Source organism: Stegostoma tigrinum, unplaced genomic scaffold, assembly GCF_030684315.1.
Source record: "Stegostoma tigrinum isolate sSteTig4 unplaced genomic scaffold, sSteTig4.hap1 scaffold_362, whole genome shotgun sequence".
Lineage (NCBI taxonomy): Eukaryota > Metazoa > Chordata > Chondrichthyes > Orectolobiformes > Stegostomatidae > Stegostoma > Stegostoma tigrinum.
In genome coordinates this window covers 1-72,089 of record NW_026728290.1, presented here as the reverse complement: position 1 = coordinate 72,089, position 72,089 = coordinate 1, and the positions used below count along the sequence as shown (strand labels likewise).

General features: G+C 47.4%; 1 protein-coding gene and 1 long non-coding RNA gene across 2 annotated transcripts; both read left to right on the top strand.

Moving 5' to 3' along the window:
- The first annotated feature begins 25,544 nt into the window (after nucleotides 1–25,544).
- Nucleotides 25,545–26,621, top strand: LOC132208354 (uncharacterized). Its single transcript, XR_009444426.1, has 4 exons — nucleotides 25,545–25,641; nucleotides 25,755–25,848; nucleotides 25,970–26,001; nucleotides 26,515–26,621. It is a non-coding gene; the product is annotated as an uncharacterized LOC132208354 (long non-coding RNA).
- A 31,021-nt stretch (nucleotides 26,622–57,642) lies between these two features.
- Nucleotides 57,643–71,498, top strand: LOC132208355 (complement C5-like; the record flags this gene model as incomplete). Its single annotated transcript, XM_059643978.1, has 2 exons — nucleotides 57,643–58,209; nucleotides 71,362–71,498. Coding segments are annotated over exons 1-2 (266 nt in total), but the record flags the coding sequence as incomplete, so codon positions are not given.
- Nucleotides 71,499–72,089: the final 591 nt, after the last annotated feature.

The following is a 72,089-nucleotide window of genomic DNA, read 5'->3' as shown; positions in this document are numbered from 1 at the left end:
TGCATATTTATTGTTCATCCCTATCTGCGCTTGAGAAAAAGGTCATGAACTGCCTTCTTGAACGTCTGCTTTTGATGTGGTGTAGGACATCACAGTGTTGTCAGGGAGGGAGTTTGAAGGATCTGACTCAGCAGCAAAGAAGCAGCGATATAGTTCCAAGTACGTATAGTGAGTGATTTTAAGGTGGTGCTCCCATGAGTCAGTTCTCCTTGTTTATCTAAATAGTAGTGATCACCAGTTTGGAAGGTGATTGAGATTTTATAAGAGTCTTATTGAAGCAAGTTGGGCTTTTGGAGTTAAATCAGAGAACAGTCATGATGTAATTGAACAGTGGAAGAAGTTCAAGGACTGAATGGCCTCCTGTTCTTATTTTCTGGACAGATAAAACAGAGCACGTGCACACACAACTCAACTTTCCTGGATATGACTGACCGCCTCAGTCAAAAGGTTGAAAATTAAGTGTGAAGTAAAAGTGCCATTATAATTCACACAAAACCAAAGCAATCAATTTGTACGATTAAGCACCAACTTCCCTGTTTGAGTGCAAGTGTTCCTTCTCTTCATTGTTGAACTTTGATTGCATTTTTAAATTTTTTAAAATGACCTTTGTTTTGCTTAGTTCTTTAACTAAATGAGACATTAGATTTTCATCCCAAGTACAGAAAAACCTCATGCATAGATTGTTATGTGGCCTATTTTCAACCAGCTATTGTTTCAAATCTGGCCTTGCTACTGTTCCAGGCTGTCAGAAATCTAATGACTTTGATATAGTATTTTATTCAGGAAAGCTGCTGCTGTTTCTAAGACACAAGGAGCCTAAAGGTTTACGGTGACTTAAATAGACCTGGCAACAGCAACACAGCAATGTCACATGCCGACTATCAGTTGTCACCCTTCTATTGACAAGTGTTTTTGTTTCCCATTGTAATTAGTTCCGTTCAATGCAATGTGTTTTCCTAGCTAGCTCAATGACGAGGTGAAGATCTCTGCCCTTGGTGTCCTGGATGATTGTCAAATAAACAGATATTCTGATCTGTCTTTATGAGAGCAAATTTTTCTTTAACTCTTTATTTATTTCTGTTTTGTTAAATCAACAAACTTCTGGTTTGGCAACTTTTTTTGTTTCTCTCCGAGTGTGAATGTTATTGATAAGTGGACCAAAATGATGCTTTTCAGGATTAAGTAAATGCAGTCAGGTGTCTGGATGATCCTAAGGAACCTATCTTTAGGAACCTATCAGCAGAGCTGCTAAAACTGGCACGAACTAACAGATTCTGTACACTTCACATTCACTTGTCATCTGTAATCAAAGTTGCATTTGTATAGTGCCTTTGCCATAGCTACCAAGCCCCAAGGCATGTCAGAGGAGCAGAATCAAACAGGGAGCCATACTGAGTGAAAGAAAGTGTTTGAGAAGTATCTTATAGGAGGAGACAGGGATAAAGAGGTCTCTGGAATGAATTCCAAACCTCAGGTTGGAAATGGTTAAATGCTTGACCAGCAATGGGTCAAAGGAGTAAGGCTTGCACACAAGGCCTGAGTTGTAGGAGATCAGAGATCTGCTTGTTTAAGAGGAGGTTGTAGAAGTAGTGTCCTCATCAACTGACCAAATGCAGCTTTGCAGAATACCACACTGCCTACATGAAAATCTGTTGGATGTACTACTTCTACATATCTAAAGCCAGTAATCAACAGTAACAATGCATTTAGCTGTAGCTGCTCTTGTATGCTAAATGCTGATTTCTAATATGCGCTCATTTATCAGAGTGTGGCTGGAAGATATTTTGATTTGTCTCATGTAAAGTTTGAAGATCAGGTCCTCCTCACTGATAATTCAGTTCGTAGAATCCCCACAGAATGGAAGCAGACCATGCGACCCATTGAGCTCACACTGACCTTCCAAAGAGTATCCCACCCAAACCCAACCCCCTATCACCGTCACCCTGCATTTCCCATGGTTAACCCACCCAGCTAGCGCATCCCTGGGCACTATGGACAATTTAGCATGGCCAATCCACCTAACCTGCACTTGTTTGAACTGTGGAGAAAACCAAAGCACCTGGAGGAAACCTACACAGACAGAGGGAGAACGTGCAAACTGCACACAGACACTCATCTGCGAACCTGGGTCTCTGGCACTTGAGGCCTAACCACTGAGTCACCATACTGCCCCTTCCGCTGTATATCAGAAACCCAATTTTTCTCCTTTATCTCATTGGTTCTACATTGCTACAGGCCAAGAAGCATTCTCATTTCCTTTGCCATTTTCACAAGTTTCTTCCAGAGAGGTGGAAGGACTGTTCACACACAACAGCCAATGGCCTCAATCCAGTTTTTAGACGGCCCACTGGTCAGTGTTGAATCTTTTCAGAATGCCGTCTTTGCATCTGTATATTCTGTTGGTGCAGAACCAATTTTGACAACAGAAAATGGGGTCTTGTTTGCTTCCAAATGTTTTGTGGCTATTTTGTGCTGGAGAATTGTGATAATAGCTGTATATTTGTCTTGGACTTCACCTCAATCCAAGCTGACCCAAAGCCCTGTTTGAGATTCTGTGAAATTCCAGCACTGACAGATTTAATGCAAAGAACGGCACAGATCCATAACCATCGGCTTAACGGAGCTTTCATCAACTTAAGTTCAGAAGACTATTTTTAACTTCTCTCTAATCTGTCTATATTGCAGTATAATTTTTTTTCTAATGTTTCTACTGTAAAAATGCACTTGTATCCAAACAATGCAACATTGTTTTCCATGACCACTTAATGAATATATGGCAGAGATCCTGAAAGCTTGCAATCACGTCACTGTTATGAGATTTTCGTTATATGAGGAATCCGATATTGTGCTCGATTTTTCATCTCCCTTTTGTCGTGATTCTATTCTGTATTGCAAACCATTATCTTCAAACCCAAAACAAACTACGCTTCCTGGCCACAGATTCCTTTTCCTGGCATCTGTCAGAGGCTGGAGCCTGTTTGCGCACTCGGTGGTGTCATATGTGACTCTGAGATGAGCTTCCAATCACTTATCCACAACGTAGAGTCAGACCTGCCCAATTCCCCCTTTGTAACATCATTTGATTTTGCCCCTCTGAGCTCTTTCCTACCACCAACGTCACCTCCAACCCACTCCTTTTTTGTGTCTCTGTTTGATTAAAACCTGTATAATTTTTTTTTAGTTCCCCACCGCATCCCAAAACCAGTTCAGTTCGTCCCCTCCCCCCACTGCACGACACAACCAGCCCAGCTCTTCCCCTCCACCCACTGCATCCCAAAACCAGTCCAGCCCGTCTCTGCCTCCCTCAACTTTTGGGATGCAGTGGGTGAAGGGGAAGAGCTGGGCTGGTTGTGTGGTGCAGTGGGGGGAGGGGACGAACTGGGCCCAGTTCGTCCCCTCCACCGACTGCACCACACCCATCCCTTCCTCCCACCCCAAGCCACACCTCCATCTCCTACCTGCTTACCTCATCCCACTTCCTTGACCTGTCTGTCTTCCCTGGACTGACCTATCCCCTCCCTACCTCCCCACCTATACTCTCCTCTCCACTTATTTTCTTTTCTCTCCATCTTCGGTGTGCCTCCCCCTCTCTCCCTATTTATTCCAGAACCCTCACCCCATCCCCCTCTCTGATGAAGGGTCTAGGCCCAAAGCGTCAGCTTTTGTGCTCCTGAGATGCTGCTGGGCCTGCTGTGTTCATCCAGTCTCACATTTTATGATCTTGGATTCTCCAACATCTGCAGTTCCCATTATCACTTGACTTTGTGAACTGGCTGTGGTATGAGACCAACTCAAGTTGAAGAGATGCATTTCATAGGCATAGAGATATAAAGATTGCAGGAGATTTGTCTCGACATGGTCGGGGAAGAAAATCCATTGAGATAGACTTTACTACTCCTGGTGGATTAGGAAACTATAAAAATTGAGGGAAGTACCTGGAGAGGGCCACTTGAAGCTGCTAGAATGTAAAACATGGAAATACAAATCCATTGTAGGGTTGGAGCTACTGCATATGGTTTACAATGTGCATGGAATGTGCAATGTGTGGGTAAGTTTAAAAGGCAAATGATCCTTTTTGTAGTTCAAAATCTAAGTTGTCTTTCATAATAATGCTTAATCAATGGTGTTTTGGTCATCTGTTGCAGTACAGGTTTTAAAATATAAGTTTCAGTAGTGTTACTGTTTTTAACTATTAAATGGAATTCTGGCTTTCTTTTTGAATGTCATTGAGCTCAACAGTTATCATAATACAATCAAAATTTGTGTTTTCATGGCCAAAACATGGTTACATTGTTGCTTGCAGTAGTTTGCTGTTTTCTACTTTACAGTGGTGACTACAATTCAGAAAGTATTTCATTGGCTTTGATTGCTTTGAGATGCCCTGAACTTGTGAAAAGCATTGCACTAATGCAGTTTTTCTTTAAGACTGTTCCAATTAGTCTCTCAGGATGGTTGGATGACAAAAGGTTGTTGAATACTGATTCAAGGTAGTGGAACTCTAAGTCTGGGAGTGGGAAATAATGGAATCATAACTGCCGAGATTTTTTCCCCTTTTTGCTTTCTTTCTTCTCATGGGGAAATAAAGCACCCTATCCCCTGCAGTGCCCACTCTTTCGGTCCATTTTTTAAATAGAAATTATGATTGACCTACTTTTCTAATCAAACTGTTCAGAACTGCCTAACTTTCTCATGCTAGAGATAAACAGCTGACAATGATACACAAAGTATGCTTTTCTTTTCCCATATTCAAAGTTCTTCACCTTGCTCAGATTTAAACAAGCTGGATGATCTGCAGTTCTGAATAAAGTTGCTGTGATAGGTACATTAGTATGATATAAGGCCCATAAATGCAAAATTAGTAGAGGGTTAGCGCAGAGCAGTCAAATCTCTGCAATGCCAACAGAGGCATTCATGACCAGCAACAGAAGCATCCACTGGAAACCTATTTAAACACAGAGAGCAGGATTCACCTTTTTAAGAGCTGCAAAGATCCAAATGGGTGATGTGAACGAGTAAATATCATTCTTAACAATTCTCATGTGTTGGCTTTTACAGGATGTTTTAATCTTTCAGATCTGGGTCAGATTGTTTTGCAACAATGCTTGTTATGAGAGCAAATTGGTCAATTAAAGCTGAATTAATGCAAAAATGTTTACGCATTCTGAATTGATGTTTGAAATAATTTGTGTATTAAAAATGAACTGTACTCATTAGAGCGCACTCCAAACGTGAAATAATAAGCAGGAACCGTCCATTGTGCAGTGAGAGCTGCTGATTGTGGCTGCGTGTTGGAGCTTTTAAGGTTGAAAACTGCCCTTTGCTTCACCTTAATAATAAAATGTGAGGCTGGATGAACACAGCAGACCCAGCAGCATCTCAGGATGCTGCTTGGGCCTGCTGTGTTCATCCAGCCTCACATTTTATGATCTTGGATTCTCCAGCATCTGCAGTTCCCATTATCACTTTGCTTCACCTGCTGGTCTATTTTAGACATGACTGGCAGAACACTCCAAAGACATGAGCCTCTGGCATTGCCTTCAATGTTCCAAGTGTCTTTCATGGAAACCCGTGGCTCCTTCATGATTGAAAATCAGTAAGTAAGTGGTCTCTCAGTGCATGCTGGAAACAACAGACTGGCATCAGGAAATGACGACAAAAGCTTTTGGTTTGTCGCAAACTCCTAAATGGCATCCTGATATCTGTCAGGCAAGCCACCACGCTAGTCTGCATTTGTTGTATTTTCTGCAGTGAACAACATTTCCACACAAGATGGTTGACATAAGCAGTAGGAACTGCAGATGGTGGAGAATCTGAGATAACAAGGTGTAGAGCTGGATGAACACTGCAGGCCAAGCAGCATCATAGGAGCAGGAGACCTGATGTTTCGGGCCTAGGCCCTTCTTCATAAATTTCTGAAGAAGGGCCTAGGCCCAAAACGTCAGCTTCCCTGCTCCTATGATGCTGCTTGGCCTGCTGTGTTCATCCAACTCTACACCTTGTTATCTCTGGCTGAGATAGGAACAGGAACTGGACCTCAGCCTGTTCCTCAAACTCTTCAAGTGCCTGAAACCACTGCACTGCTTGTAGGAGGGAGTAGCAGGGTTGTGTCTGGGCTCTTGCCTGGGGCTCACCCACTCCCATCTGTTTTCTTTCACTTTTTATTCTTTTTATTTCTGCTTTTTTTTCCTGGATTATCTTTTTGACGTGTGAGTCACCCGGATTGACATTGCAGTGAGCACGGGCCACGTGAAGACTGGTAGCTGCTTCCTGGCAGTCAGAAACCATGGCAATGGCATCAGGGATGTCCTCACGTGGGGCCAGCAGCTGCTGCGCATGCTTCAAGATGGCGGCACCGGCAAGTCAACACCTTGGGTGAAGGCAGCCAGAGCGAGGCTCTTGGCTAGGTGGTCGCCAGCAGAGCCAGGGACTCCTGGATGTGGTGGGCCTAGAGTGGGAACTCCTGGCATCATCAAGGTGGCAGTGCGGGCAGGCACCGCTGATTGCAGGCCTGGAGCAGGGACCCCTGGTTATTGGCAAGGTGGCGACGGATTGCAATCGGGAATTCCCGTATGTGGGGCGATTATGTGTTGAGCACGGGACTTGGTGACAGTGATGTGAGCCCCGTGGCAAGGCTCCTGAAGAGTGGCGACACCTATGTTGGTGGACCTGGCACAGATGGTGCAAGACGGTGCAAGAGGGCTGGCAGTGCAGATGTCTTTGGTGAGCCGGCTCAGAGTCATCCTGGAGGCAGTGGAACAAAAACTTTCTTTTTACTCTTTTTATTCTCAGACCATCCATAATGGCACTGTATTGCGGAAACAGTTGGAGCTTTTCACTGTATCTTACCGTATTATTCACGGCAAGTGACAATAAATAATTCAATACAATTCACTGCGGGCAGCTAGAGGTGGGCTTTAAATATGGGTATAGCTACCATCACTGAAAACCCGCCAATTAATAATGGACCAGGAGCTGTATGAAAATCTATCATGCTAGTACAGCTATAAAATACAAGACACAAACCGTTCAGTGTTGTTTTTTTTCTTCGCCTAATGTCCATCACTTCCATTAAATTCAGCGTTCAGTATAATACTGCAATTGTGCTTTCTGTGTTTGAATTTTCATTTGGAACGTTTTTGCATTTCTCACTGAAATTTCTTCGCATGGCGCTTTCATCTTTTGGTGCTCTCTCTCTCTCTCTCTCTCTCTCTCTCTCTCTCTCTCTCTCTCTCTCTCTCTCTCTCTCTCTCTCTCTCTCTCTGAGTCTCTCCAGCAGTGTTAGCTGTTGCTTGTCCTTTGAATGCAGAAACTTGGTCATTTCTGCACAAACATGATGAAAAGGTTCTGTGTCTAAGGGGAAATCCATTGATACATCAGGATAGTTTCTGCAAGTTATTATCTCCTACCCTCAGAAGTGAAATTTATGAGATATATTGCCTGGTAGTTCAGGGGTTCAAATCCCACAGCAGGGGACGACATATAGAGTGCTACACTGCCTGAGGTATTGTAATTAAGATGAAACATTAACCCTCTCAGCTCGATGCAAAAAATCCCACATGTAATCATGGACATTCTTCTTGCTAATCTGGCTGGGATTTATTCCCACAATAAGTATCATGAAAGCAAACAAAAAAAAACAGATTTTCTAGTCGTTGTCATGTTACTGTGTGTGTGTTCTAATGTTTATTTTTATTCAGTTGTGGGACGTGGGCCATCACTATCTGGGTCAGCATTATTGCCCGTCCCTGGTTACCCTTGGGAAGGTGGAGGTGAGCTGCCTTCTTGAACCACTGCAATCCGCATGCTGTTAGGGAGGGAATTCCAGTCTTTTGACCTCGCAACAGTGGAAAAAAAACAGTGATATATTTCCAAGTCAGGATGCTGAGTGGCTCGGAGGGGAACAGGCATGTGGTGGTGTTCCCATGTATTTGCTGTGCTTGTCCTAGATGGAATTGGTAGTGGATTTGGAAGGTGCTGTCTGAGAGTCTTTGGTGAATTTCTGCAGTGCATCTTGTAGATAGTACAGAGTGCTGCTACTGAGTGTCAGTAGTCGTGGGAAAGGATGTGGGACCAATCAAGCATGCCGCTTTGTCCTGGAAGGTGTCAAGTTTCTTGAATGTTGGAGCTGCACCTGTCCAGGCGAGAAGGGTGTATTCCATCATATTCCTGACTTGTGTCTTGTCGACGATGCACAGGCTTTAGGGAGTCAAGAGGTAAATTATTCACCACAGTATTCCTCGCCTCTGATGTGCTCTTGTAGCCAATCTATTTGTGTGCCAAGCCTAGTTGAGTTTCTAGTCAGTGGTAACCCCCAGGAGATAATGGGAACTGCAGATGCTGGAGAATCCAAGATAATAAAGTGTGAAGCTGGATGAACACAGCAGGCCGAGCAGCATCTCGGGAGCACAAAAACTGACGTTTCAGGTGTAGACCCTTCATCAGAGAGGGGGATGGGGAGAGGGTTCGGGAATGAATAGGGGGAGAGGGGGAGGCGGACCGAAGATGGAGAGAAAAGAAGATAGGTGGAGAGGAGAGTATAGGTGGGGAGGTAGGGAGGGGATAGGTCAGTCCAGGGAAGACGGACAGGTCAAGGAGGCGGGATGAGGTAGTAGGTAGGAAATGGAGGTGCGGCTTGAGGTAGGAGGAAGGGATGGGTGAGAGGAAGAACAGGCTAGGGAAGCGGAGACCGGCTGGACTGGTTTTGGGTTGCAGTGGTGGGAGGGGATGAGCTGGGCTGGTTTTGGGATGCGGTGGGGGAAGAGGAGATTTTGAAGCTGGTGAAGTCCACGTTGATTCCATTGGGCTGCAGGGTTCCCAAGCGGAATATGAGTTGCTGTTACTACAACCTTGGGGTGGCATTGTTGTGGCACTGCAGGAGGCCCATGATGGACATGTCATCTAAAGAATGGGAGGGGGAGTTAAATTGGTTCGCGACTGGGAGGTGCAGTTGGTATACTGTATCCATTGTACCCTGTGTGGCTTCCTCTACATTGGGGAAACCAAGCGGAGGCTTGGGGACCGCTTTGCAGAACACCTCCGCTCGGTTCACAATAAACAACTGCAACTCCCAGTCGCGAACCATTTTAACTCCCCCTCCCGTTCCTCAGACGACATGTCCATCCTGGGCCTCCTGCAATGCCACAATGATACCACCCGAAGGTTGCAGGAACAGCAACTCGTATTCCGCTTGGGAACCCTGAAGCCCAATGGTATCAATGTGGACTTCACCAGCTTCAAAATCTCCCCTTCCCCCACCGCATCCCAAAACCAGCCCAGTTCGTCCCCTCCCCCCACTGCATCACACAACCAGCCCAGCCTGTCTCTGCCTCCCTAACCTGTTCTTCCTCTCACCCATCCCTTCCTCCCACCTCAAGCCGCACCTCCATTTTCTGCCTCTGAACCTCATCCCACCTCCTTGACCTGTCCGTCTTCCCTGGACTGATATATCACCTCCCTACCTCCCCACCTATACTCTCCTCTCCACCTATATTATTTTCTCTCCATCTTCGGTCCGCCTCCCCCTCTCTCCCTATGTATTCCAGAACCCTCTCCCCATCCCCCTCTCTGATGAAGGGTCTAGGCCCGAAACGTCAGCTTTTGTGCTCCTGAGATGCTGCTGGGCCTGCTGTGTTCATCCAGCCCCACATTTTGTTGTCTTCCTTTAGTTTGTTGTTTGATTACGAAATATACATGGTGAAAGGATTACCACATAGCACATTTTGCAGCATACCACATTAGTGGCGCCGATACGGTGATCAATGTAACGGAGGAAGAGATGGGGTTTAGGGCCAGTGTAGGTACGGAAGAGGGATCGTTTCATGTAACCTGCAAAGAGGCAGGCATAGCTTGGGCCCATGTGGATACCCTGGCCACCCACTTGGCCTGTAGGAGGTGGGAGGATTTGAAAGAGAAGTTTTAGTTTTCAAGGACCGCAACTACCCCCCACCCCCCCGCAGTGGTCGAAAACACCCTCGACCGGGTCACCCACATTTCCCACAACTCACCCCTCACACCCGCTCCCCGTAACAACAACCAAAACAGAGTCCTCCTCGCCCTCACGTACCACCCCACCAACCTTCGGATTCAATGCATCATCGCCGACACTTCTGCCATCTGCACTCTGACCCTACCACCGAAGACATTTTTTCCCTCGCCACCCTTAGGTGACTCCCTTATGCGCTCCACACTCCCCTCCAGCACCCCGTACACGCGGCACTTTTCCCTGCAACTGCAGGAAGTGCTTCACCTGTCTCGATACCTCCCCCCTCACCCCCATCCCAGGCGCCAAGAAGAAATTTCCACATCAAGCAGATGTTCACCTGCACATCTGCTAATGTGATATACTGTATTCGCTGTTCCCATTGTAGCCGCCTCTACATCGGGGAAACCAAGCGGAGGCTTCGTGACCTTTGCAAGTCACTAATGCACGAAAGAACTGCACCTACCAGTTGCGAACCGTTTCAACTCTCCCTCCCAATCCTCAGATTATATGTCCATCCTGGGTCTCCTGCAGTGCCACCAGAAGATTGCAGGAGCAGCACCTCATATTCCGCTTGGGAACCCTGCAGCTCAGTGGTATCAGTGTGGACTTCACAAGCTTCAAAATCTCCCCTCCTGCTCCCGCAACCCAAAACCAACCCACCTATTCATCCTGCCACCTCAAGCCCCACCCCCACCTCCTACCTACTAGCCTCTTCCCGCCCCCTTGACCTGTTCGTCCTCTCTGGACTGCCCTGTCTGCTCCCTAACTTCCCACCTGCACTCCATCCATGCTTCTTTGACCTGCCTGTCTCCTGTCCACCTATCTTTTCCTTTATCCAACTTTTATCCGCCTCCTGCTCTCTCCCGATTTATTTCAGAACCCCCTCTCCCTCCTCCATTTCTGAAGAAGTGTCTAGGCCTGAAACGTCAGCCTTCCTGTTGCTCTGATGCTGCTTGGCCGGCTGTTTTCGTCCAGCTGTACACCTTGTTACCTCAAAGAAAATCTCAGTGGCCCTGACCAGTTTTTCAATTCCTCTCACAAGGGAAGTACCAGAGGGTTGGAGAACAGAATGTGGTTTGACTTATCAAGATAAATGCAAAACTATTCAATTCCAGTGGAGGTTTGAGATGCAGTGTTGATGTTTGTTCTATGTAGTAGCCTGGCCTTAACTTGTCCTGTGGTGAGATGTAATTTGAAGGGGATGCTGTGCTTTTTTTAACTCGTTTTGGTACGGTATGTGTTACTTGACCTTGTCAGCCTATTTTATAGAGTCATAGTCGTACAGCGTGGAAATGGGCCCTGAGGTCCAACATAATCCCAAACTAAACTAGTCCCAACTGCCTCTTCGTGGCCCATATCCATTCAGCCTTGTCCTATTTATAAACCTCGATCAGGTCACCTTTTATCCCCTTTGCTCCAGTGAAAAAAGTTCCAGCTGACCCAACCCTCCTTTATCACTGAAACCTTCCATGCTCAGCAACAATCTGGTAAATTTCTTCTGTGCCCACTCTTGCTTAAAAATATCCTTCTAAAATAGGGCAACTGTAAATTTGTACTGTAGAAATCTTCAAGACTAGAAAAACATAAAAGCAAACAAACCAGGAAATGAAGAGATCAAATTGTAGTTCAGGAAGTGGAAAAATGGAAGTGGCTTGAGTGCAGCATGTTCTGGACTAACGTGCACTGTAGTTCTGAAAGGGCATTGCACCGGTGTGGGTGGAAAGTTGTAGATGAAATAGTGACTTGAATCTTCATATACGCTCTCTGTCCAATTGATGTTGGGAACTCCTTCATGTTTCTAATGACAAATCCCAGGGATCGCTGCTGTTGTCTAGCTGATAGCCAGCCTTCAAAGTGTTTCAAAGAGGAAAAGAACAAAGAAAATTACAGCACAGGAACAGGCCCTTTGGCCCTCCAAGCATGCGCCGTTCCAGATCCTTTATGTAAACCTGTCGCCTGTATTCCGAGGATCTGTTCCCTTTGCTCCCTGCCCATTCATGTTTCTGTCTAGATACATCTTAAATGACGCTATTGTGCCCGCCTCGAACGCCTGCGTTGACAACGCGTTTCAGGCACCCACGACTCTCTGCATGAAGAACTTTCCACTCATATGCCTTAAACTTTTCCCCTCTCACCTTGAAATTGTGACGTCTAGTAATCCCCCCACTCTGAGATGGAAAGCTTCTTGCTATCCACCCTGCCTTTACCTCTCATGATTTTGTCGACATCAATCAGGTCCCCCCCTTCAACCTCCGTGTTTCTCATGTAAATAATCCCAATCTACTCAACCTCTGTTCATAGCTAGTGCCCTCCATACCAGGTAACATCCTGGTGAACCTCCTCTGCACCATCTCCAAAGTATTCACGTCCTATTGGTAATGTGGCGACCAGAACTGTACGCCGTATTCCAAATGTGAATCAAAGTCCTATAAAACTGCAACATGACATGCCAACTCTTATACTTGATACCCCGTCTGATGAATGAAAGCGTGCCGTATGCCTTCTTGACCACTCTATTGACCTGCGTTGCCACCGTCTGGGTGCAATGGACCTGAACACCCAGATCTCTCTGTGCATCAATTTTCCCCAGGGCTTTTCCATTTCCCGTACAGTTCGCTCTTGAATTGGATCTTCCAAAATGCATCACCTCGCATTTGCCCGGATTGAACTCCATCTGCCATTTCTCCACCTAACTCTCCAATCTGTCTATATTCTGCATTCTCCAACAGTCCCCTTCGCTATCCGCTACTATCTGTTTTGCATCGGTTTTGCACAAAACTAGATTTCTGTTCTATTTTTGCAAGTGAATTGTTTCAAATTAGTTGCTGTTCTTTGTAAATCACAATCATGAATGCACATCCAAGCAGTGGGGAGAGGGTGAGAATGGATTTGAGACGTCATGAAGTCGGAGATTTGTTATAATCCGCAAATATTGTCATTATAATTTTAAAAATTCACGAGCATGTCATTGATGTTGCTTTCTTGGGCTGCATTTGCTATCCATCCAGAATTGCTGTTGAGAAGGTTGTGGAGCATCGGCCTGTTGAATAGCTGCAATGCACGTGGTATGAATATATTAATGAACGACCGAGGACAGGAGATGAATTGCTTTTACTCAGTGGAAATGAAGGAACAGTCATACAGTTCCAGATCAGGATTCTGCTGATTTTGACAGGGAACATGCAGATTCTGGAGCTGCTCTTTAAATATTTTTGGGTGGTAGGGTTCACACAATTATCAGGTACTGTGGAAGGAGTTTGATGAATTGGTGCATTGTCTCATTGTAACTCCCCATCTCAAACAACAGTTCATTCTCGATCCATTGTTAATTGTAAATTTTCAGTTCGACCGAAAGGAAAAACAGTATTGAGGGATATGGACCAAAGGCATTATGGAGGTAGGCCACAATTAAGTTATAACCTCATTGGATGGTAGAAAGTGTTTGAAGGGTTGAATGGCTGACTTGTTTTCCTATATCCTTACGTAAGAAGGGGGATCAATCAATGGGATGATTTGACTGCATTGCTGTTGTTTATCGACAGTGTTGTCTGAGTCGCACTCGTTCAGCTGAGTGAAGAGTATTTCATTGACACCCGGATTTGGAGTTTATCGGCAGTGGACAGATGTTGAGAAGTCTACTTGCTGTAGAATCTATTGTCTCTGATCTACGGTTCCAGTCACATTGATTAACATAGATCCAAGAACACTTCAGCAGAGGAACAGGCCCTTTGGCATGCAATGTTGTGCCAAACATGATGCCAAATTTAGCTAAAGCCTTCTGAATGTCCTTGATTCATATCCCTACATTCCTTGTATATTCATGTACGTATATAAAAGTGTCTTAAACGGCCCTATTGTATCTGCTTCCACAGCCACCCCGGCAGTGCTTTTCAGACTCCTACCACTCTCTGTATATAAGAATTGTCTCTGACATCTCCTTTGAACTTTCCCCCTCTCACCTTAAATACATGCCCCCAGTTTTAGACATTTCAAATCTGGGAGAAGGGTTACAGTCAGAATCTGTCTATGCATGTCATAAATTTGTAAACCTCTATCAAGTTTTCCCTCAACCTCTGCCACTGCAGAGAAAACAGCCTGAGTCTTTCCAGCCTCTCCTTTCTAGCTCAAGCCCTCAAATCCAGGCAACCTCTTTTGCACCGTATTCAAAACCTCCACGTCCTTCCTGTAACATGACGACCAGAATTGGATACAATTCTTAAGAGTGCAATACTTAAGGCCGAACCAAAGGGTTCTAAAGCTGGAACATGACATCCTGATTCTTGTGCTCGATTCCCGAACTAATAAAGGCAAGCATGCCATGCGTCTTCTTTGCCACTCTATCAACTTGTGTGGCCCCTTTCGGGGAGCTATGAACTGAATTCCAAGATCCCTGTGTACACAAATGCTGCTCAGGGTCCTGCCATTAACTGTATATTTTTCCTTAACATTTAATTTCCCAAAGTGGAGCACTTCACACTTAATGGATTAAAATTCACTTGCCATTTCTGCAATGGATCTGTATCCTTCTGTATCCTTTTATGACTTTCTACCCTAACTACCACTCTACCAATCATTCTATCGTCTAAAAACTTACTAACCCATCCATCTATCTTGTCACCTCAGTCATTTTATATATATACCACAACAGCAGAGGTCCCAGTACAGATCCCTGCAGAACACAATAGTCCTGGATCTGCAGCCTAAAAAGCACGTTTCCACCACCACCCTCTGCCTTCTCTGGGCAAGCCAGTTGTGAATCCAAGCAGCTAAGTGACCACGGACCCCATGGATCTTAATCTTCTGGATGATCCTACGGTGAAGCGCCTTGTTTTAAGCCTTGCTAACATCCATGTCAACAATATCCACCACTCTATCTTCAATGATCACATTAGTTACCTCCTCAAAAAATTCAATCAATTTACTAAGACATGACCTGCCCTGCACAAAGCCATGCTGACTGTCCCTAATTGGGCCATGCTGTTCCAAATACAGATAAATACAATCCCTAAGAATTCTGTCCAATAGCTTCCCAATGAACGATGAGAGACTCTCTCGTCTATAGTTTCCTGGATTGACCCGATTTACCTTCTTGAACAGAAGAAGAACATTTAGCAACTTGCTCGTCCTCAGTACATCTCCAGTGGTTACCAAGGATACAAAGATATTGCTGAATGCCCCGACAATCTCCTCTCTCACCTTGCTCAAAATCCTTGAGTAGATACCATTGGGTCCTGAGGACTTATCCACCTTAATGCTCTTTCTTGATCTCAAAATGCTGTTATCATATGAGCATGCTCCACACAAATCCCACTATCCTCCACACCCTTCGCCTGAGTGAATAGTGATGCACAGTACTCATTTCGGATCTTGCCCATATCCTCTGCTTCCGTACACAAGTTCCCTCCTTTATCCTGAATGATCCTACTTTCTCACTATTTATCCCCTTGTTTTTGATGTATGCACAGAATGCCTTGGGATTTCCTTCAACCCTCCTTGCCAAGGTCATTTCATCGCCCTTTCTTTTTCTGCTTTTTCTCATGTCGGCCCTGTTCGATTTTAGTTTCCTAAACCTGACATATTTCTGTTTTTGTCCCTTTTGACTAACTTCACAACCTCCCCAATTATCCAAGGGTCTTTACCTCGCCATCCTTGTCCTTCCTCCTTCCTGATCCTAAACTCGTAAGCAGGCCTTCAAACAATTCCCATATGGCAAATGTGACAGCTCCCCCCAATTAACACTCCCCAGCTCCTACCTAAAATTGATATAATTTACTCTCCCCAAGGTCCTGACTTATCCTTCTTCATAGCAATCTTAAAATTGAAGGAGTTGTGATCACTATTTCCAAAATGCTTTCCCACACTTCTCACCAGTTCACTGACCAGGACAAAGTCCAGCATGGCCCATCTTCTATCCATATACTGTGTCAAGAAACTCTCTTGGATAGACTTAATTAAATTCTTAAGCTCACGGATTCTGTGACAGTCAAAGAGAAGCAGTGAATTTTTCTAACCTCATTTCCAACACCTGGCGCATAGCCTTGCGTGGCTTGGATAGCACTTGTACATTTAAAACAAAAATGTAAGGATGATGTTCAGGTAAGGACATGGAATTTTGTGATGTGGTCATATTCTCTCTTGTTGGAGCTGATTGCTGCTTAGCACTTGTGTGGTGCAAATGTTACTTATCGTTTATCAGGCCAAGCCTGATCGTTGTGCAAGTCTCACTGTATTTTCTCATCATTGATTTCACTGTTGGAAAAGTCATGAATTCTGCTGGACACCTGGACAATATTCAATGAACGTTCATGTCTTCACTTTGGTTCAAATGAAGACATGACTTCAGCCAGTGCAGGTATCCAGTGAATGCCGCTGACTCAATTTTCTATTCCTCTGCTTCACACCACATTCAATCAGAAGTTGGCTTGTTGGAAATGACAGATTGCACTTTCCTTCCTTTTCAAGCTCAGGATCTCTGACCATATTTGTGGTAAATCCTGAATGAGGTTATGAGAAGTGTGAGCCTGACGAAAAGTAAACTGAGCCTTAGTGTACAACTGTTTGACAGCACTGTCATCCAGATGTTGCATTACTTTGCTGATGATTGAGAATACATTGAGGTCATAATTGGTCAGGACAATTTGTCTGCCGATTGCGTGATAGGTCATCTTTCTCTGAAATGTGAGTGTCGCAAGTGTTTAAAAATGTACTGGAAAACATTTACTGTTGGTGTGCTGACCTTGGGGCACATTGTTCCAATACAGTTTGTCGGATGCTGCCAGGTGCCATGGCATTTGCAGTATCCCAAACATTCAGTCTTGTCATTGCGTGAAATAACTTGAATTGCGTGTAAGTTAAGATCTGTGATGCCTCCTCAGGATGAGGGCAAGAAGATCATCCAGACTGATGTTCTGAATGGTTTGATCTGCCTCTTCACCTTTTGTTCGTAACATCTTGTCATAACTGCCATGTAGCCTGATGAGAAACTAAAGCTCATCTTGATTCATTTGCATTCGAAGGTGCCTATTTTTCCCAAACAAAAGGACCCATCACTGAGTGGGAAGTATGGAGCATGTTATAGACATCAGTGGTGAGACAATGGTGGATCTTGACCAGAAAACCATTGTTGTGTTGGTGAAATGCAAACAAAAATCTATATGATGTAAACTTTATTGTCAGCTAATCCCTTTCTCAAATGACAGATTCTGATGTTGGTTCCTGGAAAGCCTCCATTGTTGGAGGACGAGAAGCCGTATCCAATTGAAGCAGCATAGGCTTTTGCGATGACTGTGGAAACCACTGCTTATGCCTTGCTTCAAGCGTTGTCAAGGAATGATATTGACTATGCAACACCGATTGCGAGGTGGCCAACGATGTAACAGAACTATGGTGGTGGATTTCACTCGACGCAGGTAAATGCTTGAGATCACAACAACATGCATTCAGATATTTCCATTGATCATGTTACTAACTGGTGGTTGTTGCAGTTTGCAATCAAACTGGACACTGCATTTTCATCTGCAGGTTTGGTGCATTGGCACAAATACCAGCTCTTCAGTGGTGTTAATCCTTTATTAAATTCTTACATGCACTTTGCCTGTGCATCACTTTTCCTTTTGGCATTGTCCTTGAGCTTTTAGCTTAAATGTACGTATCTCTTCCTCTACCACGACCGCCCCCCGACCGACCCCATTATGGACCTTCTTTTTACCTCGCCCCTACCCATATTAATCCAAACAATTTTTTCAGGACCTCCTTCAACCTTCTCTACTCGAAAGAAAACAAGCCAACCTTATCCAGATAAAACAGTGATGCTAGATACAATGGGAACTGCAGATGCTGGAGAATCCAAGAGAATAAAGTGTGGAGCTGGCTGAACACAACAGGCCAAGCAGCATCTCGGGAGCACAAAAGCTGATGTTTCAGGCCTAGACCTTTAATCAGAGATCGGCAACAGTGATGCTGCCTGGCCTGCAGTGTTCCCCCAGCTCCACACTGTGTGATCTCAGACTCCAGCATTAGCAGTTATTGCTAACGCAAACGTATCCAGACTCTCCCAAGAGTTAAAATGCTTCACCCCCTCAGAACATCCTGATGAATGTCCTCCACACATGCTCAAATGCAAACACCTCCTTTCTATAATGGAGAGACCAGAACTGCACTGAGGACTTCAGCTGGGGCCTAACAAAAGTCCTGTACAGCTCTTGAGCCATATGCTTTCTGAACTGCCCCTTTAAGCTGCCATTCCATGTTCAGGAATCTGTGGACAAGCACCCCAAGATCACACCATTCCTCTGATCTTCCTCGTGTCCTGGCATTTCTTTGAATGATTCCTTGCCTTGTTAGTTTGTCCAAATTGCCTTATTGATCAGGGTTAACATTCCATCTACCGTTGACCTGCCCATTTGACCAATCTGTAACTTTGGATTCGACTTGCTGTATTTTCCTGGACCCCCCGAGCTTTACCTTCTTTGCCACGCTCCCATTTGGGACCCTGTCCAAGTCTTTGCTGAAATCTATTTTCACTACATCAACTCCCATCTGCACACTCTGTCACCTCTTTGAAAGAATCATCTAAGTTTGTGAGGCGTGACCTCCCTCTGACAAAGCTATGCTGACGGTCGCTGATCAGACCCCACTTCTTGAAATGGAAATTACGTCTGCCGTTCAGAATTTTCTGCAATATTTTCCTATCTACTGATGTGATACTCACCGGTCTGTAATACTCTGCTTTATGTTTGTCACGCATTTTGATAAGTGGAACTATGTTACCTGTTCTCCAGTCCTTTGGTACTTTTGAAAGCTCTGTATGAGGGCGAGTGGAATTTTTTCTCTCATCTCCCTGGGCATCGTGGCATACACCTCATCCAAACCTGGGATTTGTCCAATTTTAAATTCACCAAAACACCGAACATCTCCCCAGTCTCTGTTAATTCTGTCCGAGAATTGTGTGCTCCTTCTCACATGTAAAAGCTGATGTGAAATTCTCGTTTAACACCTGACATTGCCCTCCAGTTCAAACCGTTCATTTGCCTCTTCATCCCGAATGAGACCTGGTTTTCCCTGGGTTTTCTCTTTCCCTCTGAGACACTTGCAGAAGATTTTGAGATTCTCCCTCATCCTAATCTTGGTCACCAGTGTTCTGTTGCCCTGTATTTGTTCTCTGATTTGCTGTGACGAGATGCCCCTGCACACTATACATCATCATCATCATGGTGGTTTCTCGCAGATATGGATGACACTCTCCCACTCTCAGGCTGAATTGATCGCCGGCTGTACAGACCGATGCAGCTACCGTCAGCTCTGATGCACTCGGGGCAGAAGGCAGTCGTGGGAAGGGGTGAGGGAGGTGTTGGTGTGGCTGCATGGCTTCCGCTGCTTCCAAAGGCAAGCCGCAAAGTGTTTGATGCCTTCCCAGGTGCTCTTCAGGCTTTGGGCCGTCTGAGACCGGCGATTCCCAGGTGTCTGCAGGAATGTCGCACTTCGCCATTGAGGACTTGAGTTTATCACCGAGTGCTTCCTTTGCACATCTGGGTCTCGCGTGCTGTTTTGAAGCTGGGATGAGAACATGCGGGGAGTCTCGTGTCAGTCATACAGATGAAGTGTCCAGCCCATTGTAGCTGATCGAGGATGGTCAGTGCCTCAGTGCTGGGTATGTTGGCCTGGTTGACGTTAGTGCGTCCACAGGGACTCTTGTTCCCTTGATGACTGTTATACACCTCCCTTTTCCTTTTTATCTGGTCAAAGAACAAAGAAAATTACAGCACAGGAACAGGCGCTTCGGCCCTCCAAGCCTGCGCCAGATCCTATTGAAAGTAGCGTGTTGATGCATTTGTGTAATGATTGTGTTTTGTTTGAGCCCTAACACTCAAAGCAGTGTAAGAATGTCTTTGTGCAGCAGGCAAGGTGTCATGAGATTGAGCCTTCATACACTTGCAAGATGTTGAAAATTTGCCATTATTTATTAAAACGGTGATAAATTTCCATGATCAACATTTCTGTTACGCCTGAATGATTATCCCGTGGCATGTAAAATCGGAAAGATACGATAAAATGAGACTGGGTCATGCCCTAGTCTTGCGGACTTGGGTCAGCATGCAGGGAGAATGTTTGTATTTCATGTATGTGGAAGTACTGAAATATTTCCATGAATCTAAAAGTCACTTTTCCCTTCATTGAAGGACACAATCATTGCCTTGGAAGCTTCATCACGATACGACATTGCATTTCTCAAGAGGGAAGAAGAAATCAACATGCAAATTCAATTCCATGGTTTTGGAAGTCCCATTGAGAACACGATTCATTTGCGCCGGCATAATGCTCTGACCGAGAAAGAATCGAGGGTGAGTTTGTAGTTTGGAAGATCGCAGCAATTTATGCATCAACTTCTTCATCAATAATGTTCCATTGCTTTCAAACTGCATTTTCCACTCTGCAAGATAATAACTGTCAGAACAAGCAACAGTATCGGTAGATGGTCTATGGGGAATGCAATGTTACAAAACCCAATCCATTCAACAACATATTTCAGATATGTCAACAAATTAAATATTCCAGCAGAGGGATAAAACAAGGAAGATGAGAATGAGGAGGCAATAGCTCTGATGACAAAAGAACACGAACTTAACTTTAACCATTTGAGCAGAAAAGCAGGCACACAAACAAATAATCGTCTAACAATGCACACGTGCAACGGAGGCGACAGGGGGACGAAGAATGCCGAAATGTTGTCATGCGTGTTGCTGAAAGGGTGATTGAAACAGAATCTGTGGTAAATTTGAAGAAATAGAGATAATACATCTCAGGATGTTCGAGAAAGAACATTATGGACTGAGGCAAATTGTATTGCCCTTTTCAGGAGTGATTCGGGTCATAATGAATTCAAATACTTTCTTCTGTGCTGAAAGCTATCGCTTAGTTGCAGCTGGATCACAATTTCTGTTCCTGGTAGTATTTCGCAAACTGTTAAAAATGAATGTCACTGCATAGAATTCCAAACATGACTCCAATCAGGAGAGAAAATATCCAAGGGGTATGATGAGTTGTATCCTCTCATGTTGAACAATGCAGCTACAGATACTAGGGATGCACTGATGATAATGTCACAAAAATCCTTAGATTGTGGAAAATTCTCAGAGGATTGAAAGATTGTGAACATAACACCATGATGAGAAAAATACTTCGATAAAATAGCAAGCAATTATTGCCAATTTAGGTCAACCTGGGTAGATGTTCATGCCGGCAATGAAAGATGAAATAACAGGGTACTGAGTGTGCTATAACATCCTACAGAGTTAACATCCTTTTATAAAGGGGAAACAATACTTGACAAACTTGCTACAGTGCTTTGAGAAGGAAACAAACATTACTGATGAAGGACCACCAGTTGATGTAGTCCATTGAGATTTCAACAAAGCATTTGATAAGGTACAGCTCATAAGGTGTCTCAAAAGAAAAGAGCCCATGTGTTCAAGAGTAGTATGTTAGGATGGACAGAGGACTGCATCACAAATAGAAGTCGAGAAGTAGCAGCAGGATGGTAACTTATAAGTCATGTACGGCCACAGAGTGAATGCTGCGGAGGCCGTACACCTCATGTTGACTGGGTTGATTTCGGAAATGGCAGAGGGAATTGCCATGCGTAAGAATGTTGGGCAGGCTGGGACGACATTCATTGGCGTTTATAAGATTTTAAAAAATCTTATTTTTTCAACATTTAAGATTCTTAAGAGACTTGATCGTGTATATCCGCAGAGATTACTCCTATTTGTCAAAGATTTTGCGACCAGAGGCCACATTTTCAAATTGGTTGCCTATTAATTTAGGGGGAGAATTACATGTTTCAGGTTGTAGCAATCTATTGAACACTTTAGCAGAGAATGTTTTAGAGGTAATGCCATTAATTATATGCTCGGCTGAGATGGCCAGGTTAATTTTTAAATCAAGGAACAACGACAATGAGAGAAGGGTAGTCTTTACGGTGGAAGATACTTCAAGGATCCCCTTATTACTACAGAACACAGGGAGGAATTAAACACATCACTACCACACCATCAGTACCATGAGAGAAGTAGCAGTAGACAATCTAATGGAGTGAAAGCAGATTGGACTCTTTGCCGTGATGGTTTACTTTCTAGGATTCTAAACAATGAGCTTCAGAGTCGGTGTATGCATTGATTGTAATTTCCCAAAAAGCTTTAGATTCGAGAGAAGCATCTGAAGGCTGGAAAAATGCCGATGTGATATCCCTATTTAAAAAGGAGAGAGGCAAAAAGCAGATAACTACAACCGAACCAGCCTAACATCTATTGTTGGAAATATGTGGCAATCAACTGTGAAGAAAATAGTAGCAGGACATTTGGAAAATCAGAATCTAATCAAACAAAATCACCACAGCCTGCTGAAAGAGAAATTGTGTCTGGCTAATTGGTTTGGGTTTTCGGAGGAAGTTTTGGAAGGAGAATTAATAGAGGAAAACCAGTAAATGTGTTGTGTTTGGACTTGGAGAAAGCATTTGAGAATATACTCAAAAGTAATAAGCTGAGAGCTGAGGTTTTGAAGGTAGTATATTGCTTTGGATCAGTATGCTTTGCACGTTCTGGAAGGAGAGATCACATCTCGAGTGAAATGCACCAAGTGAATATATATTTCGGGGAACTTGGTGGCAATGCGGTAAGTCAGTGCAGAGCGTAAGAGGTGCCATTTGCTTGCTTTTCTTGCCTGGTAGTTTGTAAGCATTTTTTTTTTGAGACAGAGTAAATTGAAGCCAGAATCAGGGACCCGGAGGGTGAATCAGGCTCATTCGTTGGTGATCGCTTCTGGTTTAAGAATCTATTATCGGTAGCTTTCAGATTGAAAGTAAATCGGAGAAATATTTACAGGCTACAAACTAAAAGACCAGAATGTTTTCAAATCAAATTAAGATCGAAGTAATTGAAATGGAGATGCCAGGCCAGATGATGATTTATACCTACGTGACGGGGGAGTGGTCAGACCCCATACTCCAGCTCAGGGTTGATGAACTGGAATCTCAGTTTTGACCAATCAACAAATCGTGTGGGGCAGAGTGAGCAGGGATTGCTCTGCTTCAGGAGGCAGTCACACACCTTAGATTAACTAGCTGAAACTCGGTCAGTGGCCAGAGACGTGAGACTGTGACAAAGAACAGGGCAGGTGGAAGGATCCAGAATGTAGTGCAGAAGGAACCTTGGCCTTTGATCTTATCTAACAGCTTTGAGATTCTTTCTTCCTGTGTGGATGAGAGTGCAGGGTATAGGGAAGATGAGTAAACTGACGATAGCACTGTGGTACAGGGGGGACATTCAGGAGGGGATAAAAAGTGAAATGTAGTTATAATCAGAGGTAGTGTAGTTAGGGGAATGAACACTGTTCGTTGTGACTAGGATCGAGAGTCTCGAAAGTAGTGTTGCCTGCCTGGTGCCCAGGTTCAGGATGTTCCATCTCGGCTACAAAGGAACTTGAAGTGGGAGGAGTAGAAATCCAGCTATTGTGGTACACACAGGTACAATTGATATGGAAGAAAGAGGAAAGTGGTTCTGCTGAGGGATTATGAGCACCGAGGTGCTGAATGAGAAAGCAGAACCAGAATGGTAATAATCTCTGGATTATTATCTGAGCAATTTGGCACGGTGTGAGCATAATTATAGATGCAAATGCATTGTTTAAATGGTGGCCTGGCAGAAATGTGTTTGAATTCATGGGACATTGGCATCGGTACAGGGAAGGAGGGAGTCATTCTTGGTGTTATAGGCTCGATGAGAATCATTTTGGGACAAGTATCCTGGCAAAATACAGGGCTCGGTCTTGGGGTAGGGTGTTAAAATAAAAAGTGTGGAGCGGGTGAGCTCAGTTGCATGGAAAATTGTGGAAAGAGTTAGAAGCTGGTAAGTGCTCAGCAAAGTTGCCAGAGCAAGTAATAGGACAAAAAGTATGGAAATGGTCAGGAGTCTCACTTCAGCTGCAGCAGATAAGAAGGGTGGCTGTAAATGCCAGACTGAAGATCTTGTATTGAATTGCAGGGAGTGTATGAAACAAAGTGAATGAGTTTGTGGAGCAGATTGAAATTGACAGATACATCACTCTGGGTATCACAGAGAGGTGGTTGTTAGGGGATAAGTGTTGGGAACGAAATAGCCAATGATTCATGTCCGATAGAAAGAACAGGCAAATGGACAGAGATAAAAAAGTGTGGAGCTGGATGAGCAGAGCAGGCCAAGCAGCATCTCAGGAGCGAAAAGATGACGTTTCGTGCCGAGACCCTTCTACTTCTGTGTCTTCATCCTGATCCACACTTTGTTATCTTGGATTCTGAAGCATCTGCAGTTCCCAAAATCTCCGATACAAATAGACAGAGATGCCAGGGTTGGCTTGTCAGTAAGAAATGAGGTCGCGCTGAAGGAACCACAGCTCTTGTGCTTGTTTTTTCATGACTTGGAGGAAAGAGGTGCATGTGCTGTGGCTAAATTTGTAGATGACTGAAAAAATATTTAGAAAGACAAGGCATGGCACAGAAACAGAGATTTACCAGGATGTTACTTGGATCGGAATGTATTAGCTATAAGGAGGGTTTGGTGGAAATGTTGTGTCGTGATAAATGTAATGAGATCAACCATGATCTCACCGAATGATGGAGGAAATTCAATGGGCCAAATGACATTTTTTGTGAGTCTTCTTGTTTGACAATGCATTCATGAAGGTGTTTTTTTTTCTCTCTTGGATAAGATGTGAAAATGAAATGTATACGCTTCCTTTTCATCTGGGAATAAATAATTATTCTGCACGATTTCCATTGACTAATAGCAATCTGACAAGCATGACAATGTAAAGAAATTTTTAGCTTCTTTTTAATTGTAAAGGTATTCTTTGGAATTAATTCGGCATATATTATTTGCGTCTCAGGAAGTTTGTTCATCACTGCATCTCAAAAAGTGGTGTGTTGTATGACAACAGCTTTTTAAAGATCACTTCAATGGTTGTAACACGCATTAAATTACACTGTTGGCCAATCTGTCCATGATTATTTCATTATCTTATGTTTCAAACAGACAAGGAAATATTGGTGATGCAATGAAGAGTTTGATTCTCAAATATAATTGTTGTTCTAGCTTCCGCTTGGAAGAAAGATTCACATCAAATTGACTGGTCAAGGAAATGGGACACTGACTGTGAGTACTTTGAGTGTTTAAGTGATCCCTAAAATCACTTGTTACAAGGTGAGAATGATTTATCCAGATAGTAAGAACTGCCAATGTTGGTGTCTGAGATAACACATTGGAGGAACACAGCAGGGCAGGCAGCATCAGAGGCTGAGGAAAGTTGAGGTTTTGGGTCAGGACCCTTCCTGAGAAATGGAGGGTGGAAGGGAGCTCAGAAACAAATAGTGTGGAGGGGGAGGAGGTGCTGGGGAAGGTAGGTGGGATGGTAATAAGTGAGTACTATCCAGATTGGAACAGATTTTCCCCAGGGGGTATTGAGTACGAATTCCAAATCACCCTCAAAATCTTCGTGACCGTTAACATTGATGTTTTTTGTCTGTGTGATTCAGTAATTGCATGACAGTTTGACTGGTTCGTTGAGAGTGAGGAACCTATGGACTCTCACACACCAAGATGGAATTTAGTTCGAAGAGTGACTTCAAAATGGTAACTTGCTTTTAAAATCTTGACCGTTTTTGCTGTCCAGTTGAATGAATTTAGCTTCATACTGCTTCAATAGGAATTAGTGTTTAATAGGAACATATTTGTGAAACTTACAGTTCCGCAAGTTTTAGCGTAAACTGGTGGAGACTTTCGGTGCTTGCAAAAAGGCTCACCTCTCCGTTAATACCGAAGGAAAATGGGAGTTTAAAAGTAAGTTCACCCGCTGTCAGGGAATGAAATGTTAATGTTGACTCAAATATAATTTTTAAAAAAGTAATATATTTGTGAAACACTAAACTCAAACTAAAATTTGGATATGCTTGTTTTACAGATGGTTGGATATTGGATTCATTTTAAATGAGGGTGAAGATCACTTTAAATCCAGCATATTTGTGAAGAAAAGAAATAGCATGACAAATAAAATTAACTGCATGACTCTACATAGCCCTATATGTAGAATTTCTTTCTGAACTGTGAGACAGTTATGATCCCGTACTACCTCAGTGCTCATGGCAAGAGTAAGACTCCTGTTTGACGTGCTATGCACTGCATGGAATGGCGGCAACATCAGATTCATTGATGCTTGAGAATCAAAAGAATATGACGATAAGATTTAAAATCAAAATCTCATTGAACACTTCAAGGAATGTATTACAGGAAGGTGGGGAAAGCATGTATGACGAATAGATGGTGGTGGCACAGATCAAATAGACCTGTGTGCTAAAACGTATCACAAATTTCACATTGAATGGAACAGTTTAAACAGGCTGGAGGAAGCAAACATGCCAGCTCAAACTTTTTGAATTTGTGCATTCTGTTCGTAAACATCAGCAAAATTGTGGGAAACATGTTTATTCTTTCTCTTTTATTGCACAGAACCATACGATTAGACTGTTTTGATGAGGAATTTAAAGATTACGAGTCGTGTCCGTTTGACTCACAGTTTGGTACCATAGGTTGGTACGATGTTCGTTGGAGAAGGAAAAGGGATGTTCCAGATCCAGAAAATCGTCAAACCATTTACTACAAAGTCCGTTTCTGGTTAGTATTAATGAATGCAGTTCACATTTTTAGATTGACATGATTGCACAATGGAGTCAATAAGAAAATTCCATCTGATATTCCACATAAATTTTAAGTGGATATTAAAGCCGCTCATTTCTTTTTCATGCTCTCTGCTGCTTTTAAGAATGGTTGTCTTATTGTCGAAATGTTTAGCTTTGACTCCATGGCTTCTTCCATTAGCTCACACTGAAACACATGTTTCTTCAGCCAAAAATGTACGTTTACCCGGTGTAGCTTGACCAACCTTCCCCTGTGGTCGTTCCCCTGAAATCCCCTGTGGTTGCTCCCCTGAAAAACAAGTATACCGTTTTGGATACTGTTCCGGGGGACTACTTACCAGGGGTATGCGGTAGGGTGCAGATCTCTGGCACCGAGTCTGTCCCTCTTGCACAGAAGGGACGGCGGGGGGACAGGAAGAGAGTGATAGTCATTGGGGACTCAACAGTTAGAGGGACTGATAGAAGATTTGCCAGGAACGAAAGAGACTCACGATTGGTGTATTGCCTACCAGGTGCCATGGTCTGTGATGTCTCGGATCGTCTCTTTCGGGTCCTGAGGGGAGAGGGTGACCAGCCCCAAGTCGTGGTCCACATAGGCACCAACGGCATATGTAGAAAGAGGGATAGGGATGTCAGGCAGGATTTGAGGGAGCTAGGGTGGAAGCCGAGAGCTAGAACAAGCAGAGTGGTCATCTCTGGTTTGTCACCCGTACCACGTGATAGCGAGGCAAAGAACAGGGAGAGATTCAGCTGAACACGTGGCTGCAGGGATGATGCAGTTGGGAGGGCTTCAGGTACATGGACAATTGGGGCTCATTCTGGGGAAGGTGGGACCTGTACAAACAGGACGGTCTCCACTTGAACCAGAGGGGCACGAATATCCTGGGTGGAAAATTGGCTAGTGCCATTCGGGTGGATTTAAACGAGCTCAGAAGGGGGATGGGAAACTGAGGTGTAGTCCTAGTACACAAGAGGATGAGCGTAGGGAGGACATGGTCAGGACCTCACTGTCACAGGAGTGTGCTGGCAGACAGCAAGCTGGATTGAAGTGTGACGACTTTAATGCCAGGAGTATCCGGAATAAGTTAGGTGAGGTTGCAGCTTGGATAGGTACCTGGGACTTCGATGTTGTGGCCATTTCGGAGACATGGATAGAGCAGGGTCAGGAATGGATGTTGCAGGTTCCAGGGTTTAGATCTTTGATTAAGGTCAGGGAAGGTGGTAAAAGAGGGGGAGGTGTGGCTTTGTTGGTCAAGGACAGTATAACAGCGGCTGAAAGAACCTTTGAGGACTCGTCTACTGCGGTTGTATGGGCTGAGGTTGCCAAGGAAGGTTTGTCGACTGAGTCAGTATGGGTGGAAGTTCGGAACAGCAAGGCAGTAGTCACCTCACTGGGGGTTTTCTACAGACCCCAAATAGCAGTAGGGAGATCGAAGACCTCACTGGCCGGCCTATTGTTGAAAAGTGCAAACGTATCAGGGTTGTTGTTATGGGTGACTTCAACTTTCCCAATATAGATTGAAACCTCCTTCATGCAGATGGTTTGGATGGAGCCGTTTTTGTCAGGTGTTTTCAGGAGGGTTTCCTTACTCAGTATGTGGACAGGCCGACGAGGGGGGGAGGCCATTTTGGATTTGGTGCTCTGCAATGAGCCAGGACAGGTGTCAGATATCGTGGTGGGAGAGCCCTTTGGCGACAGTGACCACAACAGCCTCACATTTACCATAGCCATGGAAAGGGAAAGGAGCAGTTACAAGGGGAAGATATTTCACTGGGGTCAAGGAAACTATGATGCTATCAGACAGGAGTTGGGAACTACAGATTGCGAGCAATTGTTCACAGAAAGGGCGCAGCAGACATGTGGAGCTGTTCAAGGAGCAGTTGTTGCGAGTGATGTATAAATTTGTTCCTCTGAGACAGGTAAGAAGGGGTAAGATTAAGGAGCCTTGGATGACTGGTACAGAGGTGCTTCTTGTCGAAAAGAAAAAGGCAAAGTACGTAAGGTGGAGTAAGTGAGGGTCTAGCACAGCTTGAGAGTATTACAGGCCTGCTGGGAAGGAGCTCAAAAGATATTGCCTGTCCAATTGTTACCTGTTACAACCTTTGCGTCCACGCTTGCTCATTCAATGGTGTCAAGATGCCAGCAGTGAGTGTACCTTCTCCATCCCCGAATGCCGTCAGCTCACACAAGACATAGTCCTTACTTAAAATCTTCTGATCAAACAAAGTTCATTGTTTTGGACATTTTCGTTACCTGTCATGAAACGAAAACTGATTCTGACTGGCGTGAACTGTGGTGCAAATGAATATAATCTGCGAAACGAGATTCCTTATGGGCTTGCATCCGCTAGAAATGATTGCTTTTCAAAGACGTTGCATACATACATTTATTTCACCTATCACCTTAGATTATTTTTTTGTTTATGCATGTTGTGTGGGCTTCCAGTCAGGCCCATAAACACAGGTTGATGCAGTCACTGTTATAACACGGTATTGAAGGAGAATTTGTGATCTTTGGAGTTTCATTGCAGTGTGTGAAGGAGTGCATCATCAAGCCAGTCCAGATCTCTCCTGGTGACTATATTGTTGCAAGTTTTCAAGTGTTACCGATGGTCACATAAAATATGGCCTTTTTGTTGTTGCGCTATTCATCTTAAATGCACCATATCGAGTATTTAGGCTTGGAAACTATTTCAATTTTTTTGATTTACTTATTCAAAATCATTTATGATTGTTGTCATGATATCTACAAGATGTTATTTTGATTGGACATAGAGGATTGGATCTGTCTTACCCCAACTATTAATGGAAATAATGTATGCGCTTATAAAACCCCTTCTGGGCAAGGTAGTTGCTCAGTGGTTAGAGCTGCTCATGCACTGGGGAGCCAATTGAGATTCCAGTCTTCGGTAACTATCTGTGTGGAATTGACATGTCCTCCCCGCGTCTGCGAGGGGCTTCCGCCAGGTGCTGCAGTTTCCTCCCATTGTTCAAAGATGTGCAGGTCCTTATATGTGATTTGTGAAGCATTTCTTAAATGTTTCAATCCTGCCAGCATCCAGTGCCTTGGACAAAATAACTGGAGATGAATAAAAGATACTGAGCCTTTTGACACCATTTCCTGCTGGATTTTCATCAATCCTGCTTTATATCGGTGACAACTTCCATGACCTTTTTTGATGCTATGTCTGAATTGACAGTCTATCTCCAAATATTTGTTGTGCAGTATTTCAAGGTCTCTGTTACAGCATACCCATGAATGCCTACTTCAAAAGATACTTCCATATCATAGAATCCCTACAGTGTGGAAACAAGCCCCTTTTGACCCAACAAGTCCACGGCCACCCTCCAAAGAGCATCTCACCCTGACTCATCCCCCGACCCTTTCCTCAGTAACCCTACATTTCCCATGACTAACACACCTAATCTGCACATCCCTAAACACAATGGGCAAGTTTGGCATGGCCCAGACACCTAGCCTGCACATCTTTGGACTGTGGGAGGAAACCAGAGCACCCAGCAGGAACCCATGCAGGCATGGGCAGAATGTACAAACTCCGCACAGAAGATCGCCCAACGGTGGGATCGAACCTGGGTCCCTGGCGCTGTGAGTCAGCAGTGCTAACCACTGAGCCACCGTGCTGCCCTTGGAGTTAGACAGAACTTGCTTGTTCTTGGGTGGCCTCAAACTGCCAACCTCCACTTAGTGGGAAAAGTGCTGACCAACTGCACTCTACTTCACTGGTTTTTGCTTTGTATCATTGAATTCAATCCTTCAAGCTCTGTGATAAATATTAAATTTCCATTGATATGTGAGCGTTGTTTTTAGTACGCAGTATTGGTTTATTATGTTTCATTGGTACATAATGAATATTGTATGTATATGCAAATGTGCAAGTTGGTAACGATGCAGTCCGTAGACCTGGAGGATAATAACACTGTCCTCCAATCGCCCACAATGCCCTCTGCAAATTGGTAGAAAACAAAAATTTCTCTAAAATTCATCTCTCCTCCTGTCAGTCGATCAAAATTAATTCAGGATTTTGTACAGGCCAATAACTGTAAGATTACAGGGGCCTAAACAAAACTACTGGCTCATATTAGTTCAGTAAAGTGAAAGGGCAACAATAGAGGGAGTAGGAACTGCAGATGCTGGAGAATCTGAGATAAGAAGGTGTAAAGCTGGATGAACCCAGCAGGCCAAGCAGTATCATCCGGCTTTACACCTTGTCATCTCAGATTCTCCAGCGCCAATTTTCTGAAGTAGGGTCTCGTCCCGAAACACAAGCTTTCTTGCTCCTCTGATGCTGCTTGGCCTGCTGTGTTCATCCAGCTCTCCACCTTGGGCAACAATAGAGTATGCTTTAAGTCGCTAGATATGTTATATGGGTTTGTCTTCCTGAGGGTGGAGTTAGTGGAACCGAAAAAGATGTCTCCCTCACAGCGCTTGTGACACAAGAATTGCATCGTTCCTTGGCGGCCTTTCAACAGAAGAATATTCAGAGATTTCCCGAGTGGTAAGAATGTAACTTCTTTTACTTTATCTCACTTTTTCCAACAATTGGAAAATAGATTTTAGAAATCACGTCGAGCTGATGAAGTGTGAAAAGAATAATAATTCCAAGCAGTGGTGGGAGTTGGTCAGTGAGGTGGGAGGAGTGGATAGGTGGGAGAGAAGGCGGACAGGTCATGGAGGCAGGGATGAGGGGAGGAGCTAGTCTTGGGATGAGGCTAGCGGGTGGGGAGATTTTGAGGGTGGCAAAGTCCATATTGAGGCTATTGAGTTGGAAGCTCCCGAGACGGAATATGAGGTGCTGCTCTTCTACTTTCTGGGTGGTATGGTTGTGACACTGGAAGAGGCCCAGGATGGACATGTCGTCCAGGGAGTGGGAGGGGGAGTTGAAGTGATGCAATGATTTGGATATGAAAATAGAAGGTGTGGTTAGTAAGTTTCCCAATGATTGAAGGTGTAGTAGCCAGCCAAGAAGGTCACCTCAGAATGCAATGGGACATTGACAAGGGCCAATAAACTGAGGAGTGGCAGATGGAGTTGATGTTAGATAAATGTGAGGTGCTACATTTTGGAAAGGCAAATCAGGGCAGCACGTATACACTGAAGGTTGTGGGGAGTGTTGCTTAATAAAGAGACGCTGGAATGCAGTTTCGTAGTTCCATCAAAGTACAGCCACCGGTAGAAAGGATATGAAGGAGACATTTGGTGTGCTCACCTTTATCGGTCAGTGCATTGAGTATAGGAGTTGGGAGATCACTTAGCAGCCATGTAGGACATTGATTCGGCTGCTTTTGGAATACTGCAATCGATTTTGGTCTCCTTGCGAGAGGAAAGTTGTCTGCGCAACATTGAGGGCCGAAGGGCCTATTCTGTGCCGTCTTGTTGTATGTTGTAAACTTGAAAGGGTTCAGAGAAGATCGACAAGGATGTTACGAGCATCGGAGGTTGGAGGTATACCGTGGGCTTGAACAGGCAGCTATTTCTTGGAACTTTGGAGTTCAGGGCTGACCATATGGAAGTTTATACAATTACGAGGGACGTGGATAGAGCGAACAGCATGTATGGAATGAGCTGCCAGAGGAAGTGGTGGAGGCTTGTACGTTTAAAAGGCATGTGGATGGGTATATGAATAGGACGGGTTGAGAGGAATATGGGCCAAATGCCGGCAAATGGGACTAAATTAACTTAGGATATCTGGTCAACAGAGACAAATTGGGCCAAAGGATCTGTTTCCCCACTGTACATCTCTCTGATTCTAAGTGTCTTTTTTCTGAACGACGTGGCCCATAATTAGAAAAACTTGAATCAGGATTTGGGAATGTGACAATTCTAATTGGATCTGTTTGATGAAATTAACTCTGTAGGTAATGGTGGTTGAATTATGATTTATCAAATTTGAGTTTATTGCAGCATCTTATAGAATAGAGGAGACACATGTAATCAAAATTGAAAATCAAAACTTGGTAAAATTTTGCATTGGAAATACATGACCAGCCATTGGAGGAGATTCATGACCATTGCATTCAAGTGAGAACAACAAATGCGATTCAGTGAAACGGGATGCAGTGACTCAGTGAAACGGGATGCAGTGACTCAGTGAAACGGGATGCAGTGACTCAGTGAAACGGGATGCAGTGACTCAGTGAAACGGGATGCAGTGACTCAGTGAAACGGGAGGCAGTGATTGTGTGAACTGGGATGCAGTGACTGAGGGTAATGGGATGCACTGACGAAGGGAAATGGGATGTAGTGTCTGCGTGAAATGTGATGCAGTGACTGAGTGAAATGTGATGCAGTGACTGAGGGAAATGGGATGCAGTGACTGCGTGTAATGGGATGCAGTGACTGCGTGTAATGGGATGCAGTGACTGCGTGTAATGGGATGCAGTGACTGCGTGTAATGGGATGCAGTGACTGAGGGTAATGGGATGCAGTGACTGAGTGAACTGGGATGCAGTGACTGAGTGAAAGGGGATGCAGTGACTGAGGGCAATGGGATGCAGTGACTGAGGGCAATGGGATGCAGTGGCTGTGTGAAATGGGATACAGTGGCTGTGTGAACTGGGATGCAGTGGCTGTGTGAATTGAGATGCTGTGACTTTGGGAATGGAGATGCAGTGTCTGTTTGAAATGGGATGCAGTGAATGAGGTCAATGGGAGGCAGTGACTGAGGGCAATGGGATGCAGTGACTGATGGAAATGGGATGCAGTGACTGTGGGAAATGGCATGCAGTCACTGATGGACATGGGACGCAGTGACTGAGGGAAAAGAGACGCCGTGACTGATGGAAGTGGGATGCTGTGACTGAGTGAAATGGGATGCAGAGACTGAGGGAGATGGGATGCAGTGACTGAGTGAAATGGGATGCAGTGAATGATGGAAATGGGATGCAGTGACTGACTGAAATGGGTGCAGTGACTGTGAGAAATGGGATGCAGTCACTGATGGAAATGAGACGCAGTGACTGAGGGAAAGGAGACGCCGTGAATGATGGAAGTGGGATGCAGTGACTGATGGAAGTGGAATGCAGTGACTGTGGGAGATGGGATGCAGTGACTGTGTGAAGTGGGATGCAGTGAATGATGGAAATGGGGTGCAGGTACTGAGGGAAATGGGATGCAGTGACTGAGGGTAATGGGATGAGGTGACTGAAGGAAATGGAATTCAGTGACTCTGTGAAATGGGATGCAGTGACTTTTAAATGGGATGTAGTGACTGAGTGGAATGGGATGCAGTCACTGAGGAAAGTAAATGCAGTGACTGAGGAAAGTAAATGCAGTGACTGAGGAAAGGAGATGCAGTGACTGAGGGAAATGGGATGCAGTGACTGAGGGAAATGGGATGCAGTGACTGAGGGAAATGGGATGCAGTGACTGAGGGAAATGGGATGCAGTGGCTGTGTGAATTGAGATGCTGTGACTGTGGGAATGGAGATGCAGTGTCTGTTTGAAATGGGATGCAGTGTCTGTTTGAAATGGGATGCAGTGTCTGAGGTCAATGGGATGCAGTGACTGAGGTCAATGGGATGCAGTGACTGAGGTCAATGGGATGCAGTGACTGAGGTCAATGGGATGCAGTGACTGAGGTCAATGGGATGCAGTGACTGAGGTCAATGGGATGCAGTGACTGAGGTCAATGGGATGCAGTGACTGAGGTCAATGGGATGCAGTGACTGAGGTCAATGGGATGCAGTGACTGAGGTCAATGGGATGCAGTGACTGAGGTCAATGGGATGCAGTGACTGAGGTCAATGGGATGCAGTGACTGAGGTCAATGGGATGCAGTGACTGAGGTCAATGGGATGCAGTGACTGAGGTCAATGGGATGCAGTGACTGAGGTCAATGGGATGCAGTGACTGAGGTCAATGGGATGCAGTGACTGAGGTAAGTGGGATGCAGTGACTGATGGAAGTGGGATGCAGTGACTGATGGAAGTGGGATGCAGTGACTGATGGAAGTGGGATGCAGTGACTGAGTGAAATGGGATGCAGTGAATGAGTGAAATGGGATGCAGTGAATGAGTGAAGTGGGATGCAGTGAATGAGTGAAGTGGGATGCAGTGAATGATGGAAATGGGATGCAGTGAATGATGGAAATGGGATGCAGTGACTGAGGGAAATGGGATGCAGTGACTGAGTGAAATGGGTGCAGTGATGTGAGAAATGGGATGCAGTGAATGAGTGAAGTGGGATGCAGTGAATGAGTGAAGTGGGATGCAGTGACTGAGTGAAGTGGGATGCAGTGAATGATGGAAATGGGATGCAGTGAATGATGGAAATGGGATGCAGTGACTGAGGGTAATTGGATGCAGTGACTGAGGGTAATGGGATGCATTGTCTGAGTGAAATGGGATGCAGTATCTGTGTGAAATGGGATGCAGTATCTGTGTGAAATGGGATGCAGTATCTGTGTGAAATGGGATGCAGTGACTGAGTGAAATGGGATGCAGTGACTGAGGGCAATGGGATGCAGTGACTGAGGGCAATGGGATGCAGTGACTGAGGGCAATGGGATGCAGTGACTGAGGGCAATGGGATGCAGTGACTGAGGGCAATGGGATGCAGTGACTGAGGGCAATGGGATGCAGTGACTGAGGGCAATGGGATGCAGTGGCTGTGTGAAAGGGGATGCAGTGGCTGTGTGAAATGGGATGCACTGACTGAGGGCAATGGGATGCAGTGGCTGTGTGAAAGGGGATGCAGTGGCTGTGTGAAATGGGATGCACTGACTGAGGGCAATGGGATGCAGTGGCTGTGTGAACTGGGATGCAGGGACTGCGGCAAAGGAAATGCAGTGTCTGTTTGAAATGGGATCCTGCGACTGAAATTATTGGAATGCAGTGACTGAGGGTAATGGGATGCAGTGACTGAGGGTAATGGGATGCAGTGACTGAGGGTAATGGGATGCAGTGACTGAGCGTCATGGGATGCAGTGACTGAGCGTCATGGGATGCAGTGACTGAGCGTCATGGGATGCAGTGACTGAGCGTCATGGGATGCAGTGACTGAGCGTCATGGGATGCAGTGACTGAGCGTCATGGGATGCAGTGACTGAGCGTCATGGGATGCAGTGACTGAGCGTCATGGGATGCAGTGACTGAGCGTCATGGGATGCAGTGACTGAGTGAAAAGCGATGCAGTGACTGAGTGAAAAGCGATGCAGTGACTGAGCGTCATGGGATGCAGTGACTGAGCGTCATGGGAAGCAGTGACTGAGTGAAAAGCGATGCAGTGACTGAGCGTAATGGGATGCAGTGACTGTGGGTCATGGCATGCAGTAACTGAGTGAAATGCGATGCAGTGACTGAGGGAAAGGAGATGCAGTGAATGTGGGAAATGGGATGCAGTGACGGAGTGAAATGGGACGCAGTGACTGTGGGTCATGGGATGCAGTGACTGAGTGAAATGCGATGCAGTGACTGCGGGAAAGGAGATGCAGTGAATGTGGGACATGGGATGCAGTGACTGAGTGAAATGTGATGCAGTGACTCAGGGTCATGGGATGCAGTGACTGAGTGAAATGCGATGCAGTGACTGAGGGAATGGAGATGCAGTGACAGTGCGAAATGGGTTGCAGTGACTGAGGGAAATGGGATGCAGTGACTCACTGAAATGGGAGTGACTGACTGAAATGGGAGGGAGTGACTGACTGAAATGGGAGGGAGTGACTGACTGAAATGGGATGCAGTGACTGAGTGAAATGGGATGCAGTGACTGAGGGAAAGGAGATGCAGTGTCTGTTTGAAATGGGATCCTGTGACTGAAGTTCATGGGATGCAGTGACAGGGTAATGGGATGCAATGACTGAGGGCAATGGGATGCGGTGGCTTTGTGAACTGAGATGCAGTGACTGCGGGAAAGGAGATGCAGTGTCTGCTTGAAATGGGATGCAGTGACTGAGGGCAATGGGATGCAGTGACTGAGGGCAATGGGATGCAGTGACTGTGGGAAATGGGATGCAGTGACTGTGGGAAATGGGTGCAGTGACTGTGGGAAATGGGATGCAGTGACTGTGGGTAATGTGATGCAGTGACTGAGGGTAATGTGATGCAGTGACTGAGGGTAACGCGATGCAATGACTGTGGGAAATGGGTTGCAGTGACTGTGGGAAATGGGATGCAGTGACTGTGGGAAATGGGATGCAGTGACTGAGGGCAATGGGATGCAGTGACTGAGGGCAATGGGATGCAGTGACTGAGGGCAATGGGATGCGGTGACTGAGGGCAATGGGATGCGGTGACTGAGGGCAATGGGATGCGGTGACTGAGTGAAATGGGATGCGGTGGCTGAGTGAAATGGGATGCGGTGGCTGAGTGAAATGGGATGCGGTGGCTGAGTGAAATGGGATGCGGTGGCTGAGTGAAATGGGATGCGGTGGCTGAGTGAAATGGGATGCGGTGGCTGAGTGAAATGGGATGCGGTGGCTGAGTGAAATGGGATGCGGTGGCTGAGTGAAATGGGATGCGGTGGCTGAGTGAAATGGGATGCGGTGGCTGAGTGAAATGGGATGCGGTGGCTGAGTGAAATGGGATGCGGTGGCTGAGTGAAATGGGATGCAGTGGCTGAGTGAAATGGGATGCAGTGGCTGAGTGAAATGGGATGCAGTGGCTGAGTGAAATGGGATGCAGTGGCTGAGTGAAATGGGATGCAGTGGCTGAGTGAAATGGGATGCAGTGGCTGAGTGAAATGGGATGCAGTGGCTGAGTGAAATGGGATGCAGTGGCTGAGTGAAATGGGATGCAGTGACTGAGCGTCATGGGATGCAGTGACTGAGCGTCATGGGATGCAGTGACTGAGCGTCATGGGATGCAGTGACTGAGCGTCATGGGATGCAGTGACTGAGCGTCATGGGATGCAGTGACTGAGCGTCATGGGATGCAGTGACTGAGCGTCATGGGATGCAGTGACTGAGCGTCATGGGATGCAGTGACTGAGCGTCATGGGATGCAGTGACTGAGTGAAAAGCGATGCAGTGACTGAGTGAAAAGCGATGCAGTGACTGAGCGTCATGGGATGCAGTGACTGAGCGTCATGGGAAGCAGTGACTGAGTGAAAAGCGATGCAGTGACTGAGCGTAATGGGATGCAGTGACTGTGGGTCATGGCATGCAGTAACTGAGTGAAATGCGATGCAGTGACTGAGGGAAAGGAGATGCAGTGAATGTGGGAAATGGGATGCAGTGACGGAGTGAAATGGGACGCAGTGACTGTGGGTCATGGGATGCAGTGACTGAGTGAAATGCGATGCAGTGACTGCGGGAAAGGAGATGCAGTGAATGTGGGACATGGGATGCAGTGACTGAGTGAAATGTGATGCAGTGACTCAGGGTCATGGGATGCAGTGACTGAGTGAAATGCGATGCAGTGACTGAGGGAATGGAGATGCAGTGACAGTGCGAAATGGGTTGCAGTGACTGAGGGAAATGGGATGCAGTGACTCACTGAAATGGGAGTGACTGACTGAAATGGGAGGGAGTGACTGACTGAAATGGGAGGGAGTGACTGACTGAAATGGGATGCAGTGACTGAGTGAAATGGGATGCAGTGACTGAGGGAAAGGAGATGCAGTGTCTGTTTGAAATGGGATCCTGTGACTGAAGTTCATGGGATGCAGTGACAGGGTAATGGGATGCAATGACTGAGGGCAATGGGATGCGGTGGCTTTGTGAACTGAGATGCAGTGACTGCGGGAAAGGAGATGCAGTGTCTGCTTGAAATGGGATGCAGTGACTGAGGGCAATGGGATGCAGTGACTGTGGGAAATGGGATGCAGTGACTGTGGGAAATGGGTGCAGTGACTGTGGGAAATGGGATGCAGTGACTGTGGGTAATGTGATGCAGTGACTGAGGGTAATGTGATGCAGTGACTGAGGGTAACGCGATGCAATGACTGTGGGAAATGGGTTGCAGTGACTGTGGGAAATGGGATGCAGTGACTGTGGGAAATGGGATGCAGTGACTGAGGGCAATGGGATGCAGTGACTGAGGGCAATGGGATGCAGTGACTGAGGGCAATGGGATGCGGTGACTGAGGGCAATGGGATGCGGTGACTGAGGGCAATGGGATGCGGTGACTGAGTGAAATGGGATGCGGTGGCTGAGTGAAATGGGATGCGGTGGCTGAGTGAAATGGGATGCGGTGGCTGAGTGAAATGGGATGCGGTGGCTGAGTGAAATGGGATGCGGTGGCTGAGTGAAATGGGATGCGGTGGCTGAGTGAAATGGGATGCGGTGGCTGAGTGAAATGGGATGCGGTGGCTGAGTGAAATGGGATGCGGTGGCTGAGTGAAATGGGATGCGGTGGCTGAGTGAAATGGGATGCGGTGGCTGAGTGAAATGGGATGCGGTGGCTGAGTGAAATGGGATGCGGTGGCTGAGTGAAATGGGATGCAGTGGCTGAGTGAAATGGGATGCAGTGGCTGAGTGAAATGGGATGCAGTGGCTGAGTGAAATGGGATGCAGTGGCTGAGTGAAATGGGATGCAGTGGCTGAGTGAAATGGGATGCAGTGGCTGAGTGAAATGGGATGCAGTGGCTGAGTGAAATGGGATGCAGTGGCTGAGTGAAATGGGATGCAGTGGCTGAGTGAAATGGGATGCAGTGGCTGAGTGAAATGGGATGCAGTGGCTGAGTGAAATGGGATGCAGTGGCTGAGTGAAATGGGATGCAGTGGCTGAGTGAAATGGGATGCAGTGGCTGAGTGAAATGGGATGCAGTGGCTGAGTGAAATGGGATGCAGTGGCTGAGTGAAATGGGATGCAGTGGCTGAGTGAAATGGGATGCAGTGGCTGAGTGAAATGGGATGCAGTGGCTGAGTGAAATGGGATGCAGTGGCTGAGTGAAATGGGATGCAGTGGCTGAGTGAAATGGGATGCAGTGGCTGAGTGAAATGGGATGCAGTGGCTGAGTGAAATGGGATGCAGTGGCTGAGTGAAATGGGATGCAGTGGCTGAGTGAAATGGAATGCAGTGGCTGAGTGAAATGGAATGCAGTGACAGAGGGTAATGGGATGCAGTGTCTCAGTGAAATAGGATCCTGTGACTGAGGGAAAGGAGATGCAGTGTCTGTTTGAAATGGCATCCTTTCACTGAAGTTCATGGGATGCCATGACTGAGGGGAATGGGATGCAGTGGCTGTGTGAAATGGGATGCAGTGGCTGTGTGAAATGGGATGCAGTGACTGAGTGAAATGGGATTCAGTGACTGAGGGCCATGGTATTCAGTGACTGAGAGTCATGGGATTCAGTGACTGAGGATCATGGGATGCAGTGACTGAGGATCATGGGATGCAGTGACTGATGGAAATGGGATGCGGTGACTGACTGAAATGGGATGCGGTGACTGTGGGGAATGGAATGCGGTGACTGTGGGAAATAGGGTGCGGTGACTGAGGGAAATGGATGCACTGTCTCAGTTGAATAGGATTCACTGTCTCCGTTAAATAGGATGTAGTGACTGAGTCAAATGGGATGCAGTGGCTGAGTGAAATGGGATGCAGTGGCTGAGTGATATGAGATGCAGTGACGGAGGGAAATGAGATGCACTGACTGAGGGAAATGAGATGCACTGACTGAGGGAAATGAGATGCACTGACTGAGGGAAATGAGATGCAGTGACGGAGGGAAATGAGATGCAGTGACGGAGGGAAATGAGATGCACTGACTGAGGGAAATGAGATGCACTGACTGAGGGAAATGAGATGCAGTGACTGAGGGAAATGAGATGCAGTGACTGACTGAAATTGGAAGAGGTGACCTAAATGGGAGGGAGTGACTGACCTAAATGGGAGGGAGTGACTGAATGTCATGGGAGGGAGTGACTCGGTGAAATGGCATGCAGTGACTCAGTGAAATGGCATGCAGGCACTGAGTGAAATGGGATGCTGGGACTGAGGGTAATGTGATGCAGTGACTGAGGGTAATGTGATGCAGTGACTGAGGGTAATGTGATGCCGTGACTGAGGAAAGGAGATGCAGTGCCCATGGGAAATGGGTTGCAGTGACTGAATGAAATGTGATGCAGTGACTGAGTGAAATGGGATGCAGTGACTGAGTGATATGGGATGCAGTGACTGAGTGAAATGGGATGCAGTGACTGAGTGAAATGCGATGCAGTGACTGAGGGAATGGTGATGCAGTGACAGTGCGAAATGGGTTGCAGTGAATGAGGGAAATTGGAGGGAGTGACTGACTGAAATGGGAGGGAGTGACTGACTGAAATGGGAGGGAGTGACTGACTGAAATGGGAGGGAGTGACTGACTGAAATGGGAGGGAGTGACTGACTGAAATGGGAGGGAGTGACTGACTGAAATGGGAGGGAGTGACTGACTGAAATGGGAGGGCGTGACTGACTGAAATGGGAGGGCGTGACTGACTGAAATGGGAGGGCGTGACTGACTGAAATGGGAGGGCGTGACTGACTGAAATGGGAGGGAGTGACTGACTGAAATGGGAGGGAGTGACTGACTGAAATGGGAGGGAGTGACTGACTGAAATGGGAGGGAGTGACTGACTGAAATGGGAGGGAGTGACTGACTGAAATGGGAGGGAGTGACTGACTGAAATGAGATGCAGTGACTGAGTGAACTGGGATGCAGTGACTGAGTGAACTGGGATGCAGTGACTGAGTGAACTGGGATGCAGTGACTGAGTGAAATTGGATGCAGTGACTGAGTGAAATGGGATGCAGTCACTGAGGGTCGTGCGATGCAGTCACTGAGGGTCGTGCGATGCAGTCACTGAGGGTCATGCGATGCAGTGACTAAGTGAAATGGGATGCAGTGACTGAGTGAAATGGGATGCTGGGACAGAGGGTAATGTGATGCAGTGACTGAGGAAAGGAGATGCAGTGACTATGGGAAAAATGTGATGCAGTGACTAAGGGTAATGGGATGCAGTGACTGAGGGTAATGGGATGCAGTGACTGTGTGAAATGGAATGCAGTGACTGTGTGAAATGGAATGCAGTGACTGTGTGAAATGGAATGCAGTGACTGTGTGAAATGGAATGCAGTGACTGAGTGAAATGGGATGCAGTGACTGAGCGTCATGGGATGCAGTGACTGAGGGTCATGGGATGCAGTGACTGAGGGTCATGGGATGCAGTGACTGAGTGAAATGCGATGCAGTGACTGAGGGAAGGGAGATGCAGTTACAGTGCGAAATGGGTTTCAGTGACTGAGGGAAATGGGATGCAGTGACTGAGGGAAAGGAGATGCAGTGAATGTGGGAAATGGGATGCAGTGACTGAGATGAATGGGATGCAGTGACTGATGGAAATGGGATGCTGTGACTGAGGGTAATGGGTTGCAGTCACTGAGTGAAATGGGATGCTGTGACTGAGTGAAATGGGATGCTGTGACTGAGTGAAATGAGCTGCAGTGACTGAGTGAAATGAGCTGCAGTGAATGAGTGAAATGGGATGCAGTGGCTGTGCGAAATGGGATGCAGTGGCTGTGCGAAATGGGATGCAGTGACTGAGGGAAAGGAGATGCAGTGTCTGTTTGAAATGGGATCCTGTGACTCAAGTTCATGGGATGCAGTGACAGGGTAATGGGATGCAGTGAGTGAGGGTAATGGGATGCAATGACTGAGTGAAATGGATGCACTGTCTGGGTTAAATGGGATTCACTGTGTCCATTAAATGGGATGCAGTGACTCTGTGAAATGGGATGCAGTGACTGAGGGCAATGGGATGCAGTGGCTTTGTGAACTGAGATGCAGTGGCTGCGGGAAAGGAGATGCAGTGTCTGTTTGAAATGGGCTGCAGTGACTGAGGGCAATGGGATGCAGTGACTGAGGGTAATGTGATACAGTGACTGAGGGTAACACGATGCAGTGACTGTGGGTAATGGGATGCAGTGACTGTGGGTAATGGGATGCAGTGAATGAGGGATAGGAGATGCAGTGACTGTGGGAAATGGGATGCAGTGACTGAGTGAAATGGAATGCAGTGACGGAGGGAAATGAGATGCAATGACTGAGGGAAATGAGATGCCGTGACTGAGGGAAATGGAATGCTGTGACTGAGGGTAATGTGATGCAGTGTCTCAGTGAAATGGGATGCTCTGACTGAGTGAAATGGGATGCTCTGACTGAGGGAAAGGAGATGCAGTGTCTGTTTGAAATGGCATCCTTTCACTGAAGTTCATGGGATGCAGTGACAGGGTAATGGGATGCCATGACTGAGGGTAATGGGATGCGGTGACTGACTGAAATGGGATGCGGTGACTGAGGGGAATGGAATGCGGTGACTGTGGGAAATAGGGTGCGGTGACTGAGGGAAATGGACGCACTGTCTCAGTTGAATAGGATTCACTGTCTCCGTTAAATCGGATGTAGTGACTGAGTCAAATGGGATGCTGTGACTGAGTCAAATGGGATGCAGTGGCTGAGTAAAATGAGATGCAGTGACTGTGTGAAATGAGATGCAGTGACTGTGTGAAATGAGATGCAGTGACTGTGTGAAATGAGATGCAGTGACTGTGTGAAATGAGATGCAGTGACTGTGTGAAATGAGATGCAGTGACTGTGTGAAATGAGATGCAGTGACTGTGTGAAATGAGATGCAGTGACTGAGGCAAATGAGATGCAGTGACTGAGGGAAATGAGATGCAGTGACTGAGGGAAATGGAATGCTGTGACTGAGGGTAATGGGATCTACTGTCTCAGTTCAATGAGATTTACTGTCTCAGTTAAATGGGATGCTCTGACTGAGTCAAATGGGATGCTCAGACTGAGTGAAATGGGACGCAGTGACTGCATGAAATGGGACGCAGTGACTGCATGAAATGGGACGCAGTGACTGAGTGAAATGGGACGCAGTGACTGAGTGAAATGGGATCCAGTGACTGAGTGAAATGGGATTCAGTGACTGAGGGTAATGGGATTCAGTGACTGAGGGTAATGGGTTTCAGTGACTGAGGGAAATGGGATGCAGTGACTGACTGAAATGGGATGCAGTGACTGAGGGAAAGGAGATGCAGTGAATCTGGGAAATGGGATGCAGTGACTGAGTGAAATGAGCTGCAGTTAATGAGTGAAATGGGATGCAGTGGCTGTGCGAAATGGGATGCAGTGGCTGTGTGAAATGGGATGCAGTGACTGACGGAAAGGAGATGCAGAGTCTGTTTGAAATGGGATCCTGTGACTGAAGTTCATGGGATGCAGTGACAGGGTAATGGGATACAGTGACTGAGGGTAATGGGATGCAATGACTGAGGGTAATGGGATGCAGTGGCTTTGTGAACTGAGATGCAGTGACTGCGGGAAAGGAGATGCAGTGTCTGCTTGAAATGGGATGCAGTGACTGTGGGAAATGGGATGCAGTGACTGTGGGTAATGTGATGCAGTGACTGTGGGTAATGTGATGCAGTGACTGTGGGTAATGTGATGCAGTGACTGTGGGTAATGTGATGCAGTGACTGTGGGTAATGTGATGCAGTGACTGTGGGTAATGTGATGCAGTGACTGTGGGTAATGTGATGCAGTGACTGAGGGTAATGTGATATAGTGACTGAGGGTAACGCGATGCAATGACTGTGGGAAATGGGATGCAGTGACTGAGTGAAATGGGATGCAGTGGCTGTGTGAAACGGGATGCAGTGACTGAGGGTTATGGGATTCAGTGACTGAGGATCATGGGATTCAGTGACTGAGGTCATGGGATGCAGTGACTGAGTGAAATGGGATGCGGTGGCTGAGTGAAATGGGATGCAGTGGCTGAGTGAAATGGGATGCAGTGGCTGAGTGAAATGGGATGCAGTGGCTGAGTGAAATGGGATGCAGTGACTGAGGGTAATGGGATGCAGTGACTGAGGGTAATGGGATGCAGTGACTGAGGGTAATGGGATGCAGTGACTGAGGGTAATGGGATGCAGTGACTGAGGGTCATGGGAAGCGGTGACTGAGGGAAATGGTATGCGGTGACTGTGGGGAATAGGGTGCAGTGACTAAGGGGAAATGGATGCACTGTCTCATTTGAATGGGATTCACTGTCTCAGTTAAATGGGATGCAGTGACTGAGTGAAATGGGATGCAGTGACTGCGTGAAATGGGATGCAGTGACTGCGTGAAATGCGTTGCAGTGACTGCGTGAAATGGGATGCAGTGACTGACTGAAATGGGATGCAGTGACTGAGTGAAATGAGATGCTGTGTCTGAGGGAAAGGAGATGCAGTGACTGTGTGAAATGGGACGCAGTGACTGCATGAAATGGGACGCAGTGACTGCATGAAATGGGACGCAGTGACTGCATGAAATGGGACGCAGTGACTGAGTGAAATGGGATCCAGTGACTGAGTGAAATGGGATTCAGTGACTGAGGGTAATGGGATTCAGTGACTGAGGGTAATGGGTTTCAGTGACTGAGGGAAATGGGATGCAGTGACTGACTGAAATGGGATGCAGTGACTGAGGGAAAGGAGATGCAGTGAATCTGGGAAATGGGATGCAGTGACTGAGTGAAATGAGCTGCAGTTAATGAGTGAAATGGGATGCAGTGGCTGTGCGAAATGGGATGCAGTGGCTGTGTGAAATGGGATGCAGTGACTGACGGAAAGGAGATGCAGAGTCTGTTTGAAATGGGATCCTGTGACTGAAGTTCATGGGATGCAGTGACAGGGTAATGGGATACAGTGACTGAGGGTAATGGGATGCAATGACTGAGGGCAATGGGATGCAGTGGCTTTGTGAACTGAGATGCAGTGACTGCGGGAAAGGAGATGCAGTGTCTGCTTGAAATGGGATGCAGTGACTGAGGGCAATGGGACGCAGTGACTGAGGGCAATGGGATGCAGTGACTGTGGGAAATGGGATGCAGTGACTGTGGGAAATGGGATGCAGTGACTGTGGGAAATGGGTGCAGTGACTGTGGGAAATGGGATGCAGTGACTGTGGGAAATGGGATGCAGTGACTGTGGGTAATGTGATGCAGTGACTGTGGGTAATGTGATGCAGTGACTGTGGGTAATGTGATGCAGTGACTGTGGGTAATGTGATGCAGTGACTGAGGGTAATGTGATATAGTGACTGAGGGTAACGCGATGCAATGACTGTGGGAAATGGGATGCAGTGACTGAGTGAAATGGGATGCGGTGGCTGAGTGAAATGGGATGCGGTGGCTGAGTGAAATGGGATGCAGTGGCTGAGTGAAATGGGATGCAGTGGCTGAGTGAAATGGGATGCAGTGGCTGAGTGAAATGGGATGCAGTGGCTGAGTGAAATGGGATGCAGTGGCTGAGTGAAATGGGATGCAGTGACTGAGGGTAATGGGATGCAGTCACTGAGTGAAATGGGATGCAGTCACTGAGTGAAATGGGATGCAGTCACTGAGTGAAATGGGAAGCTGTGACTGAGTGAAATGGGAAGCTGTGACTGAGTGAAATGGGAAGCTGTGACTGATGGAAATTGGATGCTGTGAGTGAGGGCCATGGGATGCGGTGACTGACGGAAATGGGATGCAGTGTCTGAGTGAAATGGGATGCGGCGACTGAGGGGAATGGAATGCGGTGACTGTGGGGAATAGGGTGCGGTGACTGAGGGAAATGGATGCACTGTATCAGTTGAACAGGATTCACTGTCTCCGTTAAGTAGGATGTCGTGACTGAGTCAAATGGGATGCTGTGACTGCGTGAAATGGGATGCAATGACTGAGTGAATATGATGAAGTGGCTCAGTGAAATGGGATGCAATGACTGAGTGAAATGGGATGCAGTGACTGAGGGTAATGGGATGCAGTGACTGAGGGTAATGGGATGCAGTGACTGAGGGTAATGGGATGCAGTGACTGAGGGTAATGGGATGCAGTGACTGAGGGTAATGGGATGCAGTGACTGAGGGTCATGGGAAGCGGTGACTGAGGGAAATGGTATGCGGTGACTGTGGGGAATAGGGTGCAGTGACTAAGGGGAAATGGATGCACTGTCTCATTTGAATGGGATTCACTGTCTCAGTTAAATGGGATGCAGTGACTGAGTGAAATGGGATGCGGCGACTGAGGGGAATGGAATGCGGTGACTGTGGGGAATAGGGTGCGGTGACTGAGGGAAATGGATGCACTGTATCAGTTGAACAGGATTCACTGTCTCCGTTAAGTAGGATGTCGTGACTGAGTCAAATGGGATGCTGTGACTGCGTGAAATGGGATGCAATGACTGAGTGAATATGATGAAGTGGCTCAGTGAAATGGGATGCAATGACTGAGTGAAATGGGATGCAGTGACTGAGGGTAATGGGATGCAGTGACTGAGGGTAATGGGATGCAGTGACTGAGGGTAATGGGATGCAGTGACTGAGGGTAATGGGATGCAGTGACTGAGGGTAATGGGATGCAGTGACTGAGGGTAATGGGATGCAGTGACTGAGGGTAATGGGATGCAGTGACTGAGGGTAATGGGATGCAGTGACTGAGGGTAATGGGATGCAGTGACTGAGGGTAATGGGATGCAGTGACTGAGGGTCATGGGAAGCGGTGACTGAGGGAAATGGTATGCGGTGACTGTGGGGAATAGGGTGCAGTGACTAAGGGGAAATGGATGCACTGTCTCATTTGAATGGGATTCACTGTCTCAGTTAAATGGGATGCAGTGACTGAGTGAAATGGGATGCAGTGACTGCGTGAAATGGGATGCAGTGACTGCGTGAAATGCGTTGCAGTGACTGCGTGAAATAGGATGCAGTGACTGACTGAAATGGGATGCAGTGACTGACTGAAATGGGATGCAGTGACTGACTGAAATGGGATGCAGTGACTGAGTGAAATGAGATGCTGTGTCTGAGGGAAAGGAGATGCAGTGACTGTGTGAAATGCGATGCAGTGACTGTGTGAAATGCGATGCAGTGACTGTGTGTAATGCGATACAGTGACTGAGTGAAATGCGATGCAGTGACTGATGGAAATGGGGTGCCTTGACTGTGTGAAATGTTGTGCAGTGACTGTGGGAAAGGAGATGTAGTAACTCGGGGAATGGAGATGCAGTGACAGAGTGAAATGGGATGCAGTGATTGAGTGAAATGGGATGCAGTGACTGATGGAAATTGAGTGCAGTAACTGAGGGAAATGAGATGCAGTGACTGCGTGAAATGAGATGCGGTGACTGCGTGAAATGAGATGCGGTGACTGCGTGAAATGAGATGCGGTGACTGCGTGAAATGTGATGCGGTGACTGCGTGAAATGTGATGCGGTGACTGCGTGAAATGGGATGCAGTGACTGCGTGAAATGGGATGCAGTGACTGCGTGAAATGGGATGCAGTGACTGCGTGAAATGGGATGCAGTGACTGCGTGAAATGGGATGCAGTGACTGAGGGAAAGGAGATGCAGTGAGTTAGGGGAATGCGATGCAATGACTGATTGGAATGCGATGCAGTGACTGATTGGAATGCGATGCAGTGTCTGAGTGAAATGCAATGCCGTGACTGTGTGAAATGCGATGCAGTGACTGATGGAAATGGGATGCCGTGACTGTGTGAAATGTTATGCAGTGACTGTGGGAAAGGAGATGCAGTAACTCGGGGAATGGAGATGCAGTGACTGTTGGAAATGGGATGCAGTGACTGAGTGAAATGGGATGCAGTGACTGATGGAAATTGAATGCAGCAACTGATGGAAATGGGATGCAGTGACTCTGGAAATGGGATGCAGTACCTGACGGATATTGGATGCAGCGTCCGTGAGAAATGGGATGCAGTGACTGAGTGAAATGGGATGCAGTGACCAAGGGAAATGAAGTGCAGTGACTCGGGGAATGGAGATGCAGTCACTGTGGGAAATGGGATGCACTGACTGACTGAAATGGGATGCAGTGACTTAGCGAAATGGGATGCAGTGACTAATGGAGTTGGAGTGCAGTGACCACATCAGATTTGGTACTGGGTCATGAGCCCGGCCAGGTGTTAGATTTCAAAGTTGGTGATCACCTTGGTGATAGCGATCAGAATTCTGTTATGTTTACTTTAGTGATGGAAAGGGATAGGTGTACACCACTGGGCAAGAGTTATATCTGGGTGAAAGGCAATTACGATGAGATTAGGCAAGATTTAGAGAGCATAGGATGGGGAAGGAAACTGCAGGGGATGGGCCCAGTAGAAATGTGGAGCTTATTCAATGAAAAGCTCCTGTGCTTCCTAGATAAGTATGTACCTGTCAGGCAGGGAGGAAGCTGTAGAGCACGGAAGCCATGGTTTACGAAGGGAGTGGAATCTCTGGTCAAGAGGAGGCAGAAGGCTTCTGTTACTATAAGATGTGAATGCTCAGTTGGGGTGCTTGAAGGTTACAAGGTAGCCAGGAAAGACCGAAAGAGAGTTCTCAGAAGAGCTAGGAGGAGACATGAGAAGTTGTTGGCGGATAGGATCAGGGTAAACCGTAAACTTTTCTGTCGGTATTTAAGGAATACAAGAATGAGAAAAGTAAGATTAGGTCCAATTAAGGATAGTAGTGGTAAGTTGTGTGTGGAGTCAGATGAGATAGGGGAAGCGCTAAATGAATATTTTTCAACAGTATTCACTCTAGAAAACAACAATGTTGTCGAGGAGAATACAGAGATACAGGCTACTGGACTAGGTGGGATTGAGGTTCACAAGGAAGAGGTATTTGAAATCCTACAGAGGGTGAAGATAGCTATGTCCCCTGGGCCGGATGGGATTTATCCTCGGATCCTCGGGGAATCCGGGGAGGAGATTGCCGAGCCTTTGGCATTGATCTTTAACTCATCATTGTCTGCAGGAATAGTGCCCGATGACTGGAGGATAGCAATTGTGGTTCTCCTGTTCAAGAAGGGGAGTAGAGACAACCCTGGTAATTATCGGCCAGTGAGCCTTACCTCAGTTGTTGGTAAAGTGTTGGAAAAGGTTCTGAGGGATAGGATTTACAATCATCGAGAAAAGAATAAATTGATTAGGGATAGTCAGCACAGTTTTGTGAAGGGTAGGTCGTGCCTCACAAACCTTATTGAGTTCTTTGAGAAGGTGATCAAACAGGTAGATGAGAGTAAACCGGTTGATGTGGAGTATATGGATTTCAGCAAGGCGTTCGATAAGGTTCCCCATAACAGACTATTGTACAAAATGCAGAGGAATGGAATTGTGGGAGATACAGCAGCTTGGATCGGAAATTGGCCTGCTGAAAGAAGACAGAGTGTGGTAGTTGATGGGAAACGTTCATCCTGGAGACCAGTTACTGGTGGTGTACCGCAAGGGTGGGTGTTGGGTCCACTGCTGTTTGTCATTTTTATAAATGACCTGGATGAGGGCGTAGAAGGATGGGTTAGTAAATTTGCAGACGACACTAAGATAGGTGGAGTTGTGGACAGTGACAAAGGATTGGTTGCAGAGAGACATAGATAAGCTGCAGAGCTGGGCTGAGAGGTGGCAAATGGAGTTTAATGCAGACAAGTGTGAGGTGATGCACATCGGCAGGAGTAACCAGAAGGCAAAGTACAGGGCTAATGGTAAGATTCTTAGGAGTATACATGAGCAGAGAGATCTCGGTGTCCATGAACACAGATTCTTGAAAGTTGCCACCCAGGTTGACAGGGCTGTTAAGAAGGCCTACAGTGTTTTAGCTTTAATTAATAGAGGGATCGAGTTCCGGAACCAAGAGGTTATGGTGAAGCTGTACAAAACTCTGGTGCGGCCGCACTTGGAGTATTGTATACAGTTCTGGTCACCGCATTATAAGAAGGATGTGGAAGCTTTGGAAAGGGTGCAGAGGAGATTTACTAGGATGTTGCCTGGTATGGAGGGAAGGTCTTACGAGGAATGGCTGAGGGACTTGAGGGTGTTTTCATTTGAGAGAAGAAGGTTGAGAGGTGACTTAATTGAAACATATAAAATAATCAGAGGGTGAGATAGGGTGGATAGGGAGAGCCTTTTTCTTAGGATGGTGACGGTGAGCATGAGGGGGCATAGCTTTAAATTGAGGGGTGAAAGATATAGGACAGATGTCAGAGGTAGTTTCTTTACTCAGAGAGTAGTAAGGGATTGGAACGCTTTGCCTGCAACGGTAGTAGATTCGCCAACTTTCGGTACATTTAAGTGGTCATTGGACAAGCATATGGACGTACATGGAACAGTGCAGGTTAGATGGGCTTGAGATCGACATGACAGGTCGGCACAAGATCGAGGGCCGAAGGGCCTGTACTGTGCTGTAATGTTCTATGTTCTATGTTCTATGGCTAGCTCTCCCTGTACTCCGTGTGATTTAACTTCCCTACTGGACCTCTGTGAGGAACCTTCTTGAACGCCTTACTGAAGCCCATATACGTCCATCTTTCTGCCTTAATCAATGCTCTTCATTACTACTTTAAAAAACTCATTCAAATTACATGAGTTATGATTTCCTGTGCACATGTGTCCTCGGATCCCATGGACTGTTTCCTGTTCTAACAGTCTTCAAATGGGGGATCTTGTCAAAAGCTTTGCTGATGCCCAAGTAGACTGTATCAAATGCATTGCCCTCATCCACACACCTAGTTAGCTCTTCAGTCATAGATTCATAGAGTCATACAGCACAGAATCAGGACCTTCAGCCCCAATCATCTGTACTGACCAGGTGTCCCAAACTTAACCGGTCCCATTTGCCTGCGTTTGGTATCCGTCTAAACCTTTCCTCATTGTGTACCTGTCCAAATGTCTTTTAAATACAGTAATATTATCTGCCTCTACCACGTCTGTTGGCAGCTCATTGCATTCACGCACCACCCTCTGTGTGGGACAAGTTGCCTCTCGGGTCACTTTTAAATCTTTCCCCTTTCACATTTGAACCTCCTCCCTTCTAGCTTTGGACTCCCCGACCTTGGTTATTCCCCTTATCAATGCCCATCATGATTTTTTACACCTCTGGAAAGTCACCCCTTCGTCTCCGATACGCCAGGGAAAAAGTCCGAGCCTATCCACGACTCCTCGTAAACCCTCCAGTCCCGGCAATGACCTTTTGTAATTATTTTTGCACTCTGTATAGTTTAACAGCATTCTTCCTACGGCAGGATAACCAGAATTCACTGAAGTATTATGACATAGAACATAGAACATTACAGCGCAGTACAGGCCCTTCGGCCCTCGATGTTGCGCCGACCTGTGAATCCAACCTGAAGCCCATCTAACCGACACTATTCCATTACCATCCATATATTTAGCAATGTTCATTTAAATGCCCTTAAACTTGGCAATCTACTCCTGTTGCAGGCAGGGCATTCCGCACCCATACTACTCTCTGAATAAAGAACCTCCCTCTGACATGTGTCCCATATCTATCTCACCTCAATTTAAACCTATCTCCACTCGTGCTCGCCATCACCATCGAGGAAAAAGGCTGTCGCTGTCCACCCTATCTAATCCTCTGATTATCTTGTATGTCTCCATTAAGTTGCCTCTTCACCTTCTTCTGACAAAAACAGCCTCAAGTCTCGAAGCTTTTCCTCATAAGACCTTCCTTCCACACCAGACAAGATCCTAACAAACCCCCTCTAAATCCTTCCGATAATGTGGCGATCAGAACTGTACGCAATACTCCAAGCGCGGCCGCACCAGTGTTTTGTACAGCTGCAACATGACCTCATGGCTCCGAAACTCAATCTCTGTACCAATAAAACCTAACACGCCGTACGCCTTTTGAACAAGCCTATCAATCTGCGTGGCAATTTTCAGGGATCTACACACATGGACACCGAGATCTCTCTGCTCATCCACACCACCAAGATTCTGGGCAGCACGGTGGCTCAGTGGTTCACAGTGCAGCCTCGGGCAATCGTCTGTGCGAAGTTTGCACGTTCTCCCCGTGTCTGCTTGCATTTCCTCCGGGTCCTCCGGTAAAGGCGGATAAGGGAGAGGAGGGGAATATGTGTCTGGTGGCGGCATCCTGCTGGTGGTGGTGGAAATGGTGCCTGATGTTTGTATGGATGTGGGCATGTGGGTTGATAGGTAAGATCAAGTGGAAGCTTATTGCTGTCTTGGGAGGGAAGAGAAAAGGTGAGGGCAAAAGTGCGGGAGCTGGGTTGGACACAGTTGAGGGCCTTGTTGACCGCGGAGCCGGGGAATCCTCAGTTGAGGAAGAAGGTGGACATTTTGCAGGCTCCCTTGTTGATGTTGGCCTCATGAGAACATATTCGATGGAGATGGAGGAAGTGAGAGAAGAGGTTGGAGTCTTTACAGAAAGTGGGGTGTGAGGATATATAGACCAGGTAGCTGTGAGAGTCAGAGAGTTTGTAATGGATATTAGTGCGAAGCCTACCCCCAGGAATGGAAGCAGAAATGTTGAGGAAGGGAAGGGTGGAGTCAGAGATAGAGCAGGTGAAAGTGAGGGCAGGACGGAAATTGGAGGCGAAGTTGATGAAGTTTTCCAATTTCAGACAAGAGAGAGAAGCAGCCGGATGATATCATTGATGTATCGGAGAAAGTGTTGTGGGTGGGAATGTTCCACGTACCCCGTGAAGAGACAGGTATAACTCGGGCCCATGCAGGTGCCCGGAGCTGCTCCTCTTACCCGAAGAAAATGAGAGGAGTTAAACAAGAAGTTGTTGAGGGTGAGGATGAGGTCGACCAAGTGGAGGAGGGTGGTGGTGTGAGGGGAATGTTCAGTTCTTTGCTCCAGGTAGAAGAGGACAGCCCGAAGAACCTCCCGGTGGGGAATGGATGTGTAAAGGAATTCCATGTTCATGGTAAAGAGGACGCAGCTGGAACCGGCAAACTGATGTTTTTAAACCTGCGTAAGATGTCAGAGTATTTCTGGATGTACGTGGGCAGGGCTTGGACCAGGGGACAGAAGATTGAGTCAAGGTAGGAAGAGATGAGTTCTGTGGGGCAGGAACAGGCTGAAACAATGGGTCTGCCAGGACAGTCTCATTTGTGGATTTTTAGGGGGCGTAGGAGCAACCTGTGGGGAGCTGTGGCCTTTCAGCTTGGAAGCAGAGGGGGAAGATCACCGGACAGACCAAGATCAGTTACTGTAGTAGATACAATGGCCCGGTGCGGTCATGGTCCAGGAGAAGATGGAGGAGGTATCTGAGAGCTGGCGCTCAGCCTCTGCAAGATAGACTTCAGCTCACCAGACCACAGCAGCACCACCTTATCGGCAGGCTTAATAACAAAGTCAGGGTGAGATATGAGTGCGTGGAGGGCAGTCAGTTGGGCAGGACGGAGGTTGGGTTTGGTGCGGGGAACAGAGAAATTGAGGTGATATCACGTCGACAGTTCTCAATGAACAGATTGAGTGCACCTGCATTCCCACCTTAACAATTCTGCACTGAGGGGGTCTGCACTGAGGGGTGCCATTAACTGTATATTTTTCCATAATAGTTGATTTCCCAAAGTGGAGCATCTCACATTTAATGGATTAAAATCCACTTGCAGTTTCTGCAACTGATCTGTATCCTTTTATGACGTCTACACTCATCACGATTCTACCAATCATTCTATTGTCTGCAAACTTGCTAACCCATCCATCTATATTTTCACCTCAGTCATTTTGTATAGACCACAAACAGCAGAGGTCCCAGCACAGATCCCTGCGGAACACCAATCGTCCTGGATCTACAGCCTGAAAAGCACCTTTCCACCACTTGCCTCTGTCTTCTCTGGGCAAGCCAGTTGTGAATCCAAGCATCCAAGCCACCATGGACTCGGTGCATCTTAATTTTCTGGATGATCCTACCATGAGGCACCTTGTTGAAAGTATTGCTGAAATCCATGAAAACAATATCCACTGCTCTACCTTCATTGATCACATTCGTCACCTCCTCAAAAAATTCAGTCAAGTTAGTAAGACATGACCTGCCCTGCACAAAGCCATGCTGACTGTCCCTAATTAGGCCATGCTGTTCCAAATACAGATAAATACAATCCCTAAGAATTCTCTCCAATAGCTTCCCAATGAACGATGAGAAACTCGCTAGTCGAGAGTTTCCTGGATTGACCCTATTTCCCTGCTTGAACAGAAGAAGAACATTTAGCAACTTGCTAATCTTCCAGTACCCCTCCAGTGGCTACCAAGGATACAAAGATATTGCTGACTGCCCCGACAATCTCCTCTCTCACCTCGCTCAAAAACCTTGAAGATACCATTGGGTCCTGAGGACTTATCCACCTTAATGCTCTTTCTTGATTTCAAAATGCTGTTATCATATTCGCATGCTCCACACAAATCCCACTATCCTCCATACCCTTCGCCTGAGTGAATAGTGATGCACAGTACTCATTTAGGATCTTGCCCACATCCTCTGCTTCCAAACACAAGTTCCCTCCTTTATCCTGAATGGTCGTACCTTCTTGCTATTTATCCCCTTGTTTTAGATGTATGCACAGAATGCCTTGGGATTTCCTTCAACCCTCCTTGCCAAGGTCATTTCATAGCCTTTCTTTTTCTGCTTTCTTTATGTCGGCCCTGTTCGATTTTAGCTTCGTAAACCTGACATATTTTTGTTTTTCCCTTTTGACGAACTTCACAACCTCCCCAATTATCCAAGGGTCTTTTACCTTGCCATCCTTGTCCTTCCTCCTTCCTGATCCTAAACTCATAAGCAGGCCTTTAAACAATTCCCATATGGCAAATGTGACAGCTCCTCCCAATTAACACTCCCCAGCTCCTACCTAAAACTGATATAATTTACTCTCCCCCAAGGTCCTGACTTGTCCTTCTTCATAGCAATCTTAAAATTGAAGGAGTTGTGATCACTATTTCCAAAATGCTTTCCCACCCTTCTCACCAGTTACCTGACCAGGACAAAGTCCAGTATGGCCCATCTTCTATCCACATACTGTGTCAAGAAACTCTCTTGGATAGTCTTAACAAATTCAGCCTCATTTAAACTCTTGTTGTAAGGGAGTCCCAGTCAATACCGGGGAGGTGAAATTCACTGACTGTGACAACTCTGAGTTATTGCATCGTTTCAAAAGCTGCCTACATATTTGTTCCTCAGTGTGTCAGTGGCTACAGGGGAGCAGGCTATTAATTTAATCTGATCAGAGTGATTGTGTCTATCTTATTTTTCAATGCTACCTCTATTGCCTCAGTGGGCAAGCCCTCCAGAATGTCCTTTCGAGGTGCAGATGTAACATTTCCCACAGGTTCGGAGTGCACCTCCTTCTTTTACCTTCCCCTCTATCTTGTCTAAAGCAATGAAACCCTGGAACATTGAGCAGCCAGTCCGGTCTCTGTCTCAACCAAGCCTCTGTAATGGCCTCAACATCAGAGTCCCATGTACTGATCCAGGCTCTAAGCTCATCTGCCTTACCGATAACACTCCTTGCACTGAAATAAACATATTTCAGCTTGTTCATGCCATCATGTTCATGTACCTGTCTCTGGCTGCCATTCTTTTCTGATTTATTGGTCCTAGCATGTACCTGCCATCAATTCATCTACTTGCTGACCTGCTGCTCTGGTTCCCAGCTGCCTGCCAGTCTTTAAATCCTCCCAAGTAGCACTAGCAAACCTCCCTGTTGAGGGTATTTGTGCCCGTTCAGTTTAGGTGCAACCCATCCCTCTTACACAGGTCACCCCTTGCCCAAGAAGCGGTCGCAATTATCCATGAACCTGAAAGCCTGCCCCCAGTACCAGCTCCTTAACCAATGCATTCATCTCACCTATCTTTCTCTGACTTAACTCACTAACATGTGGCACTCGTGGCAACCCATAAATTATTACCCTCTAGGTCCTGCCTTTCAGCCTCTTTACCAACTCCTTGTACACAGTCCGCAGGATCACATCCCTCTTTCTACCTACGTCATTGGTACCAATGTGCACAATGGCCTCTGGCTGCTCACCCTCCCCGTTAAGAATTTGTTGCAACCACTCAGAGATTTCCTTGACCTTGGCACCAGGGAGGCAACACACAGCCCTGGTATCTCAAATGTGGCTACAGAAACTATGCCCCCAACGAATGAGTCTCCAACCACGATCACTCACTTGGATTTACCTGACCCTGTCCCACAGCAGGGCGGTTTGTCCAACGGACCTGGCTACTGCTGATTATATAACCGTTCCGGTTTAGTTTTAGATCAGTGTTAACCTTGATGAAGTGGATAGCCAAGCACCTCAGTGGTCTACAGTACAGGAGAAATTAATTCTTAAGCTCACGGATTCTGTGACAGTCAAAGACAAGCACTGAATTTTTCTAACCTCATTTCCAACACCTGGCCCATCGCCCTGCATGGCTTGGATAACACTTGCACATTTAAAACAAATGTAAGGATGATGGTAAGGACATGGAATTTTGTGATATGGTCATATTTGCTCTTGTTGGAGCTGATTGCTGCTTAGCACTTGTATGGTGCAAATGTTACTTATCCTTTGTCAGGCCAAGCCTGATAATTGTCCAAGTCTCACTGTATTTTCTCATCGTTGACTTCACTGTTGGAAAAGTCATGAATTCTGCTGGACACCTGGACAATATTCAATGAACATTCATGTCTCCACTTTGGTTCAAGTGAAGACATGACTTCAACCAGTGCAGGTATCCAGTGAATGCCACTGACTCAAGTTCCTATTCCTCTGCTGAACACCACATTCAATCAGAAGTTGCCAGGGTGGAAATGACAGATTGCACTTTCCTTCCTTTTCAAGCTCAGGATCTCTGATCATATTTGTGGTAAATCCTGAATGAGGTTGCGAGAAGTGTGGCATGACGAAAAGTAAACTGAGCCTCAGTGTGCAACTGTTTGACAGCACTGTCATCCACATGTTGCATTACTTTGCTGATGATTGAGAATACATTGAGGTCATAATTGGTCAGGACAATTTGTCTGCCGATTGCGTGATAGGTCATCTTTCTCTGAAATGTGAGTGTTGCAAGTGTTTAAAAATGTACTGGAAAACATTTACTGTTGGTGTGGCGACCTTGGGGCACATTGTTCCAGTACAGTTTGTGGGATGCTGCCAGGTGCCATGGCATTTGCAGTATCCGGAACATTCAGTCTTGTCATTGCATGAAATAATTTGAATTGCGTGTAAGTTAAGATCTGTGATGCCTCCTCAGGATGAGGGCAAGAAGATCATCCAGACTGGTGAATGGTTTCATCTGCTCCTTCACCTTTTGTTCGTAACATCTTGTAATAACTGCCATGTAGCCTGATGAGAAACTAAAGCTCACCTTGATTCATTTGCATTTGAAGGTGCCTATTTTTCCCAAACAAAAGGACCCATCACTGAGCGGGAAGTATGGAGAATGTTATAGACATCAGTGGTGAGATAATGCTGGATCTTGACCAGCAAAACCATTGTTGTGTTGGTAAAATGCAAACAAAAATCTATATGATGTAAACTTTATTCTCAGCTAATCCCTTTAACAAATGACAGATTCTGATGTTGGTTCCTGGAAAGCCTCCATTGTTGGAGGACGAGAAGCCGTATCCAATTGAAGCAGCATAGGCTTCTGCGATGACTGTGGAAACCACTGCTTATGCCTTGCTTCAAGCATTGTCAAGGAATGATATTGACTATGCAACACGGATTGCGAGGTGGCCAACGATGCAACAGAACTATGGTGGTGGATTTCACTCGACGCAGGTAAATGCTTGAGATCACAACAGCAGGCATTCAGATATTTCCATTGATCATGTTACTAACTGGTGGTTGTTGCAGTTTGCAATCAAACTGGACACTGCATTTTCATCTGCAGGTTTGGTGCAGTGGCACAAATTCCAGTTCTTCAATGGTGTTAATCCTTGGTTAAATTCTTACATGCACTTTGCCTGCGCATCACTTTTCCTCTTGGCATTGTCCTTGAAAAGTACCTGTTTCTGTAAACCTTCACTTACTTGTCGTAGGATCATTGAGGGACAGCATAATAGAGTGCTATGGCAATGGAACAGACCCTTCAGCAAATTGTATGTGCCCTCACAAGATGCAAGTCCCGAACTATTCTCATCACATTTCCCAGCACTCGACCCAGAGCCTTGTATGCCTTGGCATCGCAAATGCCCAATCAAAGACTTGTTAAATGTTATCATGGTTTCTGCCTCTACCACCCACACAGTCGGTGCGTTCCACATTCTCACCACAGGTTGGGTGCAAAAACAAGTAAGTTTCCTCAAGAGATAGTAGGAACTTGCCAATGCTGGAGAATCTGAGAGAACAAGGTGTAGAACTGGATGAACACAGCGGGCCGAGCAGTATCAGAGAAGCAAGAAAGCTGACGTTTCGGGTCGAGACCCTTCTTCAAAAATGGGGGAGGAGAAGGGGATTCTGAAAAAAATAGGGAGAAGTGGGGAGGCAGATAGAAGATTGGTAAAGGAGAAGTTAGGTGAACTGTCCTGTGCTGTCCACTCACTGTCCCCTGCTCCAGAATCATAGAATAAGAGAATTCTCCAGAATTAGACCAGAAGGCCATGAGACATAGGAGTGGAGGTAAGGCCATTCAGCCCATCAAGTCCACTCCACCATTTAAATCATGGCTGATGGGCATTTCAACACCACTTCCCTGCACTCTCCGCATAGCCCTTGATTCCTTTTGAGATCAAGAATTTGTCGATCTCTGCCTTGAAGGCATCCAACATCCCGGCCTGCACTGCACTCTGCGGCAATGAATTCCACAAGCCCACCACTTTCTGCCTGAAGAAATGTCGTCTGATTTCAGTTTTAAATTGACCCCCTCGAATTTTAAGGCTGTGCCCACGGGTCCTCGTCTCCCCTGCTAACGGAAACAACCTCCTAGCGTCCACCTCTTCTAAACCATACATTATCTTGTAAGTTTTTATTAGTTCTCCCCTCAACTTTCTAAACTGCAGTGAGTACAATCCCAGGATCCTTAGCCATTCATCATAGGTTAAGCCTACCATTCCAGGGATCATCCGTGTGAATTGAACAAGCACTTCATTCCATTGTGTCTGTAACCACTGAAGCCACACTAAGTTCACATTCGGCTCATGTTTTAGCAATAGGCCCTTTGCCTTGAATGTTATTTCATTTTAAGTGCTGCACCAACCCTTTTTCTTTAATGTGAAAAGATTATCCACCACCTCAACTAAAGTCCCAGACAATGAATTCCAAACACCCAGCACCTTCTGGGTGTCTTTTCTTTCCTGAAATTCCTTCTGAGCCTCTTAGCTTAAATGTATGTATCTCTTCCCCCCCGCCCCCCCCCCCGACCTCCCACTCCATGAATGGTCGTTCTGCTTCCCTCGCCTAGACCCATCAGAACGCAGACCATTTTTTCAGGACCTTCTTCAACCTTCTCTGTTCGGAAGAAAACAAGCCAACCTTATCCAGATAAAACAGTGGTGCTGCCTGGCCTGCAGTGTTCCTCCAGCTCCACGCTGTGTTATCTCAGACTCCAGCATTGACAGTTCCTATTATCTCAAACTTATCCAGACTCTCCATCGAGTTAAAATGCTTCACCCCCTCAGAACATCCTGATGAATGTCCTCCACACATGCTCAAATGCAATCACCTCTTTTCTATAATGAAGAGACCATTAGAACATAGAACATTACAGCGCAGTACAGGCCGTTCGCCCCTCGATGTTGTGCCGACCTGTCATACCGATCTGAAGCCCATCTAACCTACACTATTCCATGTACGTCCATGTGCTTTTCCATTGACGACTTAAATGTACCGAAAGTTGGCGAATCTACTACCGTTGCAAGCAAAGCGTTCCATTCGCTGACTACTCTCTGAGTAAAGAAACCGCAATGTCCAGTTTAGAATAACAAGCTCACAAGAGAGATGACCTGGTTTTAGATATCATTCGGGACCACAGACTCAGAGACAAAGCAAGACGACTCTGCGATTTGATGTAGAAACTGCTGACACTCCGAAGCCTGCAGCCCTCCTCCAATTCTCAAGTCAGAAGTGTGTCAATGACGGTGCAGATCCAACAACACTGAAAACAATCTTGAGTCGAGGCCAAAGCAGCCCCTTGATTGGCACCGTATCCATTCTCTCCACAGCCAACTCCAAGAGACAATAATGTGTCCCTGTACAAGATGCACTGCCACATTTTTTACCCACTATTCTGACAGACACCTTTCCAGACTTAGAAAACTCATCTTCAAGGGCAAGGACATCAGACATGGTAGCACTAACCCCAGTAAAAATCACCTCCAAGCTACTCACAAACTTATTTGGAAATGAATGGTTGTTACTGAGTCAATCTTTGTAATCTCTTTTGGAACAGCATTGTGGGTCTCTGTACAGCAACATGAAGCTGTTCAAGAAGTCAGTTCATGCTGGACAATCAGCAACAGCTATGTCTCATTAAAGAATCAAGAAATCGGAAAGAAATCCATCTGAGAGTCACAGGCAAATGGGTACTTTTTTTGTTCACTCAGCAGATTGTGGGCTATTACCAATTTTGAAAATGACAAATGAAGCTTTTGTTTGGGTGGGTATTGACAGCAGCTGCCCCCAAAATAAAAAGAAAATGGGAACTGCAGATGCTGGAGAATTCAAGATAACAAAGTGTGGAGCTGGATGAACACAGCAGGCCAAGCAGCATCTCAGGAACACAAAAGCTGACATTTCGGGCAGAGACCCTTCATCAGAAAAGAGGGAGGAGGAGACAGTTCTGAAATAAACAGGGAGAGGGGGAAGGCAGATTGAAGATGGACAGAGGGGAAGATAGGTGCAGAGGAGACAGACGAGCAATAAGGAAGGAGAGGATCAAATATGAAGGTAGGCTAGCTAGTCATATTAGAAATCACAGTGAAAGCTTCTTTCAATACATAAGAAACAAACATGAGGCAAAAGTAGACACTGGGCCGCTCCAAATTGATGCTGGAAGGCTGGTGATGGGAGATAAGGAAGTAGCTGAAGGACTTAATAAGTACTTTGCGTCAGTCTTCACAGTGGAAGACATGAGTAGTATGCCAACACTTAGGGAGAGTCAGGGGGCAAAGTTGAGTACAGTAGGCATTACAAAAGAGAAAGTGCTAGAAAAGCTAAAAGGTCTAAAAATTGCTAAATCTCCTGGCCCCGAAGGGCTACATCCTAGAGTTCTGAGGAAGGTGGCTGAGGAAATAGCAGAGGCTTTGGATGTGATCTTTCAAAAGTCCCTGGAGTCAGGGTAAGTCCCAGATGATTGGAAAATTGATGTTGTAACCCCCTTGTTTAAGAAAGATTCAAGGCAAAAGATGGAAAATTACAGGCCGAATAACCTGACTTCGGTAGTTAATAAAATTCTTGAATCATTGTCAAGGATGAGATTTTGAAATTCCTGGAAGTGCAGGGTCAGATTAGAACAAGTCAGCATGGATGTAGTAAGGGGAGGTCGTGCCTGCCAAACCTGTTAGAATTCTTTGAAGAGGTAACAAGTATGTTAGCCCAGGGAAACCCAGTGGATGTTATCTATCTAGACTTCCAAAAGGCCTTACGTAAGTGTCTCACGGGAGGCTGCTGAGCAAGGTGAGGGCCCATGGTGTTCGAGATGAGCTACTGGCTTGGATTGAGGATTGGCTGTCTGATAGAAGGCAGAGAGTTGGGATAAAAGGCTGTTTTTCGGCATGGCAACCGGTGACGATTGGTGTCGCAGGTTTCGGTGTCGGGGCCGCAGCTCTACACCTTATGTATTGATGATCTGGATGAAGGGACCGGGGTCATTCTGGCGAAGTTTTCCGATGATACGAAGATCGGTGGACAGGCAGGTTGTACTGAGGAGGTGGAGAAGCGGCAGAAAGAGTTAGACAGTTTAGGAGAGTGGTCCAGGAAATGGCTGATGAAATTCAATGTGGGGTTTTGCACTTTGGTAAAAAGAATACGGGCATGGACTATTTTCTAAATGGTGAGAAAATTCGTAAAGCTCAAGTACAAAGGAATCTAGAAGTGTTGGTCCAGGATTCTCTAAAGGTTAACTTGCAGGTAGAGTCCGTAATGAAGAAAGCGAATGTAATGTTGTCCTTTATCGCAAGAGGGTTGGAATATAAAAGCAGCGATGTGCTTCTGAGGCTTTATAAAGCTCCAGTTAGGCCCCATTTAGAATACCGTGTCCAATTTTGAGCCCCACACCTCAGAAAGGACATACTAGCCCTGGAGCGTATCCAGCGGAGATTCACACGGATGATCCCTGGAGTGGTAGGTTTGACATACGATGAACGGCTATGGATCCTGGGATTGTACTCATCAGAGTTTAGAAGTTTGAGAGGAGATCTAATAGAAACTTACAACATAATGTCTGCCTCAGAAGGGGTGGACGCTAGGAAGTTGTTTCCGTGAGGCCGGGAGACTAGGACCCGTGGGCACAGCCTTAAAATTAGAGGGGGTAAATTTGAAACGGAAATGAGGTGACAATTGTAAAGCCAGAGAGTGGCGGGCTTGTGGAAATCATTGCCACGGAGTGCAGTCGGGGCCAGGACGTTGGATGCCTTCGAGGCAGAGATCGACTAATTCTTGATCTCACGAGGAATCAAGGGCAACGGGGAGAGTTCAGGGAAGTGGAGTTGAAATGCCCCTGAGCCATGATTTAAATGGTTGAGTGGACTTGATGGGCCGAATGGCCCTACTTCCACTCCGATGTCTTCTGGTCTTAAGTAAAAGGGGCGGACATGAAGCCAGTAGAGGTGAGTGTGGGTGTGGAGGTAGGGAGGGGTTAGGTCAGTCTGGGGAGGACGGACAGGTCAAGGGGGCGGGAAGAGGTTTGGAGGTCGGGAATGGGGGTTTGGCTTGAGCTGGGAGGAGGGGATCGGTCAGAGGAAGAACAGATTAGGGGACGAGCTGGGCTGGTTTTGGGATGCAGTGGTGGGAGGGGAGATTTTGGAGCTTGTGAAATCCACGTTGATAGCATTGGTCTGCAGAGCTCCCGAGGCTCAGTTTAAGGAAGGACAATAAACACTGGCCAGTCAGTCATACATCCAGCAAAAAAAGTTTATTTTTTTTTAGAAAAAGGATGCACCTGTTAATCAAGTGGCAAAGCATTATCGAGTTTTGAGAAGATTTGTAGCTCAGGGTTGAGTTTCTGGATGTAAGATTGCTCACTGAGCTGGAAGGTTAGTTTGCAGACGTTTCGGCACCATTCCGGGTAAAATCTTCAGGGAGCATCCGGGGAAGCGCTGGAGTTAGGTCCCGCCTTCTCTTTAAGTGTTCCGGTTTCCTTGGGTTGGTGATGTCATTTCCGGTTTCTTTTCTCAGAGGATGGGAGGGGGATTTGGCGCCAACGTGTTCTTCCGAGTGTAGTTTGTGTGTGGCATGAACTGCCAGAGGAGTGACAGAGGCTGTTATACTCACAGTATTGAGAAGTCACCTGCAGGGTCACATGAAGAGGAAGGTGCTGGAGGGATATGGGCTCCAGGCTGGCAAACAGAACTAGTCAGTTACGGTGTCTGGTCGGCCTGGAGGAGTTGGACTGAAGGGTCTGTTTCCCTGCTGTACAACTCGACGACTCTGTCTCTCTCTCTCCCATTTTCTCCAAACCCACCCCCCGCCACACACACAATCTCTGTCTCTCCATCTCTCTGTGTGTGCCTCACTCTATGTCTCTGTCTCTCTTTGTCGTCTTGTCTCTGCCACCTCGCTGTGCACTTCTGTCTCTCTCCGCTCTACTCTCTCACTCTGTCTCTTTGGTCTCTGTGTGCGCCCCTCTCTATCTCTCGTCTTGTATCTGGCTCCCTCTGTGTGTGCTTCTGCCGTTCTCTCTCCCCTGTCTCTCCGTCTCTCCCTGTGAACCTCTCTCTGTCCCCTCTCCCCCGCCCCCCTGTGTCTCTCTTCCTCTCTATCCGAGCCTCTCCACCCGCTCAGCAGGGAGCATTGTGAGTTTTTTTGAACGAAGTTTAAAAATCTCTATTTAAACCCAACCCATCCGCAATCAGACTGCATTTCTAATCCCCTCTCTCTCTCTCTCTCTCAGACACACACACACACACACACACACACAGTCTGTCTCTTTCTCCCTCTCAGTAAATCCCCTTCCTCTCCTGTTCCTACTCACGCCTTTCCCCCGCTCTCCGTCGGCGACGAGTCCGCTGTCTGGATCCCTTTTCCCAGGAGGGTTCTGAGGACCCAGCTGTTTGGCAGCGGGGATCATCGCACCACGCTCCCAGACCCCTACAACCTCATGTTCTCCAGCGGCCTCCAGCATGACCACCGGGCTGGGAGCAGGCATCCGGGCTGCTGGAGCGCTCGCTGCTCAGTGGCTCGGCCCTGCGTCGGGAGCGGGGATCCAAGGTGGGAGAAGGCCTCTTCACCCGGCGCCTGGGCACAGCTGCCTGGCACCGAGCCCGCGCTCCCCGAGCATCCGGCCACGGGTCCGCGACGCCTTCCGTAGCTGAGCAGCCTACAACTATGTCCCACTGCAAGGTAAGCTGGGGGTGGTGGTTTGGGGTGAAGGGAGGATTGGGGACATGAGCACGGTCCCTGTTTCACATCCTGCGCCGCTCCGATCCCAAAGTGAGGTGTTGGGAATGGATGTTTTGGGGGTGAGAATTCCCCTCCCCGGGTGAGGGGAAGGCTGGGGACATTGGGAGGGTGTCTATTATCCAGCCTTGCGCGGGTTTCCGTAGCCGACCAGCCTGCAGCTCTCGTACTACATGGTAAAGGGAAGGAGGCGGATGGGATGGGGTCGGGGTTGGAGGATAGCCGTCCTGGAAGTGAGTGGACATGGGGAGAGTCACTATTGTACAGCCCAGTGACTAAGTGGCCGACAGCTACTGCAAAAGGGTCGGATTAGGAGAGGGGTGTTGTAGGGAGGTTTGGGGTCACGGGCAGCGCCGCTTTCTGCAGCCGAACAGCCATTGCCACAAGATTGGATGGGAGGAGGTGTTTTAGGAGCGAAGGGATGCCCCCTCCCCCTGCTGCTGTGGGAAGTAGGTTCTTTATCGCACAGCCCTCCGTAGTCAAATAGCACCCCGGCGACAAGGTGAGAAGGCAGGAGGGGCTCCCGGGGATGAGGGAAGGACACAACCACTGTCAGTATAAGGTTAGGGGGAGATCATACCCCTTCCAGGGGCTGAGGGGAGCTCCTGATGCCAAGCGAACAGCCGAGATGGAGCCGCAGCTCTCCGACCTCAAGGGGACCCTGTCTCAGAGGCTGGAGCATTTCCAGCCAGAGCTCGGAGGGAAAGGGTCATCGCACCCAAAACGCTACCTCGGGACTTTTTCTTCACAGATGCTGAGCATTTCCAGCAACTTGTGTTTGCATTTCCAACCGGAGGTGGGCTTGTGGAGAGACACCATGGGACGGGAATGGGTGTGGGGTTTGATGGGGCAGTCACAGAGACTGTCGAGAGAGAGAAAGGCAACCCCTGTGTCAGGGTTTGGAAAATCTCCGGCAGTTCTTCATTTCTCTCTCAGCCGAAGGCGCTGCGTGCTTTGGTTTCCTTTCCTCTTGTACTCTCTGTGAATAAAGCCAGAGTGAGTTTGTGGGCGGAGAGAGAGAGAGAAGGGACAGAAAGATGGAAATAAGGGAACATGACAAGGGAGTGAAATTAGAGCCAGCAGAGGTGAGAGAGGGGGTGAGAATCAGAGGGAGGGAGGAAGAGCAAGAAAACACAAACAAAGGAGAATGGGGGGTAACAAGGTGTTGATGTGGATGAACACAGCAGGACAAGCAGCATCAGAGACGCAGGGAAGCTGATGTCAGAGATGATGGGAACTGCAGATGCTGGAGAATCCAAGATAATAAAATGTGAGGCTGGATGAACACAGCAGGCCCAGCAGCATCTGAGGAGCACAAAAGCTGACGTTTCGGGCCGAGACCCTTCATCAGAGACGGGGATGGGGTGAGGGTTCTGGAATAAATAGGGAGAGAGGGGGAGGCGGACCGAAGATGGAGAGAAAAGAAGATAGGTGGAGAGAGTATAGGTTGGGAGGTAGGGAGGGGAGAGGTCAGTCCAGGGAAGACAGACAGGTCAAGGAGGTGGGATGAGGTTAGTAGGTAGATGGGGGTGCGGCTTGGGGTGGGAGGAAGGGATGGGTGAGAGGAAGAACAGGTTAGGGAGACAGAGACAGGTTGGACTGGTTTTGGGATGCAGTGGGTGGAGGGGAAGAGCTGGGCTGGTTGTGTGGTGCAGTGGGGGGAGGCGACGAACTGGGCTGGTTTTGGGATGCGGTGGGGGAAGGGGAGATTTTGAAACTGGTGAAGTCCACATTGATACCATTAGGCTGCAGGGTTCCCAGGAGGAATATGAGTTGCTGTTCCTGCAACCTTTGGGTGGCTGGCATCATTGTGGCACTGCAGGAGGCCCATGATGGACATGTCATCTAAAGAATGGGAGGGGGAGTGGAAATGGTTTGCGACTGGGAGGTGCAGTTGTTTGTTGCGAACTGAGCGGAGGTGTTCTGCAAAGCGGTCCCCAAGCCTCCGCTTGGTTTCCCCAATGTAGAGGAAACCACACCGGGTACAGTGGATGCAGTATACCATATTGGCAGATGTGCAGGTGAACCTCTGCTTAATGTGGAATGTCATCTTGGGGCCTGGGATAGGGGTGAGGGAGGAGGTGTGGGGGCAAGTGTAGCATTTCCTGCGGTTGCAGGGGAAGGTGCCGGGTGTGGTGGGGTTGGAGGGCAGTGTGGAGCGAACAAGGGAGTCACGGAGAGAGTGGTCTCTCCGGAAGGCAGACAGGGGTGGGGATGGAAAAATGTCTTGGGTGGTGGGGTCGGATTGTAGATGGCAGAAGTGTCGGAGGATGATGCGTTGTATCCGGAGGTTGGTGGGGTGGTGTGTGAGAACGAGGGGGATCCTCTTTGGGCGGTTGTGGCGGGGGTGGGGTGTGAGGGATGTGTTGCGGGAAATACGGGAGACGCGGTCAAGGGCGTTCTTGATCACTGTGGGGGAAAGTTGCGGTCCTTGAAGAACTTGGACATCTGGGATGTGTGTGAGTGGAATGTCTTATCGTGGGAGCAGATGCGGCGAAGGCCAAGGAATTGGGAATATGGGATGGAATTTTTGCAGGAGGGTGGGTGGGAGGAGGTGTATTCTAGGTAGCTGTGGGAGTCGGTGGGCTTGAAATGGACATCAGTTACAAGCTGGTTGCCTGAAATGGAGACTGAGAGGTCCAGGAAGGTGAGGGATGTGCTGGAGATGGCCCAGGTGAACTGAAGGTTGGGGTGGAAGGTGTTGGTGAAGTGGATGAACTGTTTGAGCTCCTCTGGGGAGCAAGAGGCGGCGCCGATACAGTCATCAATGTACCGGAGGAAGAGGTGGGGTTTGTGGCCTGTGTAGGTGCGGAAAAGGGGCTGTTGCACGTAACCTACAAAGAGGCAGGCATAGCTGGGGCCCATGCGGGTGCCCATGGCCACCCCCTTAGTCTGTAGGAAGTGGGAGGAGTCAAAAGATTAGTTGTTGAGGGTGAGGACGAGTTCGGCTAGGCGGATTAGGGTGTCGGTGGAGGGGGACTGGTCGGGCCTGCGGGACAGGAAGAAGTCGAGGGCCTGGAGGCCATCTGCATGCGGAATGCAGGTGTATAGGGACTGGACGTCCATGGTGAAGATGAGGTGTTGGGGGCCAGGACATTGGAAGTCCTGGAGGAGGGGGAGGGAGTGGGTGGTGTCACGGACGTCGGTAGGGTGTTCCTGGACCACAGGGGAGAAAATGGAGTCCAGATAGGTGGAGGTGAGTTTGGTGGGGCAGGAACAGGCTGAGACGATGGGTCGACCAGGGCAGGCAGGTTTGTGGATGTTGGGAAGGAGATAGAAACGGGCCGTGCGGGGTTGGGGAACAATGAGCTTGGAGGCGGTGGGTGGGAGGTCCCCTGAGGTGATGAGGTCATGAACGGTGTTGGAGATGATGGTTTGGTGCTCGGGTGTGGGGTCATGATCAAGGGGGCGGTAGGAGGTGGTGTCAGAGAGTTGGCGTCTGCCCTCGGCGATGTAGAGGTCAGTGCGCCATACTACCACTGCGCCACCCTTGTCTGGGGGTTTGATGGTGAGGTTGGGGTGGGAGCGGAGGGCTGCCCATTCTGCGGGGAAGAGGTTGGAGTGGGTGAGAGGGGTGGAGAGGTTGAGGCGGTTAATGTCTCGACGGCAGTTGGAGATGAAGAGTGCGAGGGAGGTTAGGAGGCCTGGGGGTGGTCTCCAGGAGGAGGACTTGTGTTGGAAGAGGGTGAAGGGGTCAGTGGAGGGAGGGTTAGGCTCCCGGTTGAAGAAGTAGGCGTGGAGGCGAAGACGGTGGAAAAACTGCTCTATGTCCAATCGTGACTGGTGTTGGTTGATGTGTGGTTGTCGGGGACAAAGGTGAGCCCCTTCCTAAGGACTGACCGTTCGTCCTCAGTCAGTGGGAGGTCTGGGGAGACGGTGAACATGCGACAGGGCCGGGTGTGGCTGTCTCCTCTGGGGTTGCTGGCTGTGGGCGGAGCGATGAGGTCGTCGGCCGTGGGCGGGGTTCCGTCGGCGTCGGCCATGGGCGGGGTTCCGTCGGCGTTTGGAGGATCGGGGTGGGCGGCAGCAGCTGCGGTGAGGATGGTGCGTGAGGTGTTGTACCTGGAAGTGGAGGTGGTGACTGCAGCAGCGGTTCCGGAAGTGGTGTGGCCGGCGGAGGCGGATGTGACCTCATCGGTGGGTTCCATGGCCGTGTCTTCATGGTCAATGGCGGCGGCGGCGCAGGTACAGACTCGGGATTTGGGAGGCAGGGCCCCGTGAGTTGGTTGTACTTACGATTTTTGGTGTCCAGTAAAGCTAAGTGGAACTGGGTGTTCAGTCTGTAGATTCTGCGGAGGATAAAAAACAGCAGGGGTCCTGAGCGGGTCTGGGAGAGGGAGGCTCTGAGCTGGGGCAGGCTGGATTGCAGTGTGTGGAGGTGCCGGCGCATGGCTGCGAGTGTCTGTTTCAGGAGTCGCAGGGAGAAACGCTTCTGAAGGGTCTGAATATTCTGGGTGTAGAGGTGATGTCAGCCTGTCTGCTGTGTTCATCTCCCTTCCTCCTTCCCCCAACCTCGTCCTGCTCCTTCCCCCCCCCCCCCGCCGTCCTGCTCCTTCCCCCGCCGTCCTGCTCCTTCCCCCGCCGTCCTGTCTCCTTCCCCCGCCGTCCTGCTCCTTCCCCCCGCCGTCCTGCTCCTTCCCCCGCCGTCCTGCTCCTTCCCCCCCCCGTCCTGCTCCTTCCCCCCCGTCCTGCCCCCCGTCCGCTCCTTCCCCCCCCTCGTCCTGCTCCTTCCCCCCCCCTCGTTCTGCTCCTTCCCCCCCCCTCGTTCTGGCTCCTTCCCCCCCCTCGTCTGCTCCTTCCCCCCCCTCGTCCTGCTCCTTCCCCCCCCCCTCGTCCTGCTCTTCCCCCCCCCTCGTCCTGCTCCTTCCCCCCCCCTCGTCCTGCTCCTTCCCCCCCCTCGTCCTGCTCCTTCCCCCCCCCTCGTCCTGCTCCTTCCCCCCCCCTCGTCCTGCTCCTTCCCCCCCCCCTCGTCCTGCTCCTTCCCCCCCCCCCCCGTCCTGCTCCTTCCCCCCCCCCCCCCGTCCCTGCTCCTTCCCCTCCCCCCCCGTCCTGCTCCTTCCCCCCCCGTCCTGCTCCTTCCCCCCCCGTCCTGCTCCTTCCCCCCCGTCCTGCTCCTTCCCCCCCCCCCGTCCTGCTCCTTCCCCCCCCCCGTCCTGCTCTTTCTCCCCCCCCCCCGTCCTGCTCTTTCTCTCCCCCCCCCTCGTCCTGCTTCTTTCCCCCCCCGCCTCCTCCAGCCATCCGTTCCTCCTTCCCTCCATCCCTCCAGCCATCCGTTCCTCATAATTGGGCTTAGCCAGCAACATCCACATCCCGTGAATATAAAAAGAATCCTCCAGGCTTCCTGTGCCAATTGGATTCAAAGTTTATTGTAACATCTTTCTTACAAGATCCGATTACCTCTTGGTCTAGAAGACTGTATGCTCTCCTGGACTGTATCTTCTGTCAGGGGGATGTATGAATCTGAAACTGTCACAGCTGTGACGACTTACCTTTGGTGTTCATATCTCTACCCAAACTGATTGTATATTTTGCCTGGGAGCCAGGTAGCTCAGTTGGCTGGTTTGTAATTCAGAGTGATACCAACAGCATGAAATCCTACACTGTCTGAAGTTACTATGAAGGAGTCTCCTTCTCAACCTGTCTCCTCATCCGAGGTGTGGCAACCTTCAATTTAAACCACCTCCAGTTATCTCTCTCTCTACTGTGAGAGCAGTCCTGTGGTCCCGTCTGGGACTATAGTGACTTTGAATCTGCAAACCAAGATAATTTCTCACCAATGTATTGATCTCATCTTTGACTCAATACAAAAAACCAAAAAAATGAAACCCAATGAGATGAATTTTGGATCAGTAATTATGCATGGCATAATTGGACAAAAAATGCACTGTTGTTAAAATAATTAGCAATTCAACCAGAAAGGCCCCTAATGTGAATCCTGGATCTGTGTATCATTTGAAATTTCTTCATTGTATAGTTTTAGTATTTGACCACAAGATGGAGAATTCTGTTCAGGTGATGTTGTAGTCAGAAGATAGAAAGATGATAGCAATGCTTGGAGAGATATGGGCCAAGCACAGGCAGGTGGAACTAGTTCAGTTTGGGATTGTGATCAGCCTAGACTGGTTGGACCAAAGGATCTTTTTTCATGCTGTACGACTGTATGAAACTCAAGCTTAATTGTTCGAAACTCACATTCAGACATATCTAACCTTTATCATAATCTTACAGAAAGATAGCGACTTTTTCCCTCAGAATTGCAGACTCTTGAATTTTACATCTTCAAAGACATTTAGCAGGGAAAGCATGGATTATAGAGTGAGTTGAGTACATTGGTTCATGATTAATTCTTAACTAAATTTGATTATTTTACATTTTTAGACAACATCAGGTGAAGATGTGCGTGATTTCAGCAAGGTGCTGAAAAATAAGTTCAGATCAAAGAAACACTTTGCCAAACATCCTGGCGTGAGTTATTTACTAGTACAAACAGTTCCAGAAGGCGAGAACCTTGAGAGGTAAGTTTATTGATGTGAGATTTACTAATGTATCAATGCCCATTTGGGAGTTGACAAATATTGCAGCATGATTCATCTGCAGCTTTGCAGGAGAGTGAGGTTGTCCATTTGCGCATATGTCAGAAGCAGACAATACAAAAACAAGGGGGCTTAATGATATCATTGGACCGCTCGCCTTCAAAACAATGTAGTTACTCAGAGTACATCTGCTGACGACTGGGCCCCTGCAGTCCTCTCCCGCTCACAGGGACTTGCCCCCGCAGCCGTGACCCGCTGACAAGGACTGGCCCCCGTAGCCCTGATGCGCTGACAGGGTCTGCCCCCCTGCAGTCCTCCCCCGCTCACAGGGACTGACCCCGCAGCCCTGACCTGCTCACAGCGGTTTGCCCGCTGCAGTCCTGAGCCACTCACAGGGACTGGCCCCCTGCAGTCCTCTCCCGCTCACAGGACTGGCCCCCTGCAGTCCTCTCCCGCTCACAGGGTCTGGCCGCCTCAGCCCTGACCCGCTTGCAGGGACTGGCCCCCTAGCCCTGACCTGCTCGCAGGGACTGGCCCACGCCAGCCCTGACCCGCTGACAGGGTCTGGCCCCT